Source organism: Arctopsyche grandis, chromosome 1 (assembly GCF_051622035.1).
Source record: "Arctopsyche grandis isolate Sample6627 chromosome 1, ASM5162203v2, whole genome shotgun sequence".
NCBI classification, from domain to species: Eukaryota; Metazoa; Arthropoda; class Insecta; order Trichoptera; family Hydropsychidae; genus Arctopsyche; species Arctopsyche grandis.
Genome location: NC_135355.1, coordinates 33814409 through 33886497, shown reverse-complemented (window position 1 = coordinate 33886497; position 72089 = coordinate 33814409). Strand labels below are relative to the sequence as shown.

The 72089-nt window shown below is 33.2% G+C and overlaps 3 protein-coding genes across 7 annotated transcripts; 2 read left to right on the top strand and 1 right to left on the bottom strand.

The window, feature by feature from the left end:
• Nucleotides 1–7836: 7836 nt before the first annotated feature.
• On the top strand, nt 7837–12681 carry LOC143917626 (antichymotrypsin-2-like). The gene is made up of 10 exons (XM_077439208.1): nt 7837–7854; nt 9021–9030; nt 10069–10169; nt 10251–10394; nt 10464–10673; nt 11632–11730; nt 11818–11958; nt 12049–12255; nt 12324–12468; nt 12560–12681. The coding sequence occupies exons 1-10, from the start codon at nt 7837–7839 to the stop codon at nt 12679–12681; spliced, it is 1197 nt and encodes a 398-aa protein (XP_077295334.1).
• A 6740-nt stretch (nt 12682–19421) lies between these two features.
• LOC143916266 (facilitated trehalose transporter Tret1-like) lies at nt 19422–51712 on the bottom strand. The gene is made up of 3 exons (XM_077437302.1): nt 51553–51712; nt 24158–24345; nt 19422–20788 (listed from the first exon to the last, which is right to left on the bottom strand). Exons 2-3 carry the CDS (start codon nt 24308–24310, stop codon nt 19772–19774), a joined length of 1170 nt encoding a protein of 389 aa, XP_077293428.1. The 5' UTR covers nt 24311–24345; nt 51553–51712; the 3' UTR covers nt 19422–19771.
• LOC143916338 (uncharacterized) lies at nt 39801–46674 on the top strand. Of its 5 annotated transcripts, none has more exons than XM_077437373.1 (3): nt 39801–40290; nt 44977–45001; nt 45104–46674. In XM_077437373.1, exons 2-3 carry the CDS (start codon nt 44996–44998, stop codon nt 45401–45403), a joined length of 306 nt encoding a protein of 101 aa, XP_077293499.1. In that variant the 5' UTR covers nt 39801–40290; nt 44977–44995; the 3' UTR covers nt 45404–46674. The 5 variants fall into 5 exon arrangements, with proteins under 5 accessions (XP_077293499.1, XP_077293509.1, XP_077293518.1 ...); XM_077437383.1 differs by having other exon boundaries at nt 39818–40239; XM_077437392.1 differs by having other exon boundaries at nt 39833–40077; nt 45104–46670.
• Nucleotides 51713–72089: the final 20377 nt, after the last annotated feature.

Below are 72089 nucleotides of genomic sequence, written 5' to 3'. Positions count from 1 at the left end.
TTTTACAAGCTTTTTATTAGCTTCTCTCTGTTTTTGACACAAACCAAGGTCTGGTTAGCAGCGGGACTCTATTGGGACTCAAGTGGGCAAGGCAGAAACCAGTAAGATTTGAACCCGTGACCACTCTGCTCGAAAGCATGATACGCTAACCACTTGTTGCTAACGCAACTGGTTGATGATATGATGTATTTTCAATCGTCATTAAAAAAAAATGTACGCACAATTAAGTCAGTCAATGAGTCAATGACTCTTTAATAGACATGTCTAAATATAATACTGTAACGAAGATATTAGGTGGTTGGTGCATGTCGACCACTGCTTTACTAGAGCTAATCACCTATTCGCGCCAAAAAAGCCTTGACGTATTTACAAGCTGTATACAGCAGCCAATTAGCTTTCGCGATTCATCAACAAATGATCTCTCTGTGCGGAGATTACCCGTTTCGTATGTGCTTTATTCGGAGCTGGCAGGCTGACGGATCAAGAACAATAATTTTCATCTACCACAACTATTGCGTCTTTTACTACGATCTCGGAAACCCACGTCCACATTATATTATGTAAAAATTTCAATATTCAATATCTGCAACAGACCAAATTAGTCCGATTTTCAACTAACTGTGTACGAAGTGTTCGAATAATATATTTCATTAAAATGAAACGTTTGCGGTGACTTATAAGCTAGCGAAAGGGGAAAAAGCGTGAAGCCCCGTTTTAATTTTCCTCGCGGCGATTAGCTTTTCCGCCCGCATTTTCCCTTCATTCGCTCAGTGCGCAAATTTCTCTTTTTTTTTACCCGTTCCCTCGTCCGACCAAACTCAGATTAAAAAATGTTCGCTTTTTGTACGTATATTTCTGTGTGTGTGTTCGTGTGGCTGGGAATTAGTAACGGTGCAGAGGGCCGGTCCTTAATTAAGAAAATCTGTTTGTTTTCGTCTCGACTCTTCCTTTTAGCTTGGCGATGAATTAATTTCGGTGTGAAAACAATCATCAATCATCGCGGTTAGTTTTACTTCTGGACAATTGAAAGTCGCCGCTTTAGTTTGAAAATTTTACAGATTTTTATCTCCGAGTAAATGTACATACATATGTATGTATAAAAGTTGTTGACTTAATCGGCTTCGGTCCGCTTTTGACCCATTTCCATAACGTATTGTGTGCCCAAAATGATATGGATTTTCACATATGATGTTAAGTATTCTATAACATTACTTTAATCGTAAAGGATAATTATTATTAATATAAAATATACTGCTTGGTAAAATGTACGCATAATTTTCTAAGTTCGTCCAATGTTTTTGGCATTCTTCTACGTTAAGAGGGCTGTACACCCGAAACCTTAATTTTGTTACCGTTCCTTTCTTCGATATATATATTGAGTGTATGTATATATTGAGTGAATGCGACGATATATATAAATATATATTTATATATTGAGTCAATGCGACAGTTGTGCTTCGACCAGAATAAACGTATTTTAAATTGACAAAATCGAGGTTTCGTATTCTCCTATTTTTTCCTCCAAAACTGGACCAATTTTTAAAAAAAATTTCATCATCGGTATGAGAAAGATACTTTCTGTGCATCTATCGGCGTATTTTTTTTTTAATCGACCGTTAAATAAGCACGCTGGACTCGTTTCGTGGGTGTAAAAAAGAGGCGATTTTATAGATGTTTGGCGGCTCCTAGCTCCTATAAAAAATAATTAATCAAAAAAATAAAACAATAGATGCACCCCAATGGTAGATATCCATAGCATATTAAAAAATAATTTCTCTAGTGCCATAATTGAGAAAGGGAGAAGTATAGTACGTTTGTATGGACAAAGCGCTGCTGTCCAGCCCTCTTAATTTGGAATTTAATTCGAAAATCGAATGGGTGATCTTTCAACCAACTGTTCATTTAAATTCCTTTTCTTTATTTCAAATTTAAATACTTCTTTTGAAACTTAAAAATAGTTGCGAAGGGTTATATGGGGGATTTTTAAATAGTATAGGTAAATTCTTCAAATTGTTTCAAATTGCGTTCTTACAGTTTCAATTTGAAAAAAACATATGTAAATTTTCAAATATCTGTGAAAGTTTATTTGTATACGTGACTATATTTTATATGAAAATCAATCGAAGTTACATATATTTATATTCTGAATGTTTCCTAACAATAGAAAATTTGATTTGTGAACTACGTACATGTGTTCATTCATCCAAAAGCTAGTGCTTCGCTATTTCATTATTTATTTCCACTTATTTGCATATTCGCAATATGATCCGAATAAAAATATTTCTCAACTGCTTCCCCTATGTAAATAATATTTATTTATTTAATACATATGTATATAGATGTATGTGTGTATTTACATAGCAGAAGGCCTGACAGTTAAGCCCGAATGCCTAAATGGCCAATTTATAAAGCATCACAGAGGTATCTATGGATACATTTGAAAAAAATATCTTGCAGCATATAATATTCAAGATGCTGAAAACTTGAATTTTGTCAATTTGTTGGAACCGTTTCAATGAAATCGGATTAATTGGTAAACTCTGATAGGAAACGATCGACCTGGAGTCATATATCCAAGGTTTGGCCAGCAGCTTCGGGTCAGGGATTGAACCCGTGATCACTCAGTTGAAAGCATTGCACGCTTTCCATCTATCTATGCTGATGGTTGATACAATACTATGAAAAAATATGTTGTGCATTGTTGGTTTTTGTAAAAGTATGTATCAGTGTGTATATATGAATTTGTCTATTTAGAATCGGCTTTTAGCGAAGTTTCTACCTCCGTTTCCAACATGGCTGTTGCAAATGGACATTCGACCGTGGAAATTCCGGTTGAAAACGTGGAGGATGGGAAAATGAAAGTGGAAAATCGATCGTTACAGCTCCTCCACAGTATCTGACCCACACATTCAAAGCAGCTGACCTCTCTCGTATTCAACAATCGACTACAACAAAATATTTCCCTGGAAAATGCATACTTATGACCGTTTCGAATTTTTCGGGAAAAAATCGATTTTTCCCGCAGTGAACTCGTTTGATGTTTACATGAAAAATGTCGGCGTAAGATTTCAGAACGATTCAGATGAGGGTGATATCTCTATGGTGGAGAATTTGAAATATTTCTCGCATTTCACATTTATTTATACGCATTACACAGTAATATGGCGGCGCTAGCCCACATTCCGTGAGAGAGAGAGAGAGCTTTTAGCGAAAGTTCTCGCTCCAAGTGATTCGAGGTCGAAAGAAAGACCGTGCACAAACTCTCCCCCTCCCCCCCCCTCTTTAGGGGCTTAACCCCCTTTTTTCTCTCTCGGGGAGTTGAGCTTTTTAAAGGATCAGCGAGGAATTTGAGAGAACCGCGTGTAAGGAATCCATTCAAATCAAAAAAATAATTCAACTTTCCTGCCAGTTTCATTCAATTTTCATTCTTAAAAGCTTTCGATTGTATTATTGAAAAATTTTAGTACGATTTATGCAGAGCTTAAAGCGATATTCGGTTTATTTCTAAATTGAATAATTTCAGCACGTATGTAGGTACATACGTATTAAAACCTTTTTTTAAAGTTTTTAAAATAAATACATGTATCTATCGTTACATGCCTGCCATATAGGAAATTTTCCTGATGGACCAATTACATTTTCTCATTGAATGCTCTACTATTTCACGTAAAGTTTTATAATATTTGATCTATTACGTACTATATGTACATATATGTATAATATATAATATATTAGTTATTTGTTAATTTTATTTATTTACTTAAGAAGTAGCTCTATAGCTAATTTTTATAGCAAATAACAATGTACACATACATACCTATCCATATATATATATATATATATATATATATATATATATATATATATATATATATATATATATATATATATTTATATGTTACGATTAAAAATAAAAAAATAAAATAAACTATACTTAACCATTTATTCATATGGAGGTGTTGTTTTAGGGCTAACAGGAATCATTTTATGAATCAGTCTTGTTTATTTTCCAAATTTCATCTGCTAGCGTATTGTATAATAATTAACAACATCTTAATATAATATGTTTTTCTTTACTAACTTAATAATACCCCTAGTACCATAATTATTTATATTTAATCATCTTAAAAAATACTTATTAAAATATTTAGGTAACATATTCTTATCTAGCTTATAAATAAATACCAACATATGTACGTACATTCAGAATATACCCAATATTAATCCAATTCAATTCATTCACCATGAATTTTCTTCTAGTACATACATATATAAATTAACATTTAGAATACTTTGCATAACTCTGTTTTGCAACTTCTGCATTATTTTCTTAATTGTATCATTCATTTTATTATGCAACTTATAAGAAAACAAACTTATGTAATAGCAACTTGCAATTTGAAATCCTTGGTTTATTTTTATTTTAAGTATTTCGGTATGACCGAAAAAACAATCCCAGAAAGATCATTTAAAGCTCGGTCTTGAACCTTCTCTTTTTATATGTATCATACATATTCTTCTATTTTTTCATACTAACTAACACACTTATGAAGAGTCTCGGTGATTACAACAAAATGTCTATACCCTTCAGGTATAAACACAATCTGCTTTAGGTCATCGACTTTAGAGAGTCTTTAATCAATATTATGTATTATATGTATTATGAGCATTTATAAGATTTGAAATAGGTTTTTTACTTACCTCTTATACAGTTCACATGGTTTTCGTGTTAATGGTCATTTTTTATATCTCTTATCTCTTGTCCGATCGTTTTCATACTTTGCCATATTGCTCATTTTGGTCATCAATATACGTTAATGTATCGTCTGCCATTACGTTGGAGATAAAATATCGTATACAATGCGTATCAAATATCCAGAATCTCGGGTACGGTGACGTCTATGACGGTACAGCAAGCTACCATAATCTATCTTCAACCTTTTCGCCTTGATATGGCCATTTCAGATTTTAATTGTTTAAACGCCTATAATTCACTCTATATTTTATAAAATTTGCTCTATAGGTTCTCGTTATCTCTAATATTTAAATATTTATAGTTTTAACTCTCATATGTATATATAAATTTCAAATTTGGCGTCTAGCTTCATGTAATGTAATACACGATATATATATCGATTTTTGGCCAAATATGTCAGATCTGACATTTCACGGCTAAAAGTACATATATCTCTTCACGGAGTTTTATCTGCGAGATAAGTATTCAATAAGAAGTTATGTTGTATCTAATTGTTAATATGATTTACAATAAGCTTACATACATTTAGTTTTTTACAATAAGCTTATTCTATTATGCTGTACATTAACATTAGAATAATATAATACTATTGCTGCGTAGGGGTGGGTGGAGATCCAAGTAAAAGGCCAACAGTCGCATCACAGCATTTATTGATGATTCAGGAGATATACGTATTGCCAGTGCTCCGTCCAGAATACCCCGTACCGCCTTATAAGGGATAGATCTCTCAGGACGTCTAATCTGTTTACCTACTGTATAGTCACGTATTCGGATATGTATTCCCACGGTATGAGAAGTGCAATCATTGTTTCATGCACTTAGCTAGTCGCTAATCCTTAAAACCCACTTATACCAGTCGCACGGTATGCATTTAGTTAATCCGTTAACAGATATCCGTTACAGATAATCTTTGAACGGTCACACAGTCTCTGGGATTCTATTCGCTTAATCCGCGGCGTACGTTACACTATGATTACTAACAAAATTAAATTAAAATTGTAAAATAGAAAATGATTAGTAGATCAGTAGCTATTACTATAGATATAAGATATATTGTGAACATAATTTCGTAATAATAAAAAGCATTAAAAAATCAAAATCAAATTCTTTCATTTGGTCAATTGGTATTATTTAAATTAAATTTTAAAAACGTCTCTAACGATTTGAGTTATTATATTTTTTGCTTTATATAAAATTTGTTTTTATCGTGTTATATATTAATGATTTTGAAATCTCGAAAAATGACTAGGCCAATGCACACTACATATGTATGTATAATGATATGTATCAATACGATGATGATCGCAATTGCAGTACCGCTAAGCGTGGTGAAACGAGAACATTTTCCATTAACCTCGTCGAGATAAGTCCTTCGTTATCAACACACGTCCATTTCGAGGAGAAGTCGGCCTTTTTGGTCTGGCAAACCGGAAGATAAGCGCTCGTAAGTGGATGTTGTCGCATTTGTAACGGTCGCTTAGGAATACAGGACCCCAGCTTTACACATTCCGGGAGAACAATGTGGGGAACATCGCGATTCATGAAGCACACTCGACACATTCACCCAAATACACTAAAGTGATTAATCGCGTTTCATTATGAAATTGTTCCATCCATTACTTACCGCGAACCATTCATTATCGAGTTGCGTTGTCGGACATGAAAGGGTTTATAAATTGCGTCCATATATGTACATTTGTATGGTCGAATTGCACTTGGCCAAGCGCAGTGGTCGCCTTAATGAAAATCTATTGCAAAAGTTACTATGGGTTTGTTATGTTTTTTACTAGCCTCTTCATACTTCGCTTTCGATTTTTTCGTCTGACGAAATTTGGGTACTTACCGATCGTTTTTAAACTTTGCCATGTTGCTCGGTTTGGTCATCAATACATGAGGAAATCAAATCCGCCAGTACGATGGTGAAAAATAATCGTAATAGACTCGTTTGAAAATACTCCATTGTCGTTCTTGCTTTCGGTCGATCGGTAGATCAGTAGGGATGCGGTGCATCCGCTCTAAAATCGCCAGACAAATTGAAAGACAGATTAACGGACGGCTGCTTTAAATGCAATTCTCGTCTTCTCGAATGATAGATTGCACATCAGATGACGGGTAACCTTTCGATGTGCACAGATGCAATTATTAAAATGATAATTATCAAAATTGAGTTGGATCTTTCACGCGAGTTTAATAAGGCAAGATTCGATAAGTTCCGAATCTTGCCCTATTAAACTCGCCAGAAAGATCCAACTCAATTTTAATAATTGCATCTGTGCACATCGAAAGGTTACTCGTCATCTGATGTGCAATCTATCATTCGAGAAAACGACAATAAGGTTCAAAGCTGGCGTTCTGTTAATCTGGCGATTTTAGAGCGGATGCACCAAACCCATCAGTAGCTATTAAAATAGATATACGATGTATTGTGAACATAATTTAGTAATAATAAAAAGCATTTAAAAATCAAAAAAAATATATATCGTTCTCGGTGACGTCTATTTGCCGTATTTATCTACGTTGCCGGATTTGTTCACACTGTTCCGATGGTTTTTTTCCCCTTTTCACCACCATCTTGCTATGTCAGATTTTGATTGTTTAAACGCCTATAATTTTTCCTTTTTTCACTCTATATTCTTTTATGTTTCACTTCGCAAACGATTGAGTTGAAATTCATACAATCTTCCGATCGTTTTGAAACTTTGCCATTTTGCGCGGTTTGATCAACGATGGAAATTTCAATTGATTTTGATGGTTCGATGGTGAAAAATAATCGTAATAGACACGTTTGGAAATGCTACACTTTTGACGTCTTATGGTAAGTAGCCTTATATATTGCCTTTCCGACACCCTCTCCTTTTTTTAGATTTTAATTGTTTAAACGCCTATAACTTTTTCTTTTTCACACTATATCAATTTGCACTATAGGTTCTCATTATCTCTCATATATATTTTTACTTCACTAATAGTTTATATAATGAATGTTAAAATATTTATATTATAATAGTGATAAATCAATATGCTTGTTATGACCAAATGCATCAGGCTCAACTGTCATTGTGACATTTGAGCTTGTGACTGACATGTCGTTGTACGAATCGGTCGATCTTTTTGTTTTGTTCTCAATTCATTGAAATGGGAAGTTTTGGATTTAAGTATTCGCATTAATCAAACCTCTTTACACTAGGATATGATATCTAGAAAGACTACACAATGAGTTTCTAAAGTGAATTTAATTTGGCAATGGTGATCTCACATTCAGCATCTCGATCTTCGCTGATTTTTTTTAAAATGCGGACTATTAGTCCATTAGGGCCCCCCAAGATTCGGGGCCCCAAGCGTGCGCTTATTTTCAATGTATGATAAACCACCGCTGACGAACAGTTATTTTGGACATTTAATTATGTGCTCGTTTTTATGGAAAAACAAGAATTGGGTTATTACGCAAATTTAAAAAAAATGTACATATGTATGTAGATAGTTGTATTCGGTTGAATCAAATAACAGATAAATTAAATAGCGATAAAATATTTAATACCATTAAAACAAATTGATTTAGTATAGTACGGAACATATAATTAATTAGTCGCATTAGCGTTGAGTTTGTTTTGTTCTGCGATATTTATTATTCGATTATGTGATTTGAATTTGATTCGATCGGTCAATTATTCGTCTATGAATATTAAAATTTCAAGAGGAAAGAGAAATATGTAAGTAAAAAACGGTTGAATTTGAAGAAAAATAAAAATAAATTATTACTTCCGGTTTACGAATTGTGATCAACTCTAAGTAAGTACATAAAGAATACAAATATAAATTTTCAGCTTAATGCGTTCAGGGGTGTGGAAGAAATGGTGTGGTCACAACATTTTTGACTTTTTCTAAGAGGAAAAAATTCTACTTTCGGTTTATTAGATTTATAATTTTATTCTTTATTTTCTTCATATTGATACAAGGATTATACTTGAATTCTCGTGAGGAGCACATATGTTTAAGAGGTTGAAATAGTGGAAGAAAAAACAAACAAGATTAAACTGTCACTTCCGGATGACGGGTGCTCACCAAATTTTATATATAATTTGATGTTAAGATTACATTTCTAGATATGAAATTTCAGTTCAATAAACTATGTAAAAGGTTTCTGAGGAAAAAAATTAAAAACCATGATTCTTTAGAGTAAAAATACTACTTCCGGTTGAGGTAAAAATATTTAAAAATTTATACGGTTATAAAATTTATAATTTTTATTACAAATAAAAAAATTCAGTCTGATTCAGGTTGCGGTTTGGGAGATCATTGAATTCAAAAACTTAAAAAAAGAACACCTATAACACCTTCTTTTTTGGTTCAGAGACGATATATGACTTTTCTTATAGATATTGAACACGAACACGAACACGAATCTGGTAATAAAAAATGTTGATTGGCTCGATATTCGGATATACATACAAATATGTGTTTTTTAAATCGCGCGATTTTTCTATATCTTGGTGTTGTTCGGTCGATGTCTCAAAATCTGTCAATTTCCTGCTCAAAATAAATATTGGAATCTATAGTTGGGTATTTTATCTTTCATTTGTAGTACTTTTCAGCTTTCAAATCTCTCTAAATAGTCGTCCAGTTCAAATCAAATGTCAAAGTACGTATTTTCACTTGGGATTTATCCCAAAGTCATATCTCGTCTCTGAACCATTTTTCGTGTCGAACAGTGTAATTTAAAGTTCCCTTATACGACGAAAGTTTTCAACTGGGTCTATCGATGCAAATTCAAAATTTGCACTTTTCGCTCCAGCCTAATGTATTAATCTAATAAATACATACATATTTAGCATTAGGAAAACTTTTCCTAAAATTCTAATGAAAAACGTTAGCTTTGAATACTAATTAAATATGCGGTGAATTTTATATAATTATTAACACATTTTTTATTCATATAACAAGATATTTTAAATAAGATTGTTTTTAAAAATTGAATAAGAAAAAAATGAGGGCGCTTTTTGGGCCACAGGTTGAACAAGTTTGAGAAACACTGATTTAGTTCAATATCAATGTATGTACATATGTGTGTATATACTATTGCTCGATGACTTTTTATCAGTTGTGAACAAAATGCAAACTAATTACACCATTATGAAGAAAATATCTGACTTCTGTAATAATACAAATATTTAAATTCTAAATTCTGTAACAGTATAAATATTTACAAAAACATTTTTGTAAAAAAAAAATTGTACTTTTGTCTGTCTGATATATTGAACTAAACTAATTTTATTCCAAGTTTTATTTTGTTTCTAATAACTCTTTTTATTTTCCAGTTTTTGTATTTTTCTTCCTGATTTTATCTGTTGCATCAACGCTAACAGAAGCGAATCATACTACAAATGCAATAAATCAATTTTCGTTGGAATTCTACAAAGTATTTATTATAAAATTAATTAAAGCATTACTATGCATTAATTATTAATATTTTTCTTTATCTATTTTTTTTTGTGCGAAGGCCGCCTCAATTAAATCTCCTGACAAGAACTTGATAGTATCTCCACTTTCAATTGAAATTATTCTTGGACTTATGTCCATAGGCGCCCGTGGTGACACTCAAAAGGAAATAAACGATGCTCTTCATTTACCCGACTCGGAAACAGTAAACAATTTCTAAAATATTATCACAAAATTCGTTTTAATGTTTTTAGCACTCATTGCTCTATTTCAGTTAATATCTACTTTCCAATCGACAACTAGTAGGCTCAAAACAATTCAAGAAGTAGTTTTAAACATTGCCAATAAAGTTTACGTGAAAGACGGTGCTGCATTTGAATTAACTCCAGCATTCAAATCTGTTGCTGTAGACAATTTTTCTTCTGATGTTGAAAACATCGATTTTTCCAACAATGAACGAGCTGCCAGGACTATTAATGAATGGGTAAATTTTATCAATATAATAGATTTTATTTTAATTTTTAAATACAGAATCAATCATATATATAATATCGCGAATCTGTGTGTCTGTGTAAGATAACGCTCGCCGTAATATAATAGTCGTTTCGATTCGAAATACATATCGTACAGCTGAAACAATGCCAAAAAACGTACGAATATAATAACAAAAGAAAAACTCTTGTTCACTGTTTGCTACCAATGTTTCCTCTAGGCTTATAGACGGTGCTAATTCTCAGGTATTTGAAAAAAAATCGACCACGTGAGGATTGAACACAGGGCCGACGCATTTCTTTTAATTTAATAACTCAATTGACCAACACCCATGCGATGATATTTCATCAGGCACAACACTAGTAATATAGTTAAAAACGAACGTGATGTATATACATATGTATATTTGTGGGTATGTTTATGGGTATTTTTGTGGGTATTTTTGTGGGTATTTTTGTGGGTAGTTTTTTAGTTATTTTTGTGGGTATGTATGTGGCGGACGCGTAGACAAGTATGGAGATTTAAAAAAAACAAAATTTAGAATACCAGGAGTTTACGTTATGCATCGGGATGTGGCGTGATGACCAATCGTGTCGAGGAGATGCGGGGAAGCGGGGAAGTGGGGACCTGAGAGTCCGACATGTGGTTCTGATATTGAGGGTGACGTCAGCGTTGGATGCGCTGCGCGGGAGGGTGCACACATACACACATCCACGAAGACACACACACACATTCACTAATAATTTCGAACGGGTGAATGGCGCAATAATACGCGCGCGCGCCTATAAATTACGTACCTTACACTATATTTATATATTATATAACCTAAACTTTATTTTGATTCGTGTATCAATTCCTTTCCGAAGCCACCCGTTGAAAATCTAAGGACACAACACTAGTTAAGTTATATTTTCTTTATATTGTATTTCATCGCTTGTTTTTGTTGAAAGGTTAAAATTAAGACTAATAATAAAATTAAGGATATCGTATCTTCAAATGCATTGAATTCAGACACTCGTGTGGTTTTGTTGAACGCAATTTACTTCCAGGTATTAAGGAGAATATATTTTTATTTATTTACAAAACATAACATAACATATTTGTATATGTGTATATAACCTTTTGATTAATTTTAGGGTAATTGGAGATTCCCGTTCGATAAAAGCCGCGTACAAAAAAGAAAATTCAATAAAAATAAAATTGAACAGATTGATGTTGATATGATGTTTAAATCTGACTATTTTCCATACGCCGATCTACCGGAATGGGACGCTAATGTAATAATTGAGACGATTTAAGCTATGCACCATTTTAATATAGATTTTATGACGGGGTCATTATTATTATTTCCCATTTTTGAACTTCAGATTTTGTCGTTACCTTATAGAGACATCGATACATATTTAGCAATAATTTTACCTTACAAAATTGATGGACTCGCAGCCTTAGAAGCGAATATTTACGGTGCTAACATTACTGATGTTTTACAAAGGATGCAAAGAGCTCATATCAATCTCATGATTCCTAAATTCAAGATTGAAACGACCATTGATCTGTCAAATATTTTACCAGAAGTATGTGTATGTCACAACGATCACTTGATTCATCGTCATTCGTATGTGATGCGACTTTGTTATTTTAGCTCGGAATAAAATTGCTTTTCGACGATCAAAAGGCAGATTTATACCATTTATTGAAAAGCCACGAGCAAATATCCGTATCAGATGCTAAACAAAAAGCTTTTATTGAAGTCGATGAACAAGGTACCAAAGCGGCTGCCATCACAGGTACATACTCGTATATTGATGATTTCAATGATAAAAGGTCTGTATCAAAGCAAAATATTGATAAGACATTAAAATATAATTTTCATTTCAGGAATCTCAGTAGCTCCCAACTCAGCGGTGCAGGAAATAAGTTTCGAAGCTGATCGGCCGTTCTTCTATATGCTGATAAATAAATATGATATCATTTTCTGTGGAAAATATATTGGGGCTTAAATTAAATTTTCTTGAGCGATAAATACAACTGCTTTAAAATGAACATACAATGTACTGCAAACTAAAATACCCGTATTTACAATACATTTGTACATACCTACATATGTGTATTATTAAATGTATCATTTATTTACAATTCACGATTCAATGTTTTTACTTAATCTATGTACGTATGTACGTAATAATAATAGATGAAGTTTTGTGATCATGCAAAAATTTGAACTCGAGATTTTGGCTTTTTCGTACTCAGAATCGATCACTGATCACGCTTTCATTATCAGAATCAGACAAAAAAAAATTGCATGTAATATAAATTATAAATTGTATATACTAATAAATTTTAAATATTTTAACCTCAACCGGAGGTAGTAATTTTACTCTAGAGCAGCGGTTTCCAAACTGGGAGGCGCGCCTCCCTGGGGAGGCGCGGACGATTGCCAGGGGAGGCGCCAAAACTTTTTAATAAAAAGATAATTTTCATACCATAATATCTACAAATAAATAAAACTTCATATCGTAGCTTAACAGTAAAAATTCAATTCATGAATATTTATTTTTATTTTTCTTTCATTTTTATATACACATTTAATTAGCAACCTTTCTCGAAGAAAACCAACATGAAAAGGCACATTTGTGGACGAATGGTAATTTTATTGTTAAACTTGCCAGATATGGTTGAAATTTTTGGAAAATTGAGCGGTTTAAATAAATCAATGCAGGGATCACAAATACATCCACTTGTTCAAAAAGACAAAGTAAAAGCTTTCATTAAAAAGTTGAAGTTATGGAAATCAAATTTACAATAGAATGAGTTGGATATGTTTTCATTTTCCAAAGATTTCTGGGCCACAGTCAATATTGAAGCTAGTAAAAATCTTTTTATTGACCACTTGAATGGTTTAGTGTTGCATTTTTCCAATTATTTCAAAGACCTTGATTTCTCAAAGTTTTTGTGGATACAGAATCCATTTAACTACAATGAAGAAGACGAATTCAAGCTGACAACCATCGAAAAAGAAAAATTGATAGAATTATCATGCGATAGCTCACTAAAACAAAAGTTTCAAAATGAAATTATAATTAAATTTTGGATGAATCTTAGTGGAGAGTATGAATCTTTGTATTGCAAAGCAATGCAAATGCTTCTACCGTTTGTAACGTCTTATTTATGCGAAACGGGCTTTTCGGCACTAGCTGCAATGAAAACCAAATATCGAGCCAGGTTAATAGTCGAAAAGGAGTTACGAGTGGCTCTCTCCATATTGCCCCCAAGATTTGATAAACTTTGTGACAATAAACAACAACATCCTTCGCATTAAATTTTGATGTGTTTGATGTAGTTTAATTAGTAATTTAATATAAAAATAAATATACGTGTTCGTATAAATTTATGTTATAGCAAAGCCTTTTTATTATTCTGTTTATTGTAGTGTTCAATATTTTTTTTTAAATTAAGGTTTATTGAATTATTTAAAACTTGTCTACCTATATTATTATATCTATTAAAAAATAAAAGGTAGGGAGGCGCGGAAAAAAAAATTTTTTTTAGGGAGGCGTAGTAGCATAAAGTTTGGAAACCGCTGCTCTAGAGAATCAAAGCTTTTTATGTTTTTCTCAGAAACCTTTTAGTTTATTGAATTTAAATTTCATATCTAGAAGTTTAAGCTTAATACCAAGTTATACATATATAAAATTTGGTGATCACCCGTCAACTGGAAGTGGCAGTTTACTCTTGTTTGATTTTTCTTCCACTATTTTTTTCGATCCCTTAAACATGTTTGCTCTTCACGAGTAAATTCAAGTATAATCCTTGTATCAATTTGATAAAATTAAAAAAAAAATCAATAAATTTAATAAACCGGAAGTGGGATTTTTTCCTCTTATAAAAGTCAAAAATGATGTGACCACACGATTTTTTCTACACCCCTGAATGTATCAATCTTAAAATGTATATTTGTATGCTTTATGTACTAACTTAAGAGTTGAGTTGGTCAGTGTTCGTAAACCGGAAGTAGTAATTTTTTTTAAATCAATATTTCATTATTTTATTTTGACCTTTTAAATTTTTTTTCATTTTCTTGATATTTAATATGTATTTATAGTGATTTTGATTACAAAAATTTTTGTCTTGTGTCAGTTTCCCTACATTTGCGCTCAATTTGTATCGCAAATGCTCTCATAGCCGATATGTGTGAACGTGTTTGTATGTTTAATTATCGAATTTTATTTTTTATCCATCTTATATTCCTCAAATAAATAGATATAGTCGTGTATTAGTCACATCTGAATTTTTTTACATATTATTGTATATTTTTCTTATTTGTACCATTGTATTACCTTGTGTTATTTTATATGATATTATTTTGGTGAATCTTATCTACAACATTTCCGACCATCGTGGCTATTTTAAGCAACCCGTGAAGTTACTATGATATAAATTTAATTTGAAATTAATAAATGAATAATATTATATGGTAAATAAATATGTCCGTGTAGATTTTGACGTGACAACGTTATACAGCTCTCATAGTCATAGCCCTATTTTGTATCATATCTAACCTGTCAACGTCCGAACCACATGATAAGGCTCAAATGATGTTACATAGTGAGTGATATTAAGTATGGTTTTCAATAAGTGGTTCTGTAAAACTATTGTCGTCAGTCTTAATGAAAATGTGTACTATTATACATATGGACTATTTTAATGATCTTTGGGCAGTTGAATTTATTATGAACTAGCTGAACCCGGCATGCGTTGCAATGCAACAATAACGCGTGCATTTCCCGTTCCCGTTCCCGTTCTCGTTCCCGTTCCACAGACATTCAATTTTATATATAGGTATAGATATATTTGTTGACGTGGCCCATCTGCTGTGTGTTTGTTGTACAGCCCTGAATGATCAGTAGATTGCGAGGTAGGCGTGGCGCGATTATTGTCACACTCGCGGCGTGATGCGTTGAAGGCGGGATGGGATAGCTTTATTTTCATTTCAGTAAAATCGTAATTACGAATATTATTATTAAGAGGTTTTTTCCCGTTTTTTATCACAGTAATCTTCCCGAACATGCATACAACAAATCCTGAATGTTCCATCGTAATCGGTCCAGTGGTTTAGGAGCCTATTCGAGACACACACACACAGACATTCATTTTTATATATGTATATATAGATAGATTGACTGCTTTTAATTCCGAAAATAGTCAGTTTCGATGTTAAAACAAGGTAGGTATCCACTGTGCTTCGGTTACATTATTTCAGTAGCGATTTGGCGCAACGATGCGGCAAAACGGTAGCTATGCAGCCTCGGGGCACATATGTATTACTATATGCGGCCAGGCCTACTTTGCAGGTCAAATTAGAGGTGTTGACCTCGAATCTGGCAATGCCCTCTTGGTTTATTGTTACCCTCTTAAGCTCCTGAACTCACACTGTAGGTGTAAATTTGACAGGAATTTGTAGTAATGGTATTATATATCTGTCCTCGAAGTCTCCATCAGTGTACCTAATGTCCCAATATATAGTTATTAATTTTTCACTAAAACAATGATAGTTTAGCTACATGCATTTGTTCTATACGTACATATATAGAACCAGTGTTGTACCCCCGATAAAATATCATCGCATGGGTGTTGGCATATTAAGTTATTAAATAAAAAAAAATTAAAATAAATGTGTCGGTCACGTGTTCCATCCGCATGCGGTCGAATTTATTACTAATACATTTGAAATATATTTAATTTAATATTTATATTTTATTGTTTAATATGAAAAAAGGTTAAAACTGTATACCTACCTGCATATAAACAATATAAAACACCAATAGAAAAAAATAAATGAAGTATTAATTAATTAAATAAATTTTCAATAGATGGCGGTAAATGCTCAGAGACTTAGTGCCGTCTATAAGTTTAGAGGAAACATTGGTAGCAAACAGTACATATAGACGTTTTTCTCTTTTTTACGTTTTGTTGGCATTGTTTTAGCTGTAACATACATATGTACATATGAATGTCGAATCGAAACGATTATTATAGTACGGCGAGCGTTGTCTTACACAGACACACAGAATAACGATATTATATTATATATATATATATATATATATATATATATATATATATATATATATATATATATATATATAAATATATACGCTATCACTAAGCCAGCAGTTTGGCTTAGTGATAGCGTATATATTTAGCATCACTGAGGTCATAGGTTCGTGTCCTCGCCACTGCTGGTTAGATTTGGGGGTTTTGTGACTCCAAATCGATCGTTTCTCTATCAGAGTTTGCCAATTTTATCTGATCATTGCTGAAACGGTTCCTGAAAATTGGTATTAAAAAATCTAATCCTGTTGTCACAAAAATCTGCCTGTGTATAATTTGTATTAATTATACACAGTAATCTGAAATCCATAGATGTCACTATGATTATTATTTCTGATTAATTGTTATATTCTATATATTCTGATTGTATATGTATGTATTACTGTATTTCTGATTTCTGATTGTTTATGTATTTCATTAACGTACACCCGTCGCATTGGAGCAAATCTGTAATGGCGAGTGTGTATTGATTTGTAACAATAAAATAAAATATATATATATATATATATACATATGTACATATATGTATATATATATATATATATATATATACATATACATATATATATATATATATATATATATATATATATATATATATATACATATGTACATATATGTATATATATATATATATACATATATACATATATATATATATATATATATATATATATATATATATATATATATATATATATATATATACATATATGTACATATGTATATACATATATGTACATATGTATATACATATGATATAATTTGTGTTGTTCGTATACATACGTACCAAACCAAATAGCGATTGTATTTCAGAAGGTATGTTTAGTGTTAGTTGATGACTGAGAACTCATAAGAAGCGATTCTGAAAGATTAAGTTTATGTACATTTGTTGTATGCATAATGAATCTACTATCAGTTTATTACATTTATACATTTAACCAGCGGCGTGGACTAGTGATTAGCATATTATGCTTTCTAGCAGAGTGGTCTCGGGTTCGAGTTCTACTAGTCCCGCTGCTGGCCAGATCTTGGTTTATGACTCCAGGTCGATCGTTTCTTACCAGAGTTTGCCGATTTTTCTAATTTTCATTGAAACGGTTCCTGTAAAATTGGAATTTTCTTTTCCTATCTCTCTTCTTAAACTCAAGTTTTTCAGCGTATCGACGTTCGCCAATTTGATTATAAAAGGCTGCAAAATTTCTCCATAAATGTCACTGTGGATGTTCGTATGACTCCTCATTGTATAAAAATGCTTATGTACATATATTGATTGATTGTATTATATCTGTTTAAGTGCACTCGTCGCTTTGGACCCATCTGTAAAGGCGAGTGTTCATGTTCTATGAAATAAAATAAAATATGAATTTATCGTCGAATAATGTAATATTTAATTACGTTCATAATGTATTTAAGCTTTAAAATCCATGGCGCTGAAAGGGTCAAACGGCTGATTGTATTACGATGTTTCTGTCGTGGGAACAAAAGCTTGCGCGATGAAGTTATTTGAAAATTGAACGAAATGGCTATAGGCAATTTCGTGAGCTGTTTGCATGCGAAATTAAATTAGCCATCATCCAAGCTAAAATTTTACATTTTTGTCTCGGTATTCTCCGCATACACTTTTATATCGAAAATCTTTCGATATTTGATTAATTAAAATTTAATTATGATATTATTCGACACGTTTTAATTATATTATTTCGCGCTGGATGAAAGTTTTGAACTTTCGGCAGTAGAGGTCAAACCTCTCAATTTCTTCTCATTATTAGCGAAAATAGAGCTATGATTAAGTTTGCGAGTGGAAATATTCAAAATCAGATTCCGATAATAGGATTAAATAGCCGGCGGTTCTTCGTTTGAAAGTCTTTCCTCCGCGTCTTAATAATTACATTATATTTGTTTTGAAGGATTTGGAAGGAACTTGGGCGAATTAAGTAAATGTTTAATTCGAAAATTAATGCTTTTATTTTATTAGCATATACGAAGAATTTTACAAAATATACTAATTTTCAAAAATTGGATAGAAAATTAAGTAACAGATAAATGATCGAATTGTTGAATATACATAAAGTATTCAATTTCACTTTTTTTTTAAATATATACAAGAGAATCACAGTTTAAAAATATTCAAAAAATTTTCTTTACTATTTTATATGAAGAATTTTATGGAAAATATACTATACATACATACATATATATCTTTTAAATTGGGTACAAAATTAAGTAACATATTTTCATATAAATAATTTTTTGTATTAGTTTTTAATCTTCATATATAAATATTATAGAGTTATAAATATAATACAATATGAGTATGTAAGAAAATCACAGATTTGAATATTGTTAAGAAAAAGTTTACACGCGAACGTGTAAACGGAGAAGAAATATTGTTAATATGCAAATATTAATTAGCAATTTTTCAGTCAATTAAGAAATAAATATAAACACTAATTAAGTGAAACAATTATTTACAAGAGTTGTGAAGCCTTAATACTCTTCGTTTCTTAAGAAAAGTGCGAAACATTCCTTTGTAAATTTTTTAACAAGCAACATGGACGGCTTCATCAACGTTTTCGCATCGTTTCATATTCATCTTTCAGTCTTCTCTATGTTTTTTTTTAATATTCTACTTCAGATTCATACTTTCAACATACACATGCATATAAATACTAATTTAATTTACAACATTTCAATATATATGTACACACTTTCTTCATTTGGACGATCGCACCATGTATGTATATAAATTGCAACATCGATAAACTTCTATATCTCGAAATATATAGTTCAAGATATGTATAAATATATCTGTTTGCACTTTAAAATTTGGCAATATGAGAATATATACTTTAATCATTATAATAATAACAGGTGTTTTCCATAAGTACATCTCTGATTCGAGCTAACTATATTATAAAAATAAATTACTATAAAATGCACAGTTAAGTCCTTACTCTTATTCGATACACATTCAATTCATCTATTGATGCATAGAGATTCTATATATTTCGGATCCATCTCGTCCATTTTCCTACCTTTCGTTTCTGGGACGCACACGACAACGAAGCACAGACCCAGAATGGAGATGGCCGAATACAACCAGAAAGTACCATCGAGTCCAAGTGCTTCTTGAAAGTCAACGAAAGTCTTCACCCCGATGAAGGCACATAAGTAACTGAAAGTAGTGGCCAACGAGCTGCCCAAGCTTCTGTATTCGAGTGGGAACAACTCGCCGATCAACAACCACGATATAGGACTGATTCCAAGCGAAAAGGCAACAGTGAAGACCACAACGCACAACATAGGTATCCAATCTCCCGGAACGACACCATGGTTCATTTTGACCAGATTCAAGTAATAGATGTAAGACCCAAAACCTGCGAGGGCCAACGACATCATAACACCACTGCACAACAGCAGGGGCAATCTACCTATCTTGTCGATGAGCAATCCGGACAAGCAAGAGGCGAACATTTGCAATGTGCTCATAACTATGGCACCTATGTGAGGACTGACGGATCCGAAAGCTTTCGCAAACGTAGAGACTGCATAAAAGTTGAAAGCGTGAGCTCCAGAAAACCTCTGGAACAGCATTAGTCCGCACGTTATCAAAACGGGACCCATCAGCCTCTTGGATAGCAAAACTTTGATCGGGTGCCTGTCCGTGTCACTGAACTGCTTACTGGCTAAGATGTTCGTTCTTATGGTGGCTAGTTCTTGTCTGGTGTCTGTGTCTGGACCTCGCAGCCACTGCAAAGACTCGGCAGCCTCTTCGTCTTTGCCTTTCAGGAGTAGGAAGCTGGGAGTTTCTGGAAGTTTTATCACGGCAATGAATAGCAGAGTAGGTGCTATTGCAACCACCAGTGCAAGCTTCTGCCAGTTCAGGTACGCTCCAACGGAGAAACTGATCAGTATTCCGATTTGGTTTAAAATTTTTGATAAAGATGATAGTCTCCCTCTGACTTCGGGCAATGTTATTTCACTTATATACACCTGTGGAATAAGAGAAAAAAAAACATTTAATTACTTTCGTATTAACACTTTGAATGCTGACCAACGCCAATCGGAGTTTTGCCAACATGTCCATGGGCCTGAAAAACTCCGATAGGCGTTGTTTTTTGAGTATGTAAAAAATAAACAAGAATACTACCTGCTAACCCTTTCCAGGTAGCATTGAACAAAAAATTCATTAAACATATGTCGTGTAATCCGTGTCATTCATTTGTCAACGTTTATAAAGACTCGTTTACACTGGTGTTTCTGAATTTATAACCGTAGCAGAATTTATTTATTCAACCTTTTGAATGCTGACCAACGCCGATCGGCGTTTTGCCAACAAGTCCATACCACAAGCCTGAAATACGCCGATAGGCGTTGTTTTTTGAGTATGTAAAAAATAAACAAGAATACTACCCGCTAAGCCTTTCCAGGTAGCATTGAAAAAAAATGAATTGAACATGGGTCGTGTGATCTGTGTCAATGTTTATAAAGACTAGTTTACACCGGAATTTCTGAATTTATAACCATAGCAGAATTTCTCGATGGAAATCCCTAACTGCCGAGTATTTTAGATTGTGGCTTGGCATTTAGATTGTGAGCATTACATTTTAACAACAATGAAGAAGATGGAACTGGTTTTGGAACAATACATTCATTAATAGACTCCTTTTGTTTATTTTATATTGTAAATAGGTTTTTGAGCTCTTTTTCCTATTATGCTGTATATTAACATTAGAATAATATAATACTATGATTACTAACCAAATTAAATTAAATGGTAAAATAGAAAATGATCAGTAGATCGGTAGCTATTAAAATATATATAAGATGTATTGGGAACATAATTTCGTAATAATAAAAAGCATTTAAAAATAAAAATAAAATATATTGTTGCAATTTATATTAGAGAGTCTAAACACACTTTTACAAAACTCGAAATCCTCGGCGGTAGTTATGTAAGGTAGTGATCTAGGGTTTGTTTGAATTAGCTACAATTTGTATAGCTGCTTTACTATTGGATTTCTAAATAATTCTAGTTGGAAATGTTGGCGAAATTTTCAGCGTGGCGGGCTTTCAACAGAAAATACGTGAGCACTCAAAGGGTTAAATACATGTGTACAAATGCTGTTTGCTGTGTTTTGTATTTGATCGATTTAGAGTATCATTTACCGTTTTGAATATGAGGTTGTTCCGTTTTCGAAAGATTTATGTTCTAGTATCAAGTTTCAATATTCTCGATATGACATTTTAACCACGCGGTCAAAATAAATTGGATATTATACGCGCTATTAACATAAATTAACCAGATACGTAGGTATGTATGTACCTTCACAGATATAAAACAAGATAAATTTCTAACGAGATAAATTTAAACGTTGGGACAGTCGCGAGCCGCGTACATACATAAATCATCTAAATTTGTCCCTTAGTTCGATTCGTCAGATGCGTTTAGACCAGTGAATATTAAAATCTGTACCCATTAAATTTTTTAAAGTGTATAGTGTAAATATAATCAGTATTTATTAATTATTATTCAAATAGTGATAATATATAATTATGTATGACTATTTCAACATTTTCTGCTTGACAATTAGAAGTTTATTTACAATTCTTTAGAAAAAAAAGTATCAACGTTACTATAAAACATGTTTATAAATTTTTGAACTGAAAATATACCTCTTAGTAGAAATAAGAGAAATTTAATTTAATTTAACGAATTCCTTGGAAAAACTCAGCTCTGTTTCGGTTTCGTTTTATATTTTTCATTTTATTCGATTACTTTACTTTTTCAGAATGCTTTTTCTAGAGCTCGCCATATAAGATGCTAACACAAATGAAAAGAAATTAAATTATCTTAAATGAAAGAGATCGAAAACAGTATTTTTGTTTCTTTGAAATTCTACACTATATCTTAATGAGAACTTCAGTGATATTTTTTAAATTTATTTTATATTACATTAAAAAATATGTATATATGTACATGATATTTGCCATGCCAGGAATTACCACAAGGCTACATATATTTGTTTATTTATTATAAAAACAGAAAAAAACAGCATTATAACGTAAATAATATTGACACAATAGTTTTAAAAAAATAATGACAACAATGAAAAAAAAAAACAAAGAGAAAAAGCATTGAATGGTAGATATGGGATATATGAATTTACATATTTGATATTAAGAAAAATGATTAAATACATAATACAAATTTAAAACAAAAAATAAACAGTAAAAATAATGAATATTGTTTAAATAAGAGCAAGATCTCTATAAACAGGAATTATGGTTATATTTTTTCTTTTTCTACATAAGTATTAACAATTTTGAAGCAAAACAGGAATACGTTATGTAGGTAGCATATTTTTTATAAGATTCAACAAATTCAAGATGCTAATACCTCAAATTTCCAAGAAATTGAGGAGAAGGATACCGATTTATTGGATCCGTCACAACAATTAAGCTAGAAAAATCGGAAAATTCTTATAGGAGACGGTCGATCTGTATTTTTAATAACCACAAAATTTCGCCAGCAGCGTATTTAGCCGGGACTTCAACCCACGACCTCTCTACTGGTATACAATACTAGTGCACTACGCAGTGATTTTATCAACTAAGTTAAATTACGTATGAGGTATTTTTTTTCTTTCGTAGGTATTGTATACATATAATTATAACCCAATGCGTATAAACATGCGTGTGGAGTGCGTGTGAATGTGCATTTACATGCTCCGTCTCTCTTTCTCCCCTTGGAATCGTATATCATGGAAAGAGACGCGGCATAGTGTGAGCTTTGCGAATGTCACTGTACGAAGTATTCACTCACCATGCTCCGTCTCTCTTTCTATCCTTGGAATCGTGGATAGAGACGCGGCATATAATAATAATATTTAAAATATATTAATTTTTTTTTTTAATAAAAAAACATTGCTATTTTTAATTTATTATTTTTTTTATGTCGGCCGATTAAATGGAGTGCCCATGTTTGTGCACACAGGCTACTAGTTTTAAATAAAATAATAAAATATTATAAAAAATAAGAACCACTTACAAAGATAGATATGTATATTGAATGTATATACTATAAGTAGTTGATGCTTATTTATAGCGTAACTATGTATGTATGTAGGTCAGGTTGTAAGCATGACTTCTTGCAAATGGGAGGAAATAAGATCTGGAATGAAGTGCTTCGGAATAGATAAATGCGTCGAACAACGAAGAGCGGTCGAAAGGGGAAGACATGGGTGGCAGGTTAAGATATGTAGAGTATAAATAAAGATAGTAGTACTAAATAAATGGGCAAAGGAAGTGTTCAAAAGCCAAGAACGTAATTGGCGAAAATCTATTTAAAAATGTGTTTACCTGTGTGACCATAGTGACAATTGCTGTGAGGAATCCTGCAGTCAAGGAAGTGACGTACAGCAACATGACGGAATCTGCAAAAGCTGTCATCAACCAACTCATTCCGAATGGCAGGGATATAAAGAGTAAAACTTTTCTTCTTCCCATCTTCATCGCCACTCCGCCAAGAATGCCACCAAATAATGCACCTGCAAGTCCGAAAAAATTCTTATGAATTCATGTATGATAAAATTTAGACTGAAACAAAATTTTATTTGGAACTCTTAAGATCTTCTTCGATAATAAGTTTATTACGAAGATTTATTTCTGGTTATCTTCAGAGTGTGTGAAATTATATTTTCTGTATTTCTAAGGGTACTTGGTATTCATATGTACGTTTTATGGTGCGTATACATTATAGAAATTTCGTTAACAATGGGTCGCTCTGTAATTCATCAACTTATACGGCACTCGAAACAGCTTTACACAGCAAAATGCTAATAGACTATATACCTAAGACTTATGCAAATGGCGAGCACTGAAAGCTTTTCAATCATTAAACAATTACAAGCGTATAATATTTAATATTCATCATAGAAATTTCGAATTGAATTTTCGTTCACGTATTGCGCAACCCACAATAATAATGGAGTATCACTCACGAGAGCAAAACAATTTGTTACCTTTAAGCGGCTTAGGAGAAAACCATTCGAACGTAGGACAAGTTTAATCTGCGATTTGAATCTACTGTGAAAAAAAAACTCATTAAAAGTGCGGAATAACATGTCGTTATCGATAACCCAGATTTGGTTCATTCAATATGCAATGTCTACGCCTGTCACACGCTCTCATGAATTATATCCGCATGTTTCAATTAAAACTGTATCGGCTTTTATGACCCTTACATCGACATTAGTTGAGACTAAGATCGAGCCTTTCAAACGGTGTTTGTACGGTGAAAATGCGGAATTACGCAAGCGGCGATATCAAAACGCACAAAAGGTGAATGTCACGATGTAGTATTTTGAGAGTTGCTTTAAAAAAATAATAATACAAGTCGGAAAAATAAACGTAAACATGGAAGCGCGTAACGAGACATCTGGCAACACTTCAAGAAACATGTTCAGGTGCAAACGTCTCGCAATTATGTCGGCGACCCCTCTTGTTGTGACTACGGAAAATTCGTGAAAATTCAACGCGCCAAAATGTAGTTCAAGGCTGATTGACGAAGAATTGTCTTAAGGCGATGACGTTTAAGTTAAACGAAAACGATTAACGTTGGCAAATTCGCCGAAGAGTGACGTTACGTGACGACACGTAACCTTAGTACCGAGAATTTAATTTAATAATTCCACGTGCAACCTTTCAGGTATTCAAACTGTGATATTAGTTACGAGCTCGAAATATTCATCCACCGTTTTGTTTTTTTTTTTTTTTTGTTTGGCATATTTTTCATTTTGATATCCAAATACTGTATGAATAAAGGCACTTGCGTGTATTGCGATCGTGCTGAAAATACGAATATAAAGTCTTCAAAATGTGTTTTATTTTATTTTTTATAAGCAGATCAAGCTATTTACTTACGGCTCAAACGAACACGTTGTTTGCAAAATCATATAAATTACACTCATAATTCCTTTTAAGGTGAAAAAAATTGATTTTTGCAAGCTTCACTCTGTTATGTAGTTCAGTGACATTTCTGCCCGTCAAAAAATTGTGATTTGATTTTAAACCACTTCCACTCTTCAGGTCGCATTGATATCTTAGCAACATACGGGGTTTAGCTAACATTGAAGTAAGCTTATGTCTCTGAAATGAAGCTAGGAGTTTAATCATTAACGAAGTCATAAAAATTTATATTGAAATCTTGTCAGTTTAGTAATATTTTTCATATATGTATATATTAAACTAGAACCGCGTATTTTTTTTAATATAATTATTATCATATATATAATATCGCTATTCTGTTTTTCTGTCTGAGATAACGCTCGCCGTACTATAATAGTTGTTTCGATTCGACATACTTTTGACTTTTGATTTCAACTGGTTGACTACTTAGAGAGATTTGAAAGCTGAAAAGTACTACAAATGAAAGATGAAAACCCGACTATAGATTCCAATATTCATTTTTAACAGGAAATGACAGATTTCGAGACATCGACCGAACAATACCAAGATATAGAAAAATCACGCGATTTAAAAAACACATATGTATGTATATCTTCGAATCTCGAGCCAATCAACATTTTTTATTACCAGATTCGTGTTGACTGGGCATATATCTATAAGAAAAGTCATATCTCGTCTCTGAACCATTTTTCGTGTCGAACAGTGTTATTAGTATCAAATCAATGGACATCTTATATTAGCCGTGAATATGATTTATGAACGGCGAGAGCCAACATTCTCCCTTTGGCTAGTTAAAAAAAATCATGTTCCAAGCACTCATTTGGGTTGATAGTGGAAGAAGAAAACGTTGTTTGTTATATTTCCGCTAGCCTTTGGATGTTAATAAATTTGTATATAAAATGTGTTACCAATACGTCCCATTGGAAAAGTTGGGGCACCCACAAAGGGCACTTCTACTTTCAAAAGCCTATTTCTATTGATTTAAAACAAAAATCATTGTGTTTTTATTAATAATATGTTTATCTATGTATATATTTGTGCAACACATTTGGAGCTACAGTTCGTATGAGGTATACCATACATATATACACAGTAGTTTGAAATAATATTTATTAAATGATATTATATGCACTTTCAATACTAATTAATAAAACCAATGTTGCCTATTAAATAAATAGGTCGTTGAACACATCAAAGGCACGCTTTTCGCTCGATTTGATTTGAATTTTAAATTTAATCTATTGATTGACCACCGACAATATTATTTCATACTAAGCGAAATTGAATGGGTTTTATTTTATTTTCCGATTGGAATTGCTGTTATGATTGAATATTTATACGTCGAATTCGACCTTCGATTTATTTGTTAATGTCGTATGAATAAACTTTCAATGAATCGTGATAAATCCGTTCTTAGTATTTTCATTATACGAATCGTAATCGACAAAAAATCTTTTATGGTATAAAAGTGATTTTTATCGGTGGGAGATGTGATTGACCGGTTGTTGCCACAAAGAAAGTGTATTTGAAAGCTTTAAAGTTTTCTTTTTGAAACACTCCCACACTTCCTGACCGTTTTGGTGAATTCTCGAAATACTCGTGATTCATGAACATTTCATACGCATTGCCAAAATATCAATTTTGCCAAGTAAACAAATATCATATGTAATTTGACATTTTGTAATGACGGGAATAACAATAAAAATATTTTTGAATAATCTTCAAAGAAGTCCACCTGTAAAGTTCAATGCCAGTTACAAAGAAAATGTTTCCGGTAGTGATTTTTAACTTATTTACTGATAAAATTTGCAATTATGGTAATAAGAAGATGACAACGAAAAAAAAATCTCCAAAATACACGGACACACATACATTTTTTCTAGATCATGACAGCGTGATCAGTGATAGATTCTGAGTTCGAATCAATCAAGATCTCGAGTTTGAATTTTCGCATGATCACAAAAAAAATTATCACAAAGATTCACATACACTAAATTTTAAAGCTTTAAGGTAAGCTCCAAGTTTTAGAAAAAGAGATAAAATATCTCATTTAAACGGGCTTGGGAGCATGTCCTTAAAATTTTCAAAGAGAGATTTCACAATGGAAGTCAAATATCCATTGGGACAGTAAAAATAAAAAAAATGCTGCCATAGGATCGGTTTTGGATTCAAATTGAATTTACTATACATATAGATAATATCAAGTCCTTAGATATGAAAAAACATGTAATAAATATGAATATAACAAAATATTCATTGAAATGCATGTTCTCAGAACGCATGAGGAAAAGTCGCTAAAATACTTATTAACACAGAATCACTGGTTCAGCGAGACGATCCAGATCGATAAAGATTTAGCGAAAAAGGAAAGAATCCCAGATATGGAATTCAAAAAGAATTTAGTTGGAATGAATCCCATATATGGAATTAGATAGATATCTGTATAAAATTAGTTGCGGCTAGTCTTGTAAGTCGAGAATATTCTCGTAGAACGGGAATATTCTCGTTATTCGCCGAGAATGTTCTTTTTTCTTGATTTAATCATTATTTTAAACTTAACACACAAGATCGTAAAAAAATATTTTATTCATTTCCTCCCTCATATTTAACGTTCACACGAATTTATCAATTTACTTTCAAAGTTTTCGACGAAATTTTTTAGCACAGATTTTATATGACTTTGGGTATTTTAATTGTTATTTCACACCAGTGCGTACTTTAAAAACACATTACATAATATGAAATCGTAAACTTATTAAGTTTAGAAACGATAAAAATTGGTAAATAAACAATGCGAGTTACCAATAACACTAAAATGTCAGTTGGTTTTTTTTTGCTTTCAGATCTACATATGTTAAATCTTTTAATGGTGCTTACAGACTAAACCAACGACGATTTTGGGCCAACTTTTTAACCAGCAGGATAAAACCAGTAGCGTACAAAATATTGAAATAAAAATTAAATTAAGATATTGAAATTAAATATCAAAATTAAGCTAAAGAGCGAGATTGAGCTAAGATTAGATCATCGTTGATGTTTTGAATTACAACAATGTTTTGAATTACGACGATACGCATTTAAAACCAGAGAAATATTATAATTTCATCTTGTTATTATTTCTTAAACGATATGTTACTGTATTTCGACCGTCGATGATCGATAAAAAAAAACAATTCATAAAAAACGCGGTGTCGGATGTCGGTGATTTGTCAAAGGGTTTTTTTTCTTTCGTCGAAATAAAATTAATAATCACACATTATCCGATAAATTTTACCTCTGAAATGATTTAATTACTTGATTTATTTCAACGAGAGAAACAATTGAAGAATAAAAAAATCCGTTTGATGTGACCGACAACACTCCAGGTTAGCAAAAATCGTTGGATCACCCATACTAATACATGAAATATTCTCAGTAACTGTGCTTTACGGCAGCGGTTTCCAAACTGGGAGGCGCGCCTCCCTGGGGAGGCGCGGACTATTGCCAGGGGAGGCGCCAAAACGTTTTAATAAAAAAATCATTTTCATACCATAATATCTACAAATAAATAAAACTTTATATCGTAGCTTAAAAGTAAAAATTCAATTCATGAATATATAAATTTTTATTTTTCTTTCATTTTTATATACACATTGAGTGGTTTAAATAAATCTATGCAGTGATCACAAATACACCCACTTGTTCAAAAAGACAAAGTAAAAGCTTTCATTAAATAGTTGAAGTTATGGAAATCAAATTTACAAAAGAATGAGTTGGATATGTTTTCACTTTCCAAAGATTTCTGGGTCACAGTCAATATTGAAGCAAGTAAAAATCTTTTTACTGACTACTTTGATGGTATAGTGCTGCATTTTTCCAATTATTTCAAAGACCTTGATTTCTCAAAGTTTTTGTGGATACAGAATCCATTTAACTACAATGAAGAAGACCAATTCAAGCTGACAACCAACGAAAAAGAAAAATTGATAGAATTATCATGCTATAGCTCACTAAAACAAAAGTTTCAAAATTAAATCATAATTAAATTATGGATGAATCTTAGTGGAGAGTATGAATCTTTGTATTGCAAAGCAATGCAAATGCTTTTACCGTTTGTAACGTCTTATTTATGCGAAACGGGCTTTTCGGCACCAGCTGCAATGAAAACCAAATATCGAGCCAGGTTAATAGTCGAAAAGGAGTTACGAGTGGCACTCTCCATATTGCCCCCAAGAATTGATAAACTTTGTGCCAATAAACAACAACATCCTTCGCATTAATTTGATGTGTTAGATGTAGTTTAATTAGTAATTTAATATAAAAATAAATATACGTGTTCGTATAAATTTATGTTATAGCAAAACCTTTTTATTATTCTGTCTATTGTAGTGTTCAGTATTTTTTTTAAATAAAGGTTTATTATTTAAAACGTGTCTACATATATTATTATATATATTAAACAATAAAAGGTAGGGAGGCGCGGAAAAAAAAATTTTTTTTAGGGAGGCGTAGTCGCATAAAGTTTGGAAACCGCTGCTTTACGGGGAAATAAAAATAATAATTCTTTGATTTTTTTTCGATCTTAGTGTGTATCTTCGTAAGTCAAAACATCTTAAGTCGAGGACTACCTGTATGTGATTGTTGATGATCTAATTTTAGGTCAATCTCGAAAATTTATTTAAATTGTGCATGTTCTGTTTTAACTTCCAATATTTTATTTTAATATTAATATAATTATTATAATTTTATTTTGATACTTGAATTTAATTTTAATATAATAATAATAGTTTTAATTTTGATATTTAATTTCAATTTTTAAATTTAATTTTTATTTTGATATTTTGTACGCTACTGGTTTTAAAAGTTGGCATGTGGGCCGTTCGTTGGCTTGGTGCGTACGCATAATAGGCGTAACATTTCTGTTGTGTTTTGCCAACTGCTCAAAAGTCACATTTCACCCTCACCCTCTCTCTGTACATATGAAATGCAAAATGTTAAAAATTATTATTAATTAGGTTTTTGCATTAGTTAATTAACTTTATTCGTGTCTTCCCTCATCTTACCGTTCACATAAATTTACCCATTTTTTGAAATTGCAACGGAATAGTATAAGAGCCTTCCAGATGCTCTAAAAAAGAATATTCTCGAAAATTCTCGAGAATATTCCCTGAATATTCTCCAAAAGATTATTACCGAGAATTTTACAACACTAGTTGCGGCGTTAAGATTCAGGCCTACTTTAGATTATTTATGATGATTTGCTTATAAAATTGTAATGTTATTGTTATTAAGTACGCAGGTTCAAAGGGAAGCCGCTCTGTAACCAAGTGGCCATCATCGTACATACACATGTATCAGATGGTTTCGTATATAATCCAATAATAAACCAGACGCGAGCGATAAAGCTTAATTTACCTAATCTAAACATTAGAGTGGGACCCTCGTCAGCTTCCACGAGTTTCTTATTTCTTTTTTCCTTCACCGCGGGTGCATTTTTAAGTGTACCGAGACCGGCGAGATAACTGTACACGGGGGTAAATAAGAAGTTATTTCCAAAGTCGTTAACATTATTTATCGCAGTGGCGCGTGAGGAGGAAGCCCCCGAATAATGAAGTCCAAATAAAATACTGTTGAGGCAGTAAAATCCGTGGTAATATGACCGATAAATTAGCCGAAGACTAGAACGAGCATATATATCATCAATTCCAGCTCGGCTCTGTCCAATTAAATTAATGCATTGTTTGGACAAGACGAGATGCGACTAAATCAGCAGGGGCATTGGACCTAACGTGACGGCTCAGTATTCGATTCATAATGAGGTCGAAATTTTTTTTCTCAAATTTCTATAGTCGCTGAATAGGTTTGTCATGTCTTAATCGGTGGTCATATTCTGATTTGATCAAAGTTTAAATATATAATAAATACATAATTCTGGTTTTTCCCTTATCTTTGATTTCTATTCATTTTAGGAAATTATATACACAATACTGGATAAACTGTATTTCATAGAACATGAACACTCGCCTTTACAGATCGCTTCAAAGTGACGAGTGCACTTAAACAATCAATTAATATACATGAGCATTTTTTATACAATGCGAATTCAGTAATTGGATTATTAGTCACATTGCGGTGGTCACAAAGACAATTTTTGCTATGAAAACCGCGAATGCGGAATATTTGGCACTCGAATTTTCGTTAGTATGATGGACTTTTCGGCTTTCAGATGTTCCGTTATAGAGATTTTAGTGACTTTTGTGACCAATGATCACCGAACCGGCGAATTCATACAAACATCCACAAAAGCAAGAGATATAGAAAGGAGAAGCCAATTTTACAGAAACCGTTTCAATGAAAATCAGAAAAATTAGCAAACTCCGATAAGAAACGATCGACCTGGAGACACAAACAAAGGTCTGGTCAGCAGCGGGATTCGAACCCGTGACCACCCTGCTCGAAAGCATAATATGCTGACCACTAGTCCACGCCGCTGGTTAAACCTGATGGTTAAACCTGTATCATACTATTCAGCATTGCATGGCGACAGCATGGCACAGTAGCGCACGGAAAAGATTTATTATATTCTTACTATACCGCAGTACATGTTTCGGCACGTTCAGATTTGTTTTGGCCGAGTGCAAAGAAATATGGGCTTACATATACATTACAGAGATCGACGATATGGCGAAATATTGCTTGCGTCGTATCGTCGAGTCAATATTGTCACAATATGACGTTTCTGAAAATATTCATATGCGCACTTTCGTTAGTACGCGTGCACTCGCCACTATAACGTCACGTCGTGCGTGAATACTTTGACAGTGACCAAAGAAAACCGGGTTTGCTTAATACGTTGCGGTGACATCTACTGCTGTATAATACGAATAGATCATATCGACTACTGTTGTTTCGTGTACTCCACATACATATGTACATATTACGGAACATATAAATGTGTCCATATGGTAGAACTTACTAAAGAATACTTTTCGTACTGCTGTGTACGTGCTGTTGCCAGTCTGTGCTGTGCCAACAGCCAAATGGAGCTTATTACAAGCTTTTTATTAGCTTCACATCGATCAAATCTTAGGCTTGAGAAGTTTGAATATTTTATTTTTATTTAATCAATCATGCTCGAACGCGACGAGTGTGATATACAGATTAGAATTATTAATTATATATAGATAATTATTAATTATACATTTATATTAAACACGATATCTATGGTCAAACATTGTACAGAAAAAAATTCTAATTCTAAAAATAAAAAATCGATACAGAATGAACAAACTTTGCAGCATTTATACAAATCAGATGTTGAATAAATTGAATTTTTCCGAGAGAGATAGCTAATTTGTTGGAACCCTTTTAATGAAATATTAAGATAAATTAACAAACTGATAGGAAACGATCGATCATGGAGTCACATATCCAAGATCTAGCCAGTGGCAAACGCCAGGGATAGAACCCGTGACTAAAAAATTGAAAGCATTACATGCTAAGCATAGATCTATATCTTCATAGGTGCTAAAAAGGTTTAATGATGTTAATGATCCTAATAAATCACGTATTTGTTTCCATAAAAAATTCTCCCAACTTAATCTATACCTATATTATGCAACTCATTCTAATAGATATTGAGATAATAAATATCCATCAATATTTCTATTGAATGTATGCATGTGTGACAATGAACTTAACATATGTACATATTATGTTATTTCAATGAGTTTGACGTAGTGATATATTTATATTGTAAATTTCTGAACTTCAGAACTTCGGTGTTTAAATCGGGACGATGAAGACATAGCTTATCCAGAATATTGAAATAAAATACAAGGAATGAAACTATGTATGTAGTATATCTGGGGGACAAAGTTATGTTTGAGTAAAGCGCGTGCCTACAGCATTTTATTTGTATCGTTTGTAGCTCGAAAAGCATTCTCGAACAATCGAAAAATCCCGGAAAGAAGCGATTCGTAGTTCTGAGATATTTCTCTTATTGTGACAAAACTCGAAACGTGTCGGAATGCAGTGCCACGTTTCGCCGAAAGAATCAATAATGGCTCTCAAATAGTCGACACAAACATTATACGAGTCGACGGGATGTGCATTGGCAGGGCTACCTTACCTGTAAAAGCTCAAAATTTAAGAAATTTTAAAAATTGCTGGTTTGAAATTGATGTAAGAAAAAATGTTATCGGTAGGAAAAGCTAGGAGACTTCTGTAGGTCTATTTCCGAGCAAATGAGATAAGCACTCTATGATTTGATTAGGATGTTGAAAATCTTGACTAAATATTGAATAAGGAGTGAAACATTTTTTTATTTCTCAAACAGGAAAAGTTTTATACAGCTCGAGATATTTACATATATAAACGTACAATACATAAAAGCAACAGCGTAGTTCTCTGGAAGAGCTATTGTTTACCAGTAGAGAGGTCGTGGGTTTAAGTCCCGGCCAAATAAACTGCTGGCAAGATCTTGTTAGTTATTTAAACACAGATCGACCGTCTTCTGCTAGTATTTTTCGATTTATCTTGTCTATTTTATTTAAACATACATACATTATATGGTCAACATTGTACGTAAGTATTACTCATGGCTAATTACAAACATTGATCATCAAACATTACAATTATCATGGAGACATCTATGGACAAATGTTTGCAGCATTTAAATGTAACAAGTTATAGGATGCTGTAAATTCAAATTTTTGCGAGAACTAGAACAGGATAGCCAATTTTTTGGAACCGTTTCCAATGAAATCAGATAAATTGGCAAACTGTGAAAGGAAACGAATGGAGTCACATATTCACATATCCTTGGAGTCACATATTCAAGATTTGGCCAGCATCAATGCCAGGAATAGAAGTCATGACTACACAATCGAAAGCATTACATGTTAACCACTGTATGTAGCTTAATTGTTGCAACGGATCCAATAAATACATATGCTACCTACATATTTATTTATTTGTCACTGCAATATATGAAATTTTTAATACTTATTATAAACAAAAAATAGTCGAACCATATGTATCGCCTTGGGATTATGCCTTTCGTACCACCTCGATAGAAATGTTTGTAATAATAAAACTAAGAGTACGTGTATAGGAGTTGTCTTTGAATAAAAGGATTATCAAGAGTAAAGAACCCTCTACTTGAGGTAAAATGTGTATACATATATAATGTAAATATTGATTAATTGATATGGAAACCAAGTAAACAGATAACGTTTATCCAACGTAGTCATCTCTCTATCAATTCTAGCTAACAATTTAAAGTAAATTTATTGCAAAGGGCCAATTCAATATTATGTCGATTGAATATTATGTATACTGTCATCAAACTATGCATAGTAGGCAAAATTTCAATAAAATTGATTAAAGGGGGTTAAAAATTGATTTGAACCAAACAAACTGGAAAGTTATGTGTTTTAAAATCCCACATGTAAAAATTTGCTCTTCCAAAATTACCAAAATATATATATATATATATATATATATATATATATATATATATATATATATATATATGTATATATATATATATATATATATATGTATATATATATATATATATATATATATATATATATATATATATATATATATATATATATATATATATATATATATATAAATATATAGAAGTCGTATTTATTTGAAAAGATTATCGAAAGTAAAGAAGCCTTATTTGAGATTTAAGTAGGGATTTATCTAAACGGTAAATATAAATAGGATTTTGGGAGAAAAAGTTGAAAGGCTAGAACTAACATTCTGCAAGAACTTAAATATACATACATATTCCCCCGGTATACTCAATATTAGATAACTAGTGTTGTACCCGATGACATCTCATCGCATGGGTGTTGGCATATTAAGTTATTAAATAAAAAAAATAAAAGAAATGTGTCGTCGCTCATGTGTTCGAAGTTTTTTTAAATATCTTTTAAATATATTTATATTTAATTGCTTAATACGAAAAAAAAGATAAAAATTACCTACCTACCTATGTACACTGTAAACAATATAAACACCAATAGAAAAATTTATTTATTATTTAAATGAATTATCAATAGATGGCGGTACATTCTCTGCCAAGAGGAAACATTAGTAGCGATCAGTACATATAGAAGCTTTTTTCTTTTGTTATTGTATTCATATATACGTTTTGGCATTGGTTTAGTTGTGACGTACATATGTATGTATGTCGAATCGAAACGACTATTATAGTACGGCTAGCGTTATCTCAGACAGACAGACACACAAACAGAATAGCGATATTATATGTATATATGATGATATTAAAGAAAACGAAGAAGATATAGTAAAAAGTAATACTTAACATTTGAAACTTAAAACAAGTATTTTAGTGTTTCAAAGAGTACGCATGGTAGCCCTACATATGTACATATAGCAGAAGGTGCAGAACAAGAGCAGCTCTTTGTCACATCACAATACACACCGCCAGCCAATTCCACACGTCCAATAGAAGTTTGAGTCGAACTCTGAGTTGAGCCAGACTTAAAAATGAGTCATTCGACTACAATGCCGGAACGAGCGTTCCGTTTGGTGCATTTGTGTGTTGCGGTCACCTGTGCTCGGCGATAATTCACGCGGTGGCTCCACTCCGGCTGCCATGTCGCATTGCGCCACATCACACCACCAGTTTGCACCAGAAGAATGGTACAGAATCATCACATATCATATAAAACACGTATGCATAACATGTCGCATTGAACCAAAGCCAGTTGAAGAGATCTGGATACGTGTGCATTTGGATTAAGCATTATGTACTTTTGTATTGTCAAAAGTGGTGTATGGAGGCGAAATTTGGAGGCTAGATAATATTTCAACACAGTTGGTATGATAATTTAAAGTGACAATGGATGAGATATGAAAGTGGTTGGAAAATTGAAGAAATATGGACGGGGTATTGAATATAGGCTACATGAGCGTTGAACTAACTAAGAATAAATGGATATAAATAAAACCTAATTGAGAAATCACCAATTCCCTCCGTAAACTTTGATCATGGGTATGGCAAAGTGCTCAATCTGCCATAGCGAGAGGGGGCCGAAAAATGAAAAAACTATCAGAACAGTGTGGACAAATGCGACAGTGTGGACGATAGACGTCACCGTGAACGAAGATGCAGTATTTTCAAACGTGTCTATTACGATTATTTTTCACCATCGTTATGGTGGACGTCACTTCCACTTATATTGATAACCAAACCGAGCGAAATGGCAATGTTTGAAAACGATCGGATATGAACCCAAACTTCGTCACACGACAAAATCGATTCCGAACTAAGAAGAGGTTAGTAATAATAGTAATCGTAAGGCGAAGTAAGAAGAGGTATGTAAAAAATGAGACGAGACATAATAGAAATACGGCTTGTCCAATAAAACTGAGTAACTAAAAAAACATACCGGAGCGAAAATTAGCCAAATAAGTGAAATATTACGGAAAATAAAAATAAGCATATTTTTTACTTTTAGTATTAAATAATTAATCATAAGTATTTCAAAGCAATAAAAAATCTCAATCAATAGAAAAAACATCTGATTATTGATTCCAATACTCACTTTTGGCACAACAATACTATATTTCGAATTAAAGACTGCAAAAGCCAAAAATCTGTAAAAATTACACATCTTTTAAAACGCTCATATCTCTTCAACGAGAGAAAGTCAACAATCATTGTCATTGTCAAAATCAAAATCATTGTCATTGTCAAAATCAAAATCATTGTCATTGTCAAAATCAAAATCATTGTCATATTCGAATTTAGTGGGTCAAACTTGTAAAGATTAATGTTTCCTCTCCGGTAACTAAAAAACGTGATTTTTTTTCAACTTTTATTTGTTGCTGAGTGTAATTAATGGATCATTGTTGATGATGATTAATACCAAAATCAGACTTGGAAATTCAATGTTCAAGTAAAGGTCTATTCATACTGGCACAGTACAGACCGGGAACTGCACGTTTGGTAAATTCTACATATATGGACACATTCATATGTTCCGCAATACGTATTTGGCATAGATGTAAAAGCAGTAGCCGACAAAATCTATTCATATTATACAGCAGTACATGCCACCGTAACGTATCGAACAAAACCGGTTTAAGGTCTATTCATAACTCGTCTGTATGAACCGACAACTGCACCAATCCTGCAAGTACGGACAATATTCTTTTGTAATTCTATATGGACGCATCTGAATGCGTGAATGCGCATGCCCGAATGGAGTATGAATGTGTCCATATAAAATTTACCAAAGAATACAGTCCGTACTTGCAGGATTGGTGCAGTTGCCGGTTCGTACCGATCAGGTATTAAAAGACCTTTAACTGGCCCATATGGAAATATTCACGCATGACGTGACGTCATGCTAGCGAGGGCGCGCGTACTAACGAAAATGCGTATGGCCTTATGAATATTTTCAGAAACATAATATTGTGACAATATTGACTCGACGATAAACGCAAGCAATATTGCGCCGACTTGTCGCACTCTCTATGTAAATGCAAGCTGATTTTGCCTTGCACTCGGCCAAAGCTTGTCTGAACGTGCGCTACTGTATAGTATGAATAGAAGTAGTCTTTTCCGCGCACGTCTGTGCCGGGCTGTTGGCTTGCAGTGCTGTATATGTAGTATGAATAGATTTCAAAGCATATCATTTTGATAAAGACGAGATGATTTTAAGACATATGTATGTATGTATGTAAGTAAGTAGGACTGTTCGTACACACGTTTTATTTTATTTTATTAATTGAAAAATCAACAGACAGGATGTACATAGATATGTATAAAAAAAACAAATAGTAAATAAATAATATATGTAACATCCGAGTCCAATAATAGATTTTTACAAAAATGAAAAAGATAAATATGAGGAAAACAAATTAAAAAGTAAAGAATAAAGGCATGACAAAATATGTAGAGCATTGCATAATTAAACTATAGTATTAAAATATTTGGAAAAGGTTATAAAATAGAATATAAGAAGAAATTGAAATTTACAAATATAAAACAAATGAAAAAGGTAAATAAAAAATAAACAAATGAAAAGGAAAAGAATGAAAGCTATAATATGATTAAATAGCACATTACATAACTAAACTAAAGTATAAAAATATTGGAAATATTGGAAAAATAGAATAGGAGAAGAAATGAATCAATCGGTCAAGATTCTCTTGATGTTAGACATGCATTGATGTAGGGAAATACCAAAAATAGATCAACCTCATTCAGCTCTCCGTTAAACATACGATAAACGCGCTGCAGATAAAAATATTTTTGGGAATTAGTATTGAAAGGATCAAGTGAAAAGAGTGCAACGCGTCTAGAGTACCGAACTGGGATTCTGAAATTAACCTTATTCAGTAAATCAGAACAATCAAGGAAACCATTTATGAGCTTAAAGAAGAATATAGCATCAGTATGTCGTCGCCTGACAGAAAGATTGTTAAAAGAAAGGATTTTTAAAATGTCGGAAACAGTACACAAACATACACGTTTTAATATATACTAATATATGTACTTTTACTTATGTAAGTACCACTTTTAATTTACTCAAATCAAATTATTTAGGAAAAAGTTAGATGTATTATGTAATGCCGAGTACGAATTTAAGTTAATTATGAATTAAATCTATTTGTGTGATATTTACAAAAAGCATTGAACGCGTCTATGGTAAACCTATTGCATAGAAGTCCTTGCAGTTATTATAAGCCGGAGCTGCATAATTCATAACGCAAAACTATGTAGTCCTGAGTCACCAACTAGTATACATATTCATACATATGTGGAATCACAAAATTTTGCGTTCGCATTCATCTTTTGAAGTTCGGAAACCGCATAGCGAAGATACCGTAGAATAGTATTCCATAGAGTAGACGATTGTGAATGGAAAAGAATTTGTCCAAAGGAGAAGCATCGCAGACATGCTCGGTACATGTTGTGTATTCTGATTCATGTGTACTGTTCCGACTTTTGTAATGACGTGTGGCAAACAGTCTTATTAACTGATTGTCGATTGGCATTATTGACGAGTTGGCATTAGTGTCGGCCCAAGCGGAAATACGCGACGGTCGACAGAGTCACCGAGTAGACGGCGTACGGACAGCTTGTGTTCCGTACGCTCCGCTGGCCCACCACGTGCAAATTTTACATTTCAATAAACTACATCAAACCATTATCGAAGTCTTTTCCATGATGGTCACTTCGAACCGGACACCAGTAACCTAGGCCACAACACCAAACGGACAAACCAATAGGAAAAAACGTGGTCGAGAAAAAATGGATGTCAATTAAGAAATCGGTATCGTTCCTTTGTTACTATCCATACCTTTCCAATACTAATAACATGTTTGCTTCTATTTCAGCAATATATTGATTGATGTACAGAGGTACATGACCGCGTGATTGACGCAGAAAATATATAAATAAAAACATAACCTACAAAGACGCATGGGACACAGAGGTAATCCAAAATTATCGGAACGATCACATAAACATCGTAAAGGATATTCAAGTAAGTGAATGTATTCAATCTCAGGCAATCTGTTCAAAAGGCAATCATGTGGGTAGGTCAGTTTTTAAAATATGTTTTAAAGTATAACAATTAATTAACGCGATTGTATAAAATAATATCGCGCTACGAAGGAAGGTTTCATCGGTCGCATCGAATTTCGTATTAAAAGTGTAAAATCAGATGTAGTGTAAAATTAGCAAAGCACGTGGAGAATTATACTTGTAGCCCCAAAGTGGCTTAAACCAAGTACATACCGGTATATTCATATCGGTAGATCTTTGTTTCTTAATGTGTGTAGAAACACCCTCCCCCCCCCCCCCTTCCACGATAAATGTGGAATTATACTTGTAGCCCCAAAGTGGCTTAAACCAAGTACATACCGGTATATTCATATCGGTAGATCTTTGTTTCTTAATGTGTGTAGAAACACCCTCCTCCCCCCCCCCCCCTTCCACGATAAATGTGGAATTATACTTGTAGCCCCAAAGTGGCTTAAACCAAGTACATACCGGTATATGCATATCGGTAGATCTTTGTTTCTTAATGTGTGTAGAAACACCCTCCCCCCCCCCCCTTCCACGATAAATGTGGAATTACACTTGTAGCCCCAAAGTGGATTAAATCAAGTACATACCGGCATATTCATACATCGGTAGATCTCTTTGTTTCATAATGTGTGATGAAACAGTGGTGATTTAAAATAAATCACAAGACTTGTAGCCCCAAAGTGGTTTAAATCAAGCACCCACCAATTTAGGGTTGTTATTTCTTCCAAAATATGTTGGATAGATTCTGGTGATAATAGTTAAAGTAGAATATTAAGATTCACGGTGAATCATTGAATATTATTACCTTATCTCTACGAATAGTTCAATTGACAGCTATAGTAGAGAACAACTGTATTTATGAGACGAAATAGTGCAACTTTCTGAAACAAATGTCAAGTGCTGAAAACGAGGAAATAGAAGCTTCGACTTCCAAGTCGCATAAAGGTCGAAATCCAACTAGGGACGTAGAACCTATTAGAGACAGGTCAAGCTCTAGAATACATCAGACTCGAAGTCAGACTCAATCGATAGAAATATTAGCGAAGGAAAATAAAGTAGAAGTCATAATGACGTCAATAGAATTAAGGTATTCAGGCGCGGTACAAAGACTAAAAGGAAAAATAGATAAATCCTCCGAATTAGATGAAGGACAGTATCAAACCATTAAAGAAGCATACGATTATGTCCGAAAACTCCATTACGAGTATTTAGATAACCTTACAGACATACCGAAAGCGGCCAAAATAGACGAAGAGTACGATGCAATTACAATAACAGTTAAAAATCTTAAAGCAGCATTAGATTGCCAATCCTTTCAAGATAGTAAACTAAAGGTAGAGCAAGCAACAATTAAATTTGCTAGAGATAAGTTACCGACGTTAACCATTCCCACATTTCAGGGAGATCCATCTGAATGGCAATCGTTTCAACAAGCTTTTAAGAATATAATAGGAAACAAAACGGAATATTCGAATGTCACGAAATTGCAATATTTGCATCAATCCTTAATCGGTCCCGCTTTGGCAGCTGTATCAGGTTTAGATATTAGCTCAGACAATTACGAAATAGCTTGGAGTATTTTAGACAAGCAATATAATTTACCAAGACTTAATCTCAAAACTAGGATTAATTCACTTTGTGACTTAAAATTAATCACAAGAGAATCACATATCGAATTGAGAAATCTATTGAATCAGGTAACAGTGTGTATTAAAAACATTGAATCGTTGGGTTACGCGAGAGAAATTTTAGATCCATGGGTAACATGTTTAGTTCTAAGGAAATTACCTTTTAATATAGTAAGAGACTGGGAAATATCGCTGGTTAGCAGAGAAATGCCACCATATGAAAGTTTAGAGACATTCTTGCAGAATAGATGTAATGTATTACAATCTACTGCATCTGTAACTACGGTGAAGGAATTCCCTCATAGTCGTCAAAGAATCATGAGAACTCATGTCGCGAACAAAAACCCATCAAGTAAGGTAAACGCATGCGCATTCTGTCGAAATAATCATTTCATAGGCAAATGTGATAAATTCAAAGCAAAATCCAGTATGGAAAGAAATGAATTCGTTAAATCTAATAACATGTGTTTTAAATGTTTAAATTCATCGCATAAGATAACAAATTGCAAGTCTAACTATAATTGCTTAAGGTGCAAACAAAACCATCACACTTTGTTGCATCAGGACGATACATTTAGTTCCAATAATACGGGAAGGAAGTCAATTAATGCTCATTCTACTCATTTCTCTCAAAGGGAGATAATTTTACCGACGGTACAAGTAGACATTATAACGTCCAATGGAACGGTCGTTAAGGGTCGCACATTATTAGATTCCGGCTCACAAGTCAACTATGTTACCACATCTTTCGCTAAGAAGAATAACTTCAAATTAGAGAAAATCTCTCAAAAAATTGTAGGTATCGCTAATCAAGAAAGTAGCATTCGTCACATCACCAAGGTGACCATAAGGTCTTCAACCACTAATTACTCAACCAAAGTGTTGTGTTTGGTATTACCAGAAATTACTGGCGAAATTCCAACTGTGAAACTGGATCAACAGTTAATTTCAATACCAGCGGGAATCAAGTTATCAGATCCCCTTTGGAATAAACCGACGCCAATCGATTTATTGCTCGGCGCCGAGATTTGCGTTCATGCTATGAAAGCAGGAACCATCCAGTTAGGAAAAGGTATGCCTATCTTAAAGGATACCGAATTCGGATGGACAATAGTTGGTCCATATCCCGAAGTAAATAATGCTCCAGGGAAGAGCCACATAGGCTTAAGTCAATTAGACAGTCACATTCAAAACTTTTGGATGATAGACCAGGTTCCTATGGTAAAACATCAATCTCTTGAGGAGAAAAGATGTGAGGAACATTTCCAAGCACACACATCACGAGATAAAAACGGTAGATTTTGTGTAGCTTTACCATATAAAAATTCCCCGGTAGTATTAGGAAGTTCATTGCACATTGCGGAGAAAAGACACAAAACTTTGGAAAGACGTTTTTTAGCCAATAATAATTTAAAAATGGAATACAATAAAGTTTTAGAAGAGTATATAAATTCAGGACATATGTCAGAGTGTGAACCTCCGGAGGCACATGAGGTTCATTGTTATTCACCTCATCACGTCGTAGTTAAGGAGTCTAGCCTTACCACTAAATATCGTGTAGTTTTTGATGCGTCCGCAAAGACAACGTCCAATATCTCACTAAATAATATTTTGATGGTGGGACCTAGTGTCCAATCAGATTTGTTAAGTTTACTACTCAACTTTCGACTCCATAAATACGTGATTACTGCGGATATTAAGCAGATGTACCGACAGATTCAAATAGCAGAGAAAAATAAAAATGTACAATTAAATCATAATTCGTTATGGTGGGACGGCCCTAGTTGGTTGAAATTAGATGAATCACGATGGCCTCGAAGACCTCCTGAGATCACAATAGATCTTCCAGAGAGAAGGGTAGTCACTAACGCTACCCTTGTGAGGGAAAATAATTGGATAGATAAACATTCTCATCTTCCAAGACTCCTTCGAGTTTTATCATATGTTCGTCGGCCACTAAGGAATAAACAATTAAACGTTAAAGAAAATAACGAACCGTCCGCTTTAGAATTAAAAGATGCTTTAAATAATTTGATAAGGTTATCGCAAATGGAATCATTTCCATTGGAATATCGTTTGCTGAGCAAGGGACATCCAATTCCCAGTAGCAGTAAATTAGCTAAATTGTCCCCTCTATTCCACGAGAATTTAATTTGTGTTGGAAGTAGACTTCCTCTGGGAACAACTCTATCAACGTCACCCATTATCTTGTCAAATAAGCATAAACTTACACACATGATTGTCCGAGATGCGCACTTGAAATATATTCACTTGGGTACTCAAGCCTTACTGTCGTTATTGCGGCAGACCTATTGGCCATTGGCCGGACATAATACTGTCAAAGGAGTGGTGCGTTCATGTGTCATTTGTTTCAGAAATAAACCACTGTCACACAATAGATTAATGGGATTACTCCCGCTTGAACGTACCACTGCGAATTTTCCTTTCAGTCATGTGGGGATAGATTTCGCAGGACCTTTTCCTGTGAAGAGTGGTTGCAATAAGAATTCTAAGATAATTAAGGGTTACGTTTGTGTCTTTGTATGTTTTTCCAGTAAGGCAGTTCACTTGGAACTTGTCGGAGACTTAACGAGTTCAAATTTCTTAAATTGTTTAAGAAGATTCGTAGCCAGACGTGGCAGGCCCAATACGATATATTCCGACAATGCTACTAATTTTGTCGGTGCAAGTCGTGAACTCGTTAATTTAGTAAAATTAATTTACGAACGTCCTCATGAGGAGAAGCTACTACGGTATGTAGCCTCCGAAGGGATTCGTTGGAAGTTTAACCCGCCAAGGGCGCCTCACATGGGAGGGCTGTGGGAAGCAGCGGTTAAATCCATGAAGATTCATTTAAACAAGGTGTTAAAGGCCACCACCTTAAATTTCGAATCATTTTGTACGGTATTGACTCAAATAGAAGCTTGCATGAATTCCCGTCCTCTTAGTCCCTTGTCTTCGGATCCACTAGACCTTTTACCCCTCACACCTGGACATTTCTTAATTGGCAGATCCTTACTCGCTCTTCCAATGGAGGTTAAATATAACACTAATGTCCATGCCAATCTGCTTCAGATACAATTGACCACAGCAGCATTTTGGAAACGTTGGTCGGCGGAATATTTACATTCTTTGCAGTTACGACACAAATGGAAGAAGGACTCGAGCAACAATCTGAGTGTGGGTCAAATGGTCCTGTTAAAGGAGGAACACATGCTGCCAACCCGATGGGTCTTGGGTCGAGTCACTAAATTGTATCCCGGACCAGATGGCAGAGTTCGAGTCGTCGACGTCTTTACTGCCAGCGGAGAGTTTCGTCGGTCCAGTCATCTAGTGGCGCCATTGCCGATTCTACCACAAGGACCACTTGACAGGAAGGAAGATCAGCAAGAGGGAGGAGAAACAGCAGCTTCAATTCCGTCAACTTCGGTAGCTTAGTTTAACCCGAAGACACTACCCCCAACTCATATTACTTATTAGATGTAATCATGAGTTTAAATCATTCAATGTTAATAGTAGTACTCCGTAATTCACTTTAATTGTGTTGTGTGTATAATTTAAGCTATTTTCATTTTAACATTCGGCAGTATATATCTCCGAATTTAATCTAATCATTTTGTCTTTATAATATAAGACTTGTCTCATGTCATCACTCGGAAGGATTATATCCGAGTTTAAAATAAACTGTTCAAATTTGACAGTTAAAATTAGATTCATGATTTGTTAATGTTAGTCTCCAAGCCACACTTAATGGAGCATCTTAAATTATTTCATGTCTACTTAATTATAACCTGCCGGGAGTCATCCGCAGGTCTTATGTTTCTTGTTATGAAACCATAAGTTAACTCTTACTGTTTATAGTATTTATGTGAATCATAGAATAAGTAAATATTATAATACTGAACATTTCGATGTTTAACGTAGAGACATCTATAATCATAGTTCGCCTTCATTTCCTGCTTGTAGGAATGAATGAATGACTTTCCAATTTACTTTTAATTTAGCAATGTTTGTGCTACTTGTTGATGAAATCAAGTTAACTTAGGAGCATTACACTCACTAATCAAGTTTAGTTGATCGGTAATAGCTGATCTGTCTTGACAACTGTAACAGTGTCAACATTGTATTGTCTAAGTTAACATCAAGATGAGGAATGCTTAAGTTTTAAACCATATACAGTCCACTCTCTCTTCTTTAAAGTAAACTTATCTTGTAATGCTTATTCACAGCTTCAAAGGAGATTTCAAAAATTTTAATGTAAATAGAAACAACATTCACCAGAGGTATACCTATAAGTTGAAATATTACTGAACCAATAAATTGATTTTATCCTCACACTGGATGAGGCAAAGGTTTCATTATTCACCCTCTATTTAATTATTTTAAGAGCTATGATTTATTGTAAACGACTCGTCAGTAATGCTGTAACTCTGTAGAATAACTGTATTGTTCAACAGTTTTCCTATGTGGGACTATGTTCCGACTTTTGTAATGACGTGTGGCAAACAGTCTTATTAACTGATTGTCGATTGGCATTATTGACGAGTTGGCATTAGTGTCGGCCCAAGCGGAAATACGCGACGGTCGACAGAGTTCGAGCAGACGGCGTACGGACAACTTGTGTTCCGTACGCTCCGCTGAACCACCACGTGCAAATTTTACATTTCAATAAACTACATCAAACCATTATCGAAGTCTTTTCCATGTACTAAAATACCGAACACTTGGATCAACTACAGACACCACACAGTACAATTGAACACAGCAGTGCGTACAAGTACCTATATAAATATATATATGAATAGTTAAAGAAGACTACAGTGCACAGTGGTAAACGTTTATTGAGTGCAACGGCCAATATTGATTTTTATGTATGTACGTAGTAACAATAGATGAAGTTTTGTGATCATGCGAAAATTTGAATTCGAGATTTTGACTGATTTGTACTCAAAATTGATCACTGTTTTCATGATCTAGAAAAATATGTGTGTCTGTGTATTTTGGGGATTTTTTGAACACCGTTAGTTCTATCGGACTGAAACTTGGCATTGGTTACTAAAATGCTCATCAATTTTTTTCAAAATTTTAAGTTGAACGCAAATGGCTCCTACAATTATAGGTGTCCTCTTTTTTTTAAGTTTTTGAATTAAATTATATTCCAAACCGCTCAACGGATCAGACTGAAACTTACTTACATATACAAGAAATTATAAATTTTATACATTAATATTTTTTGTAATTTTTACCTCAACCGGAAGTAGTACTTTTACTCTAGAGAATCGAGGTTTTTTTTATGTTTTTTTTAGAAAACTTTGAATTTATTGAACTAAAATTTCATATCTAAAAGTATAAGCTTAAAAACAAGTTATATATAAAATTTTGTGAACACCCGTAAGCCGGAAGTGGTAGTTTTCTCTTGTTCGATTTTTCTTCCACTATTTTTTTTGACCCTTTAAGTATATGTGCTCTTCAGGAGAAAATTCAAGTATAATCCTTGTATCAATGTGATGAAAATAATAAAAAATCAGTTAATTTTATAAACCGGAAGTGGGATTTTTTCAACTTCGTGTGGTCAAAAATGTTGTGACCGTATGACTTTTTAAACATCACTGAACGTATCAAGCTGAAATTTTATATTAATGCGAGATTAGTTCCGTTAGCCAAAAATACCTCTAATTGTGAACAATTTTATCTAGATGAATTTCTATACATAGCATTAAATCCAGCAGTATGGCTCGGTGGTTGCGTTTATGCTTAGCATCGAGAGGCTAACGAGTTCAATTTATCAGAGTTTGCAAATTTATCTGATTTCATTGTTGAAACGGTTCCTCCATCAAATTAGCAAAATTCATCCTACCAGCTATGTCACAAATATCTGAATTTGATTTATGTACAATATGTAAAAATGTATCTACAAGTCTTAATCCATAGATGTCTCTATGGATTAATTAATTAATTAATTAATTGTTAATTTCGTGTCATTCAGCCTCTCGAAATACAGAGATTTATGTTAAAAAAATGCTGCAATGTTTGTCATTAATTGTCTAGGAAGGTGCATTGGGGTCAACCTGTTTTGTAAAATAAAAATATAGGGCGACCACTGTGCATCACACGGCTTGCTGGGTCATTGATACCGCATTCACGATCCGTTCGTGGTTTATACGCACATCAAATGTACATATGTTTACGAGTATTTTTTTATTTCATTCACAGTCACAAATTCCTGATGCAGTTATAATTATTCGTTTCCCGAGTTTCCCGTCGGTTTGTTCCGTGTGCTTCGAATTATCCAGTCAGTGGCGGCACGTGTCGACAGCGAACACTTCTTTCAGTTCCGGCGCACTGATGATGATGACCAGCTGCCGGTCGAGTTTCGTCCAGCATCCGTCCAGTGGATTAATCATTAATGGATTCATGAGTTTCAAGAGCACTCTCCTGCATGTAATGCGATATGCCAATTATTTTTCACTTGGTAAAGTAATCAATTTAAATTACATACACATATATAATATTATATCCCCTTCTGGATATATTCCCAAATAATTTCCAGATATGATGAACGTACATTTGGATACGTATTGTATTATATGTGAGTAATTACCGTCGGATATATTTCAGTGCTTAACCTTCGAGGAAATCGTCAAACGTTTGCCGTTTTTGTACATAAGGCAATATACGTAGATAAAGTAGCACTATGATTGTCATCATCTCGCAGTTCGTTACACAAAAGGCTATTGAGTATGTGGAAACCAATTTCCTCGGCTGGTTCTCATTTCCCGTTTAATTGTGTCTGGAAAAACCAACTGATATATATATACATATATATATATATAGAGCCTTCGTATTATATACGCAGGCTCTATATATGTACATACATATATCATATGAAAAGATGTTGACACGTGTAACACATAATATACGCGTCATGTTTCGTATTAATTAATTCCATTATCTGTTGGGAGCATTTTAGAAAGATGATGAGATTTTAATATGTTTAATAATGTGCTTTTTTGTAAAGCTCGGTTACTCGCTTTTTCTCTAATCTACCCGTCAGACACAAACGTCGTGCGATTTTGGGAAAAATCAAATTTTCCCAGAAAACTTGGAACGCGAAACGTGACTGGGCATAATGCGGAGCTTTTTTACGACATGAAAGCTTAAGCCGATATTTAGGAGTATACGTGGAGCTTCAAATTACTCATGAATATTTCATATGTATGAACAGTATCGGAAAAGTCGAATTTTTAAATTAAATTATAGCATTGTTCCGCATGAAAATATTGAATGTGACTTTTCTCGTAGATTATATGTACATAAGTGTACATGTACTTTTATTGATTTTAATTATTATACATGTACTTTTATTGACTGCCGTTATATTAACGAAGAGACAAATTAAACTCTTAATATTAGGCCACCGGCCCAAAATACGCTCACTTGCGTATTTCAAATCGTTGAACGTGAAAATCTATTTTAAAGTGAATTTCATAATTTTTTATTTATATGTATATAACATATGTTACAGTGAAAATATATTTTCACCAATTCAAGCAGTGAAAATGTATCAAACAATGAATTTACAACGTTTAACTACATATATAAATTTAACCCTAACAACCCAATCTTAAATGAATAGGGCCAACCCTTACTTAACCTAACCTATCCTAACCCTTAAATAATACCAACCCTAAAAATCTAATGTTAAATGAATAAAACCAACCCTGAAATTGTGACTGGTTATGATTTCAATGAAACGCCAGTGACAATATATTTTCACTTGAAATATAATTTCACTGTGACATATACATATATAATTTTGCGAAAGGCGGCATTGCGGATGGACCCAATTATATATTTTCCCATGATGCCGTTATCGGGTTGCCCTTGAACGAAATCTATGGTATTAAACGTGTACAAATTTACATATATAAATTTCATAGATTAATTTTTAAATCATATTAAAATAGTGGTGACTAAGTGGGTATGATGATCTCTTTGATACTTTATCAACGGTAAACGGATTATTTCGCACATTGCAATCGTGCACACAACAATCGTTGCTACTATCTCGAATACGGAATATTTGGCACTCGAGTTCTCGTTAGTATGATAGACTTTTCGGGTGCCAGGTGTTCTGTTGTAGAGATTTTAATGGCTTTTGCGAGACTGTACTGAATAATCACTGAATATTTATAAACATACGGTTAGCTATTGATAAAGTAGGCAAATGTTTCCGAAATGGCGCTAGAGGAATTTAATCATTTAAAAATTTCCCCAGCATCATCTGTCGGATCGACGTGATGACAGCAAGCGATTGAGATCCAGTTCTCGTCACCCCCAAACAACTTCAAATGTTTCGTATTTGATCAGTTTATTCAATTAATTTTTTCACACTATCTCGTATGTTATTTATTTATACTTGGGAAAAGCGGCAAAGCCGATGGATACGATTGTATATTTTTTCCAAGATGACGTTATCGGGTTGCCACTGAGTGACATGTGTGGCACTTAACTTGAACATATGTGCGTAAATTTTAAAATAGTGGTGACATAGTGGTTAGAATGATTTTTGCCAGTTTAATGAGGAACTGTTTCAAAAATGAAACCAGATAAATTGGTAAGGACACATGATGTCCCATACCACGCAGTGTGTTTTCACCCTTATCGCTTGTTGTGTACGGCTCGTTTATACGCTGAGCCCTTTTTGGCGCGAATGCGAGATCTTGGGATTAGTGATGGTGAACCAGCGATCCACGAGCACCAATTACCTAATCATCACGTTACAATATCTGAGATAACGCTCGCCGTACTATAATAGTCGTTTTGATTCGACATACATGTATACGTAAGCTAGACAGCTTCCAACAAAACGACGTACGAATGTAATACGAATAATAACAAAATAAAAGAGGTTATATATAAATATATATGTATATACAGAGGTGTGACACAATGGTTTTTTTTTTATTAAATAACTTAATATGCCAAGACCCATGCGATGATATATCATCGGGTACAACACTAGTTACATATAAACATGCTATTGGACTTCAATTTATTTTTCTTAATTGTGGTGATGAAAAATAGAGCGTTGAAGATGCAGTAATAAATGTGTTTAAAAACTTACATGCTAAAACACATAATAAAAGTCAAAAACTGTCGAACAGTGTAATCGACATGTGATTAAGGACGATTGAATTTAATTAAAAATGCGCTCGTCGCGACCGGATTTTTTTGAGTAAATTACACTGCAATTTATAACATTATAATATAATGCAAGTTCAAGAACCTGATCATTACATGCAAGTGAGTTATCTCCGCATCGGATCGCAGCCGTCTTTTCCTTTGAATCATTGAAAATATTCGAACATAATTAAAAAGAAACATATCGACGTGTCATATAACATAACAACGTAACGTGTTTTATTTTTTCGCTCGTTAAATAGACGACTTCGAAGACGTGGGAGTATCTATTGAATTGCGTGGGTATCGAAGATTTACTATTCCATTATACACTGCTATTATGTACGTATAACCCCTGTAATTTACGATGGACAGTTTGGTGGATGTAAAAGTTCGCAACTCACCCAATAAACTGAGACTGGCTACCCAGGAAGCTTCTTGGTCCGTGACCGTGAACGGATGATGATCTGATGATGCATTTCCCTGAAGCGATGCTATGGCTGGTGAACTGTAACCTTTGCCCAGGCCACCTGCCAAAGGTCCCAGAGATACTGCCAGTGCTGCTAAAACCTATAATTACAAAATGATTATATATACTGGCATATGTATGTATGAATCTATATATATTTAGGTGCATGCGATTGATTGTTTCGGGCCATTTATATAAAACAATATAGCTGTTGAAGTGTTCAGACTTCAAAGGCGGACACTTTCTTAATTAAATTTTGGAACGTGTCGTTAAACAATGATTAATTTCGTATAATCGTATTGTCGATCGTAAAAGTGTTTCTTAATGAATGCTTTTGAAATGTTCCGTTTCAATTTTTACTTTTTATATCATACAAATTAAAATTTTAGCCATAAATAGCTCAACGAATCGTTTTGGTTGTAAATTTTGAGTTATTCAATCAAAATTTGAAAAACATACTTATTTTATTTATTATATGTAGAATTATTTTCCATTTTATGTATGTATATATATATTGGTTATAAATATTTGTATATTTTTTAGGTCTTTGGTTAGTAGTTTTGCCAGTAAATACATACATATGCAGTGGTTTCACCCCATTTTTGGAACAACGGGTTTCCAATTTTTTTTCAATAAAATAATTTTGAAAATCTACATATATGTATATATACATTTTTTTCGTCAAAGGCACTTTTAAATGAAAGTTCATTAAATTTTGTTAAGATTTGTCTGATTTTTGATAAAAAGAATACGAATCTTTAGATTAAATAACGGGTTTCTGGAAACTTTTGATTTTTAACAACGGGTTTCCGGAAACCCATGGAAACCATTAGGGTGACACCACTGTACATATTACATATGTATGTATGTAGATGGTCAAATTATGTTGCAATCGCTGACTGCTTGACTATTGTCTTTTTGTCGAAAAATACATAAACAATAAACGATTAAAGGTTCAAAAACATAGAATCGTAAGAAGCACGTGTATGTCACGATCCTTGGCAAAACTCACCATCTGGAGTGTTTTCGGTGATATTTTATCCTTGTAAACATATCACCTTCGGTGATCGATAACGGTGATTCTCTTTTACTAACTTGTCAAAGATCGTAAGAATTAATAATGACACAAAGATAATACTTTTACGAAGATACGCCTATCGCCACTGGAGTCCACGTACGCGTCCCGTGCCGTACTTTTGAGTCTATACTTACTGGTTTGGTGATTATTTAGCAAAAAGCGATCTCGCGCACATCACTAAACACTCGATCGGGGAACATTTGGCACCCAAAAACTCCATCAATCGAAAGCTACACATGCGAAATATTGTAATAACGAGAACTCGAGTGCCAGATACTCCGTGATCGAAAGTTTAGTGACGTGCGCGAAATCGCTTTTTGCGGAATAATCCGTTTGCCATTCGCACGTATTTTTATTAATGTAGTTTTGCACATGCAAAAAAACACTGGCATGCCTAGTCCCGGAGTGTTTTCGGTGACATTTTACCTTGTATTGACATATGTGTGACAATAATCGATAACGGTGATTCTCATATTTGAAGAAGTGTATGAGAAACGGAATAATCTATTTACCATTATTACCATAAAGGTGCCGACACACAGAGTGGTATTCAGCACGTGTTTTTTTTTTTTTGGTAATTTTGCAAGCTGGCATGCCTAGTCTATACTGTAGCATATAGAGTTATATAAAAGTTATTGATCATTATATGTATATAGTTATACAAATTAAATCGAGACAATCTGTATTGGGTTTTTATTCAGTTATTTCAATCATTCTTATGGTTGATAAGACTTTGATATTCTTTAATTTAAATCGCCTGTCATGCCTCAAAGCTTACTTGTATGCTATTTTTAGAAATATTTTTTAAATGGAATGATTTAATCAATCTTGATAAGCCTCATTTATATTCTGAATACAAAAGAATATTACATCCGAAGTTTAACAAACGAAAATTTGACTTTTTTTCAAGAAATTTATTGAAAAGAAGACTTTATATAAAACTCCCATGTTAATTAGATTACTTCATAATTAATATGTCAAATTAATTCTTAAATTATCGTAAATGTCGTATAAACACAAAATTAATTGCCGTATTGCTATTTATAACTCACTATATATACATATATATTGTGTATAAGCATGTTATTTTAATACCGGAACACGAAAATTTAATTAAATCAAAAACAACAACATGTAAGCAAGCCGAAAATTTCTTATGTAATGTATGTACATAAGTGTGCAAATATTTAACGTTGAACGACCAAACAAAATCCTATTTTTGACATATTCGCGGAAAATTTTTGAGAAATCCCCACATAAAACAAGTCACGCAAATATTGTTGAAATGAATTCGCAAAATCCACTCAATATACATATATTATGTATACGTGTGCTCACAATGGGATTCAAAGGAAATATAAACTTATCTGTTGATAGCGATTTTATAGCGAAACGCATTAACATATCAAATTATGTATATTACACGTGGATATGCATATGTATGTCACAACACGACGTGTCTACTTTAATTCATAAAATGTGAGATTTCACTTTATGTGTGTGTATACGAGGAATAGAGAGTCATACGAAGTCTGCATTTGATTCGCGTCATTCATGCATATGTGTTTATTTTGAGAAAATTAATTCAACATGTGTTTTTATTTGACGTGAGTAACGAGGAAAAGGTTAAAAATAATTGCAATAACTCGGTCACGGTTTGTTTTGCTCGCAACGATATTATCTCATTTCGCGTAATGTCAACTATTACTGGACGGTGACCTTTTGCACTTGACTTGACAATTCGACGAATTTTACTTTTGCTCTTGAATCGTACGCCGGGGTTTCGATCTGTGCGAATTGGATGTGATCTTTCGGGGAAAACTCGCAGACGAAACGCGGGAAATCGCCATGAAAAAGCGAACGATGCGAATACGAGAAACGGCTTTGCAAAAATAAAAAGAAAGGCAGAAAGTAAATACGAAAAGACAAGGGCAACGAACTGTAGCATCTAGCCAAAAATGCGAATGCCGGTTTGCCAAAGTTCTTTTTAGAATATGAACGTAATGAAAATTGTTAGAGCGTAGATTTCCAAACGTTGAAAAAAAAATGTTATTTTGATTTTATTACACATTATGTAATATCGAAATAGCTTAGATGAAGTCTGAATTAAATATTTCATTTCTAAAACTTCTGTCGTGCTAATAATGTATACTGATTTATGTTTTGATTTATTTAAATACTAATATTTGAATTACTACATTATACAAGCGAGTAAAATTAAAAAAAAAAAAATCATACATACATACAGTAGAATGATTAGAAATGAGGTTATCGTCTCAATAACAATAAAAATGGCAATAGTAACGCAAAAATGAGCAACGCTCATACGATTGTGAGCATTTGTAATTTTGTCATGTGATTTTAGGATCAAAATTGAAAAATTGCATGTAGAAAACATCATTTGATTTACATACATGATACCTCGACTTTTCCGCTCGGTCAATAAGCGCCTCGACATAGCCGCGCGCCGACAATACAACCCCAGCAAAAAGCGCTCGGTGATAAAACCACGCCAGAATATATGAAAAAATGAAATATCAATTGCTACTTCAACTTTAAGTCTTAAGTTGAAAAAAACTAACTCTTCCAAACTTTTATTTGCACATATTCTGGCGCGGTTTTGTCGCCGCGTGGTAATGCCGGCGCGGTTATGTCAGGGCGCTTATTGACCGAGCGGTTTTGACTGGACACCACGTACATACACAGCCACAGCGTAATGCACTTGTATATCTATTTAATACCAGTAGATAGGTCGTGGGCTCAAGTCCCGGCCAAATACGCTGCTGGCGAGATCTCGTGATTATTAAAACACAGATCGACCACATCCTACTAGAATTTCCCGATTTTTTCAGCTTAATTGTTGGGACGAATGCAATAAATAAATATCCTCCTCAGTTTCTCGCAAATTCGCGAAGTTATTAGCATTTCGAATTCGTTGAATCTTATATGTAAATGCTACCTATGTAATTATATTTCTCGCAAATTTGCTTTGTATTAAAATTGTCCGTAGATGTCTCAATTGCATTCTACATATGTACATATGCTTGTTTGAGAAATTGTTAGTTCTTATGTATGTATGTATGTAAAAAATAATAAAACCATATGTCGCCTTGGAGTAATTGATGTGCATCAAAAATTTTGTTGATTGTCTATAGATGTCTCTATTGCATTCTATATACTGTTAATTTGTTAACTAATTTAATTATGTGTGTCGCCTTTGGATAATTCCTGTCATGGCACATGGCACATAGCCAGCAGTTTGGCTTAGTGATAGCGTATATATTTAGCATCACTGAGGTCATAGGTTCGTGTCCTCGCCACTGCTGGTTAGATTTGGGGGTTTTGTGACTCCAAATCGATCGTTTCTCTATCAGAGTTTGCCAATTTTATCTGATCATTGCTGAAACGGTTCCTGAAAATTGGTATTAAAAAATCTAATCCTGTTGTCACAAAAATCTGCCTGTGTATAATTTGTATTAATTATACACAGTAATCTGAAATCCATAGATGTCACTATGATTATTATTTCTGATTAATTGCTATATTCTATATATTCTGATTGTATATGTATGTATTACTGTATTTCTGATTACTGATTGTTTATGTATTTCATTAACGTACACCCGTCGCATTGGAGCAAATCTGTAATGGCGAGTGTGTATTGATTTGTAACAATAAAATAAAAAAAAAAAAAAAATCAAATATATATATATATATATATATATATATATATATATATATATATATATATGTATATATATACATATATACATATATATATATATATATATATATATATATATATATATATATATATATATATATATATATATATATATATATATATATATATATATATATATATATATATATAGCAAATCTGTAATGGCGAGTGTGTATTGATTTGTGACAATAAAATAAAATAAATATGACGGGTTGAAAACCAGACTGGTACAAGTGACATTTAAAAAAAAGGTGGTTTAAGTGCTAAAATAATACCATTTCATATATGCTATTATTTAAGCACTTAAACCAGATTTTTTTTTTAAATGTCACTTGTACCAGTCTGGTTTTCAGCCCGTCTTATGATGTAATGTTTCTAATCAAATAAAATAAAATATCAGTTTGAAAAGCGTATGTACATACATACATACATATAATACTCTCAAAAATACTGAATGTTGGCATTCATTGATGAAATGTCTATGTGTGTTTGCAGATACATATGTATGTATGTATGTTGGTGAAGGAATCTGCGTTGGGAATTACGTCAGCGCATGATGTTATTACGAGTGCACAATGCAGTATACACACCTGGGCCCTATAGTGCGTTCTGTCGCTGGCAGATCTCACCATCATGGCAGCGCTTTCGGGCGACATTTCGTCACTGGTTCTGAGCAAACACTACTGTACCCCGTCGACCATTTCGTTCGATCAAACACAAAGATGTCGGTCAAAAGCTCGTACGCGTGTCGGCTGGCACGCACGCAACAAGATGACCACGTGTCATGACGCCTGTACTGACATCCCGATGCGTGCCACTCTCCCAAATCTGAAAAGAAACAAATCGATAAATGTATCGCAATTTAATGCACGGCTAAGTGGGGTCAAGTGGTACAGCATTTGTTCAAAATGCTCATTGGTAAAATTTGCAACTGATTTCTTTCAAAAATGAAAAAATCGATTTTTGTTTTTTAAATACATGTAAATGCCCAGAAAGCTCTCAACAACTTTGATTTTCAAAAAAATAAATGTATATAAAAAACTTTAGTAAAAAAACTATATTAAAAAAAACTCAAGTAAAATAAATGTATATAAACAAATAATAAAATTATTAAAATAAAAAGGCAATTTAATCAATATTTCAACAACAAATGTACAAATGTGTGGGATTAAAATTTCAATCAAAATGATTTCAATGATTGGGGTTTCAATCAAAAAGATTTCAATGATTGGGGTTTCAATCAAAAGTATTTTTTTTTTTGATTTTTAAATGCTTTTTATTATTACGAAATTATGTTCACAATACATCTTATATGTATTTTAATAGCTACTGATCTACTGATCATTTTCTATTTTACAATTTAATTTAATTTGGTTATCAATCACAATATTATATTATTCTAATGTTAATCTAAAGTATAATAGGAAAAACAGCTCAAAAACCTATTTACAATCCTTATAAATGTTCATAATACATCTAATACATAATATTAATTAAAGACTCTCTAAAGTCGATGACCTAAATCAGATTGTGTTTAGGTAATCTGTGTGCTATACCTGAAGGGTATAGACATTTTGTTGTAATCACCGAGACTCTTCACAAGTGTGTTAGTATGGTTATTAGTGATTCTGTCATAGAATCTACTGGTTAGTTTGTTAGTAATGTCTGTAACAAACGGAATATTATAAATGGCATGCAGTTTTTTCAGGTTAGTATATATGGGTGTATTATAAATTATTTTTAGGGATTTATTTTGTATTACTTGGAGCTTGGAAAGGTTAATCAAAAGTATGGGCCGCCTTGGTATGTATGTGATGATCTAAAAGTTTGCGCCTTGTTAAACAACGCTTGTTAAACGTCAGGGAGATTTACTTTCCCTGTTTTTAAAACGCGTTGTATACGATATTTTATCTCCAACGTAATGGCAGACGATACATTACCGTGTATTGTTGACCAAAATGAGCAATATGGCAAAGTATGAAAACGATCGGATAAGAGATAAAAATGACCACTGACATGAAAGTCATGTGAAACGTAAAGGAGGTAAGTAAAAAACGAAAGGAACATGAAAAAAATTACGATTTTCTGAAAAAATATAAAGTGAAAAAAGAAAAAGTTATAGGCGTTTAAACAATTAAAATCTGACACAGCGAGAGGGTGGCGAAAAGGGAAAAAAACGATCGGAACAGTGTGGACAAATTTGGCAATGTGTTCTGTTATATCACCGTGACAAAAATATAAAAAAAAATTATTGTCCATCCGCTGTAGAAAGAAACTTATGTATGTAGATAAAACGCACTGCTGTCCCTTTCACCCCATCTTGACCAATAGTATTTAGTGCGTACAATGTTCTATTGTCTATACGAAATGCTATTGGTCGAGAGGCGGTGAAAAATATAGCGCGAACGTTTTTCTTGTGTCTTCCTACAGCGGAGCAACTATAAATTAACACTTTTACACAAGATATGCATTTAGAAGTTTTCATATACTATGTATATGTAATAAAATAGTGCCTGAAAGTTATGCAAATTGAGAAATAATTAAATTTCTAGTATAATGAATTGATTTCTATAGGAATTTCACAGAATCGTACGGCACGTCATGCCTATGTAGACTCCAGCTGGGAAGGACTGTTTTTGAGGTACGATCTTATTATTTTAACAAGTTTCTATTACTTTTCTTCAAATATGGGAATCACATTTATGTCAATACAAGGAAAATATACCACAGAAAACACTTCAGGGGGTGAGTTTTGACCTGACAGATCAGACGTGCTAGCGTTTTTTTTACACGTGAAAAACTATGTAAAAAAAACAACGTGCCGCGTTCCTCTATGTGTGTCTGCGCCTTTACTCACAATTTATAATGCTTGAAACATTGCAACTATAATAGAATGGGACGCTAAGAATGAAGCTCCCCTCTCCTACTTTCCCATCTCTATATCCGCTTTTTATTTTTATTTCATTTTAGAAATCCTCCACTTAGTAATAACTCCACTCATTTAGAGTTGAGATACAGAATGATTTGATTTTTTATGCTTTTTATTATTACGAAATTATGTTCACAATACATCTTATATTTATTTTAATAGCTACTGATCTACTGATCATTTTCTATTTTACAATTTTAATTTAATTTGGTTAGTAATCATAGGATTATTATTCTAATGTTAATGTACAGCATAATAGGAAAAAGAGCTCAAAAACCTATTTACAATTAGATACAGAATGAGATTTTTTTGTGTATACTCTATCTCGATAAACGAAGAAAAAATATATTTCAGTAAGATATGTACTCATACTAAAATAAATTCAAGTATTCGCGACAAACTAAAGACCATTCTACGATACTGTTTATTATATTACAATCAAGGTTAAAATATATATAATACATACAGTGAATCATACAACCACATTGTTGACTAAAAAATTTGCATTGAAAAACACGATTTTTACCAATTCTTGGAACCATCTCATCGCTATCAAGACCCAACCATCTAACTCCTTATATGGTTTACTTTAAAAAAAACCGAAACGGTCTGGCAACTCTTCACTTGCATAATCCAATTTTTAGACGACTGTCTCTGGCATATTAATACATATAATAATTCGTACAAAATCGAATAACTCATTCGGACATTCAACTCTGTGAAATACATGTGGACTAATTTTGGGACACTTTTTTTTTCGTTTGTTTCGTATTAAGAAACTTCACATTTCGAACACTCAGTCGTTCAGTCAACAGATAATATGTAATAGTAAGTATGTATTTTTTTCGACATTGCAAAGCGATGAAAATTGCAGTCAACGCACAGTGCAAATCAACATCAACGCCATCATCAACAACTCGGCCGGTTGTTTTGCTGGTTCTGTCAAACGGTTGGGAAACGAATATAATCGTAGATGCAAACGGTGAAAGTGAATACGTGTAACATTTTAATAAGACAATGAGTACTACATATTATACGAAAGCTCCTCGGTACTATTTAGATCAGTTTAGCCGCTCGTAAAGATCTTGAGTGATGTAACTGTAAAGAGGATGCGAGCTTCTTCTTTGATGAAAGCCGCAACTAAACTCAAGTGCTAAAAAAATAAACTTGATACATCAGCAGATGCTGTCGGAATATTTTATATTTATTTAGATTAGATTTGAACACGAAAATCGGACACTGGATTAGAACTTGGTTCGTTTTTTTTTATTATAAATATATATTTTAATCTGCCCTTCGATATGTTTGTATGACGAGCGATAACTTCAAATAAAAAGTCATCGCGTTTGTTTGATTTCAATCAGCTGTTGTCTCTTAACCTCGATTCGTTGTATTCGAATATTTTTTACATTGCACGCGAAATTTGAAGAATCAGCACCTGTACATAACCAGCGGCGTGGACTAGTGGTTAGCATATCATGCTTTTGAGCAGAGTGGTCACGGGTTCGAATCCCACTAGAGTCCCGCTGCTGGCCAGACCTTGGATTGTGATTCCAGCTCAATCGTTTCTTATAAGAGTTTGCCAATTTTTGTGATTTTCATTTAAATGGTTCCTGTAAAATTGGCATCTCTTTGGGGGAAGGGGGGGCAATATTGCAGGGGGCACCATAACGCGATTGGAAATATCGAGGTTTTATTTTATGAATTTAAAAATTTTGATTATTATCTGATATTTTACGATTTATGTATGTTTATTTAAAATAACCAGCAGCGTGGTCTATTGGTGAGTGTTGAATTCTTTCGTGCATTATGTAACGGGTTCGATTCCCACTAGAGTCGTTGTTGACCAGACTTTGGTTTGTCGAGGTCGATCGTTTCTTATCAGAATTTGCCAATTTTTCTGATTTTCATTGAAACGGTTCTTGTTAAATTGGCTATTCCTTCCCAATTTTCGGTTGCTATCCAGACGAGCACTACAAGGAGGGGAAGGCACCATTATACGTTATTCATAGGGATGTGGCTTGACGACCGAGTAGACGCGGGGAGAGGGGAACTGGGGGTTATAAAACGTCTGACATGTGCTCCTGATATTGAGCACCGAGCGACGGGTGACATTAGGCCGAACGACGGGTGACGTCAGCGTCAGATGCGCTGCGCGGGAGCGTACACACATATACACATCTACGAAGACGCACACACACATTTATTTATCATTTCGAACGGGTGAACGGGTTGGATCGGTGAGCTCAACTTTTACTATTAATAAATATGTGCGCGCCCACGCCTATAAATTACCTTACATTATTTTTATATATAACATATAACTTTATTTAAATTCGTGTATCAATTCCTTTCCGAAACCACTCGTTGAAATCAACGGGCACAATACTAGTTTATAATATTGACGATATTCTCTTTTTGATTGAATTTATTAGTATGGGAATTAATTTTCTGTCCTAGAAGTAAGCATGTTTGAATAATTGGGTTGACATGCATGTGTTGAAGAATGGTTGAGTTGACATCGTTGATTGAGATCGTTGCGGCGCTCCGCCGAATTTATAATCCGCCCAACGAGCCGAATTTTGTTGCATCACATGTCTCCTGACAACCAGATCCTACATTATTTTGAATTTTTATTCATTGGTTGCTTGAATTAAATGAGAAAACTTTAATTTCGATATTTTACTTAATGGACGTATTCGATCAATATGAATATATATGACGCTAGTACAATATTTTCCCCGAGCTCAAACTGCCCTAACTACGGCTCTGAATATCTACAAGGTTTTAAAATTATAATCATTTAAAATAAACAAATTAAAAAAAATAGCATTCAGGTCTTATCATTAAGGGTCTTTTCTTGCGAGTTGGCGAGGACAATTTTATTATTCATTAGTGATTTTACAACTGTAATAGGATTTCAAGCATATACGAAAACAGTTGGATTAGTTTATATTTGTTTTATCGCGCTTTTACGATCTCTTTAATTAGTTCAGTCTTTTCGTATTTGACGTAAAGTTTTATCGTTTATTTCGCAACACTCGATGCATGCGATTGATGAAATTGTACACACATTTTTAAATACACGTTTATTACAATATAAAAATAATCGGAAACAAATTTAACGTTGCGGTTTCCGTCAAAAACCGCAAAATTACATTTAATCGACTATTAAAACGACGATTGTAAAACGACCACTGGATATAAATAATTACGTAGTAGGCATAATGTTGTGTGTAAATTTCACTATGGAAATTATTATATATCAAACGATAATTGTTATTTATAATCGCCTTTACTACGAAAACGATGCGATAAAATACAATTCGTTGTATGTAAAACCGAAATTCTGAAAATGTTCTCAGTGCAAATATGTACATATATTAGGGTGTGGTATTATAATCATATTGTTTCGATATTTATCGCATAATATGACCTAATTATTGCATCATTGGCGATTTTGTATTAAAATCGTCGTCAATTTGGCAACAAGATACCATTCGATGCCAAAAAGTACTCACTTTTTTTATCTACGTACATAGTGGCTTTTGCAATATGTATTTAAACCGTCTCCAGAATTCCTGGAAAGCACTTAAAAATAATAATTATGATTAGAAAGCGTTTTATTTTGAAAGCGACTATAATATATAAATAATAGCCCGTTGACAATAAACGCGTGGTTAAAAGAAAATAATGGGTATGTTAATTTGAACGAGGTAATAAAATGGTCGGAATTTTGTCTTTTTTGTTAGTTTCGTCTTGTTAGTTAGTTTGTTTCAGGGAATCGATTTTTTTTTTGTTTTGAACCACTTCCACTCATCCGATCGCTTTTATACTTTACCAACATACGTTTAGCTATTGACAACGGAGTCAAATGGCTCTAGAGTAATTTAATTATTACCGAAATCATTTAAAAAATTGCATTAGCATCGTCTGTCGGATCGACGTGATGACAGATCCCCAAACAATTTCAAAAAAATTTTCACACCATCTCGTATGCTATTTATTTATTTATTTATACTTGGGAAACGCAGAAAATCTGTTGGACCCAATTTTATATGTTTCCAAGATGCTGCTATCGAGTTGCCCCTGAGTGACACATATGGTATTATGTAAACTTGTACATATTTAAATTTATAAATGATAAATAGAATGGTTCTTAGCAATGATGAGGAACTGTTTCAACAATGAAATCAGATAAATTGGCAAACTCCGATGGAAAACGATCGACTTGGATCCAAGTCTAACCAGCAGCACTGCAGATAATACTGGGTGAAATTCTTTATTATCGACGTCAACCCACGAGATGGATCCCGGCAACCAAGCTAGCTGCTGGCTAAAATGGTTTAAATAAAAAGATAGAAAAACTTAAATTCATATTATTATTATATGTATCAATATTAACTATATATAAATCGCAGTGTTGCTTAAGTGGAGATTCTACATACGATTTTACCCAACGTATATTATTTTTAATAATCGTAATCATGTTATGAGATTGAAATAGTCGATGTTGAATGATTTTTAATTTAGACTACTCTTTAGTGTAGTATAAATATATGTAGAATATAGAGATAAAACTGTCAAATATGTATGTATATGTTATAGTTGAGTTGTATCTTTCAACTGTAATATACTTTCACTAGTTATAATATATCCCAAATAACCTAGTACCAACTACCGCTATAGTTGAAATCTATTTTCAGTTTAATTTATTTTGACTAGTGGGAATATATTTTGTCTAACCCACTAAGTTGATTCATATGGCGAATTACATTCCAACTGGTCAAGGTATATAACAACTGAAAATACAGTTCAACTATAAGTTGGTATCAGGTAAGGTTAGGTTTTCGTGATAACTTCACTCGACTAGTAAATTGAGTTGGAAAGTCACATTTTTGTTTTGAACAGATTCTTAGAGCTATCGTAAAACGTTACTAATTACCTTTATTCGTACTATGTACCTAGCAAATATGAATGCATATTTAAATTCTAAAGCATTCATAAAAGTATCTGATCTGTCAAAACTCAACTGATATCTTACAACTAGCGCACATTGTTGAAAGTGTATTTGCGTTTGTCGAGATATAATTTACAAGTTGAATTATTTTTGAATATGAATGACCTAAAACGCCCGTTGGAATATATTACAACTGAAAATACACCTCGATCGTAACATATCTATGCAAGAAAACAGGACAAAAAGAACGAGATTAATTTAAATTTGTAATAAACTCGAATTCATACTTACATACATAATCTTGTAAGCGTCGAGTGAAAAGTTTCGGCGAGTAGCGTTTCTCAAACGCTGGGGCAACAATGATGGCCAATTTCCCTTGAATTATGCACGGCGATTTTTCAGCGAGATTGAATTTTATGAAAACGGCGTCTTAATAAAATTATATTATTTCGCTAACAGCACCTGCTTATCTTCGACGCTAATTTATTATATAAGACCGAAATGGAAACGCTCGCGAAGCCGCTTCCATTTAAATAAATTTTGTCGGAGAAAATTGTGCTTATTTTAAAATAAATCGCGATAAGGCCAACACACAACACCAACAAGGAAATTCCCCTAATGCATATTTACAGCAACAAAACGTTTTTCATACTAAATTCGAATATTATAAATACATATTCCGTTTGTTACAGACATTACTAACAAACTAACCACTAGATTCTATGACAGAATCACTAATAACCATACTAACACACTTGTGAAGAGTCTCGGTGATTACAACAAAATGTCTATACCCTTCAGGTATAAACACAGATTACCTAAACACAATCTGCTTTAGGTCATCGACTTTAGAGAGTCTTTAATTAATATTATGTATTAGATGTATTATGAACATTTATAAGGATTGTAAATAGGTTTTTGAGCTATTTTTCCTATTATGGTGTACATTAACATTAGAATAATATAATACTATGATTACTAACCAAATTAAATTAAAATTGTAAAATAGAAAATGATCAGTAGATCAGTAGCCATTAAAATAGATATAAGATGTATTGTGAACATAATTTCGTAATAATAAAAAGCATTTAAAAATCAGAATACATACATACAATGTACTAGTTCAAGCTAAGAACGTGTAGAAAGAAGCCCATTACACGGATTATCGACCTTTCTTATGACCCATTTACATCTATGAGGTCACATTTGTGTGTATCTTCAACTGCTCAGTAACAACAATCCTAGTACGATTTGAATGGGGGCGCTAGTTACGTTTTTTGACCCTGCAGCTCGAACAGAGATCCGAAGAGCGTTGCAACGTTAACCCATTAATCACGGTCAGTCGCCGAAGCACGGCCACGCCAGCCCAATTACCATGTGAACCAATTAATCATGCAGTTGCTTTGCCACTAGCTTGCCACTTTGCCATTCAGCGGATCCATCATTGACAACGGAGGCCCTTCACCAAGGGCGATGTCCCCGAACGTCCAGCGGCTCTCAAAAATAGACGCGGAATGGAACCCCTCATTATCGGAACGCTGAGCCAAAATCTAAAATATGACTTCAAACGGAATCATCATCATCATCATCATAATATATTCACGATGTTTGTATGATGTTAGGAATGGATCATTTGTGGCAGCTCCTGGTATAGAATTTATTTATTTTATTTTATTTTACACATGTATATATATATATATATATATATATATATATATATATATATATATATATATATATATATATATATATATATATATATATATACACGTGGGTGAGAAGCATGACAAGGGTAGTGGACATAGTGGATAGAGTAAAGAGATTGAAATGGCAATGGGCGGGCCACGTGGCTAGAAGAATGGACGAAAGGTGAACAAAATAAGTGCTTGAATGGTACCCGAGAGAATGCAAAAGAGTAAAAGGCAGACCGCAGGGAAGATGGGTGGACAAAATTAGGAAAATGCGGGGTTAAATGAACAGAGACGAGTGGAAGCGTGTTGGAGAGGCCTTCATCCAGCAGTGGATGGTGAATGACTGTAAATGATATATGTATGGAAGGCCTAACATGTGTACCCAGTGCGTTTTCCTGGCCAGAAACATTGTACATTTAATACAAGTATTATTATACAAAGTAAATACATCTATGGTCACATTTGTAAATTTGCAGCTTATTTTAAACAATTCAGTAAATACATATCAATTAACATCCCCCGAGACATTTATGGTCCAAATAAATTAAATTAGCATCATTGTATACAATTCATCGAAATCCGAGATCGCTAAAAACTCGAGATTTGCGAAAGAATGGACAAGGTATCCAATTTGTTTGAACCGGTTTAATGAAACTCTGATAGGAAACGATCGACCTGGAGTCACAAATCCAAGGTCTGGTCAGCAGAAACCAGTGGGACTCGAACCCGTGACCACTCTGCTCGAAAGCATAATATGCTAACCATTAGTCTACGCTGTTGGTTGTGTATACATTTATTGAAGTTGGTGATACGATATTTTAATTTTTACTTTATTTATGTACGTAGTAACAATAGTAGAAGGTCTGGTCAGCAGTGGGATTTGAACCCATGACCACTTTGTTCAAAGCATTAGATGCTAACCACTAGTCATATGCTGCTGGTATGAAGGACAGTTTTTAAGTTAGTCGGAATAGCGAGTTCTGGAGGACAATTGTGATATTATCCACGAGACCCAAATCTAAGCAGAATTCTAAGCAGAAAAAAAAATGATAATTCTTCATAGTTTTATTTTAGTTAATTTAATTTTCTATCAATTTTAAATTCCTTTGGGTTTTATTTGGTACTATTGATTTTCACGTTGGGATTACAACAGGTAATTTTATCAGGGCGTGGAGTCGGAGCATTTCAAGCGGTGTCGGAGTTCAGAATCGTAAAAACAACCGACTTCGACTCCTTTTAATTATTTTCTTTAATTAACAGTATCACGGCTTGTGTCAAATAGAGAATTTTACTGAAGGAAATACATTCATAAACTGAAATTTAATAATTTATTTTATGTACATACATGAAATTAAATTACATACGTTATAAATAAAATCGATTAATTGCATGTATTTTGATGTGTTGTGGCTCAAAACTGATTGTTTCCTCCGTTTCATACTTTTTTTTTTAATTGATTTATTTGTGTATGAAATTCATACAAATACACTATGAATTTACTTACTTTTTATTTATACCTTGTTTATAAATACCAACAATTCAATAAATTGGATTACAAGTCAATTTTTAGTGATTTTTTTATTCCTTTAATCGCTTTTATTTTTATTACTAACAATTTTATACGTTGGCAAGAGAAGTCGATATTACTTAAATCGTTCAAGTTAGAGTTGGAGCCAGAGTCGAATTTTTTTTTCTCGTCTTTTTCAATTTCATCATCATCATATTGAAATGTCATTATGTATGTATGTATGTACATACATACATACATATGTTACCTCTTCCTATAATGGCAACTAAAACGAAGCCAAGGCAAGGATAACTGTGAATATTTCACGTTTGCCTATAATTCAATGGAACAGCCCAAAAGTGGAGGATGATGTTTACGACCCATCAATTATGACTTCAGTAATGCAAGACAATGCTCTTTTTGCAATTACACAATTACACAATTAAGTTTCAAATCACTATTTCAAAATTTATTACAAACCAATAATAAAAATCATAAAAAATAAGAAAACTAATAAAAAGTCATTCCGCGATTGACGTTTGAACGTAAAGACGCATAAAACTTCACATTGTCCTGAACTTTTGAAACTGTTATGTACTGCATGTATAATATACTAACTAATAAATAATATATGTATTATTTATTAGTTATGTACAAAAATAGGACATATGCATTATAATTTAATATAATATAATTTTAATTATAATATATCGTTGTCAGTGCCGGTTTTAGGGGGGGCTGGGTCGGGCGGCGCCTGAGGGCACCAAATAAGTTAGGGCGCCGAACAATGCGCCAAAGGCGCTTTAAAATTTAAAATTAGAGCGCCAAAGGCGAAAGTTCTTTCTAAGGGTGTTTAGAAAAAAATGCCCGAGGGCGCCATCGGGTGTAAGGCCGGCACTGATCGTTGTGCACTGGTAGAGCTATAGCATACTAGTAGAGGGTCGTGGGTTCAAGTCCCGGCCAAATACGCTGCTAGCGAGATCTTGTGGTTATTAAACAAACCAATCGACCGTCTCCTTCTAGAAGTTTCCGATTTTTCTATCTTAACTGTTGTGACGGATCTAATAAATCGGTATCCTCCCCCTCAATTTCTTGCAAATCCAAATTATTAGCATCTCGAATTTGTTGAATCTTATAAATGCTACCAATGAACAATCTTCATAGTTCTATGGCCACTCCCCATCAAAATTTGTAATATTCGTATAAATAGTGGGCTACCGGCAATTAATGTCAGCTTTCCTTAGCAGCTTAGATTAGCTTGATATCAAGTTCTTGTGACAAATATTCTATTCGACGTGTGCCAGTTGCACCTGTGCCATTTATAGCTCACCTTCCACTTCGACGAATAAAGACAGTACCCAAAAAGAAAAAAAGCATTTTATTTGATATCCATTGACATTTTTCCAACCTACATATGTATGTACATAATGTATGTCTCGCAAATGTGCTTTTTATCAAAATTTTTTTGATTGCTCATAAAGTCATAAATGTCTCTATTGTATTCTATGTAATAATTTAAAACTTGTTAGTATTTATTTACAAAAAAAGTCTAACCATATATGCCGCATTACCGATTTAAAATTCAGCACACTTCCAATTAACCCTTTTAAACGAAAACAAAAAATAGTGTGGCCAGAATACTATCCCAATAAACATGTTTCAATAGAAAATACTCAATATAAAATAGTATAAACAGTGGAAAAAAATTCCAAATGAAAATACGTACTGTTGGCTTTTGATTTGAACTGGACGACTACTTAGAGAGATAAGAAAACTGAAAAGTACTAAAAATGAAAGATAAAATACCCGACTATAGAATTCAATATTGATTTTGAACAGGAAATTGACAGATTTTGAGATATCTACCGAACAACACCAAGATACAGAAAAATCTCGCGATTTATAAAACACATATATCTCCGAATCTCGAGCCAATCAACATTTTTTATTACCAGATTCGTGTTCACTAGCCATAAAGATGTATAAGAAAAGTCATATCTCGTCTCTGAACCAAAAAAAAGTCGTCATTTGTCGAACAGTGTTATCATTACTGTAATTTAATTCGATTATTAAGTATTAATTTGAAACTGAAACTTTCACTTATCGAAACACATCGAGAAACGAAAACGGGAACGGGAATTGCATGCGCTATTGTGGCATTGCAACGCATGCCGGGTTTGTATGATATAAAAGTATATATAATATGTATGTAATTAATATATACATATGTATATAATTTTATGTAGATAAAAATACACGCTGATTAATCGGGAGTATTTTGCGTGTCAAAAGTAAATTTCAATCAAAATTATATAAAATTCACATTGTCGCGATTTCCGTCATATTAAAAATTAAATATTTCATAATTTGACAATTGAATATATATACATAATAAGAATCATCAAACGGAATAAACCGCACGAAAAGGTCAAGCGCGTATTTCAAAACAATAATAACGAATTGACTGTATGCAAAATTAAATATTTTACAATCCGATACAAAATTTAATATCGGCAATGATTTAACACTAATTTCAACTGCGTATTGAATTTTAATATCAATTAAAACCGAACGAATAATCGGCGTCAGTTAATACACAAATTAACTTCAGTTCGCAACGCGGCACGGCACGTTAAATCTACAGTTAATTTATATGTATAAAATTCAACAATAACCCTAATTTTACAACACCACTTTTGGGGATCGAGAGTTTACATACAATTCGCACACAATAGATTCGCAAACGTTAATTGAAGTGGAGTGCATCTGTCCAGATCGCCGTTCAGATTGCAACGGCAAATAAACACATTCACCACGACAGATGATGGATACTAATATTGTATATAGGGGGGAGAGTGAGGTCTAATAGGACGAAAAAGGTTGAGGGTTACGATCTGTTTGTAACGGTATCATACGCATATCTAATTCGATTTTAATTGAGACTTGTGACGCGCTTCACACACTCCTCCGAACATTTCAATGTTGATCTCGACGATTGAACTGGTTAATTGACGCCTGTCTCATCCAAGACATACAATATACATATATGTATGTATTATATGTATGATATATACAATATATATAGGGTGGCCATATTGTAAAATTCCGCGAAACACTTCGACAAAATGGGTAATGAAGTTTGAAGTACTACTCGATTCTATTCTAGCGTAGATTTTGCATTGCAATAATTATTTTTCTATACTATACTATAAATAAATGTAAATGATTCTGTTATGCGGAACAACAATTGTATTTTTATACCGTTTTACGTGTTTATTTTTAGCGTGAGTGCTTCAGTTCAATGGAATATGCATTTAAATATGTAATATGTATGCAAATTCGTTAGTGATTTGGGGAAAATATGCACATTTATATACATGCATAGGTAGATTTTTATGAATGACGATCGTTAAGTTAGCTGTAACTTAGCCTAACCTAACCTAGCCTAACCTGTCTAATAGCATAATTTATTGGTTAAAGTTTGTATGCCGTATGTGTGTACGTATTTCAGAGATAATGAACCCACTTTTACATATTCAGATGGTAAATTTGCTCATTTTCTGGTAAATTTGCATAAACATATGCATATGTGGATGGCACCCCGACAATGCCGCGCACGACAATGCCACGTCGATAATTGCCAAAATAGTCGCACAGGGCAAAAGGAAGTTCTTATATGTATATATAGGTACATATTATATTTTATATCCAAAAAAAATTAAAACGTACTTAATTATGAGATACCATATTTACGTTGGTGAATCTGATGTGTCCGAAGAAAAAGTTTTCTCAAGAACTTGCTACTTTTCGCAGAATTATAAAATAATATATGTATGTTTTGTGGAAGTTTTTGATTGATTGAAAAATAATTGAAAATATATTTTTTAAGGCATCTAAAACGCCGAATTATAACGGATTATAAAGTAAATGCCGACATAGTAAAGGCAAAAATTAAACTTTCGCGAGACTGTCATAAAGCTTCATGACGGTTGTAGTTTTAGCCTGGTACGTCCAATGCTTTGTTCCATATTTTGAGTTCTTGAAATAGTTGAATTCGATTGCATAGAGTTAAAGATAACTTCTTATAGATACATAGCTTCTCAATATTTTTTCAAATAGATCTTTTTTCTCATAATCTTCTAAAAATAACTTATATTTTATTCAATTAAATGTTGTAGCTTTATTTTGCGCGGCATTGACGGAGCTCTGCGCGGTTCGGTGACAATTTCGCACATGGCAATCTCACACCCGTCACTAAAATCTCGATCACGGAATATCTGGCACTCGAAAATTCCTCCCACTGATAGTTAGCCACGCTAACTATCACTTTAATGAGAATTCGAGTGCCAGATATTCCAAATTAGCGATTTTTGTGGGAACGATTGTCGTGTGCCCGATCGCAATATACCATTCTGCGCGGCAATGTCGTGTGCGGCTTTGTTCCACCAACTTGCAATAACTCAAGACTCGTTTTTCAAACGTTTTCATCGTTGAGTTTTTATACATTCAAAACAGGTATATGAAAATATTTCACATAGAAATATACTTATTTTACTTTAACATTAACTATTAAAAAGCAAGAA

Bases quoted from the DNA above. Each gene is read 5' to 3' on its own strand.
- LOC143917626 (XM_077439208.1), top strand. The intron at 10,170-10,250 runs GTATTTATTATA...TTTTGTGCGAAG, and splicing joins TTTCGTTGGAATTCTACAAA to GCCGCCTCAATTAAATCTCC. The intron at 10,674-11,631 runs GTAAATTTTATC...TTTTGTTGAAAG, and splicing joins CCAGGACTATTAATGAATGG to GTTAAAATTAAGACTAATAA.
- LOC143916266 (XM_077437302.1), bottom strand. From the start codon at position 24,310: ATGAAGATGGGAAGAAGAAAAGTTTTACTCTTTATATCCCTGCCATTC. The intron at 20,789-24,157 runs GTAAACACATTT...CTTATTCCACAG, and splicing joins TTGTCACTATGGTCACACAG to GTGTATATAAGTGAAATAAC.